The sequence below is a fragment of the Astatotilapia calliptera genome, chromosome 15 (genome assembly GCF_964374335.1).
Source record: "Astatotilapia calliptera chromosome 15, fAstCal68.1, whole genome shotgun sequence".
Classification (NCBI taxonomy): domain Eukaryota; kingdom Metazoa; phylum Chordata; class Actinopteri; order Cichliformes; family Cichlidae; genus Astatotilapia; species Astatotilapia calliptera.
The window spans coordinates 41,955,633-42,027,721 of NC_137436.1; the positions used below are offsets into that span (position 1 = coordinate 41,955,633).

A 72,089-nucleotide genomic window follows, 5' to 3' on the forward strand; every position below is an offset into this window, starting at 1 on the left:
ACAGTATCCACATCTGAACCAAAGAGTAAAACAGTGAAATGTGGATTATTAAATATTAGGTCTCTCTCCTCCAAGTCTCTGTTAGTACATGACTTAATAATTGATCAACAAATTGATTTACTCTGCCTTACAGAAACCTGGTTGCAGCAGGATGATTATGTTAGTTTAAATGAATCAACACCCCCGAGCCATTCTAACTACCAGAAATCTCGAAGCACAGGCCGAGGGGGCGGTGTGGCAGCAATTTTTCACACCAGCCTATTAATTAATGAAAGACCAAGACAGACTTTTAATTCATTTGAAAGCCTGATGCTTAACATTGTCCACCCCAGCTGTGAAACTCAGAAACCAGTCTTACTTGTTATCATCTATCGTCCACCTGGGCCTTACACAGAGTTTCTGTCTGATTTCTCAGACTTTTTATCTGATTTAGTTCTGAGCTCAGATAAAATAATTATTGTGGGTGATTTTAACATCCATGTAGATGCTAAAAATGACAGCCTCAACATGGCATTTAATCTGTTATTAGACTCAATTGGTTTCTCTCAAAATGTAAAAGAACCCACCCACCACTTTAATCACACTCTAGATCTTGTTTTAACATATGGCATCGAACCTGAACATTTAACAGTGTTTCCTGAAAACCCTCTCCTGTCTGATCATTTCCTGATAACATTTACTTTTACAATAATTGATTACACAGCGGTGAAGAGTAGACTTTATCAAAGTAGATGTCTTTCTGAAAGCACTGTAACTAAGTTTAAGAATATAATCCACCCACTGTTATCATCTCCAATGCCCTGTACCAACACAGAGCAAAGCAGCTATCTGAACGCTACCCCAACAGAGGTCGATTATCTTGTTAATAATTTCACCTCCTCACTACGTACGACTCTGGATACTGTAGCTCCTGTGAAAACTAAGGCCTCAAATCAGAAGTACCTGACTCCGTGGTATAATTCTGAAACACGTACCCTAAAGCAGATGACTCGTAATCTGGAGAGGAAATGGCGTGTTACAAATTTAGAGGATCATCATTTAGCCTGGAGAAATAGTTTGCTGCTTTATAAGAAAGCCCTCCGCAAAGCCAGAACATCTTACTATTCATCACTGATTGAAGAAAATAAGAACAACCCCAGGTTTCTCTTCAGCACTGTAGCCAGGCTGACAAAAAGTCAGAGCTCTTTTGAGCCAACCATCCCTTTAACGTTAACTAGTAATGACTTCATGAACTTCTTCACAAATAAAATTTTTATCATTAGAGAAAAAATTACCAATAATCATCCCACAGATGTAATATTATCTACAGCTACTCTTAGTACCATTGATATTAAGTTAGACTCTTTTTCTCCAATTGATCTTTCTGAGTTAACTTCAATAATTACTTCCTCCAAACCATCAACGTGTCTTTTAGACCCCATTCCTACAAAACTGCTCAAAGAAGTCCTGCCATTAATTAATTCTTCGATCTTAAATATGATCAACCTATCTCTAATAATCGGCTATGTACCACAGGCCTTCAAGCTGGCTGTAGTTAAACCTTTACTCAAAAAGCCATCTCTAGACCCAGCAGTCTTAGCTAATTATAGGCCAATCTCCAACCTTCCTTTCATATCAAAAATCCTTGAAAGAGTAGTTGTCAAACAGCTAACAGATCATCTGCAGAGGAATGGTTTATTTGAAGAGTTTCAGTCAGGTTTCAGAGCTCAGCACAGCACAGAAACAGCTTTAGTGAAGGTTACAAATGATCTTCTTATGGCCTCTGACAGTGGACTCATCTCTGTGCTTGTCCTGCTAGACCTCAGTGCAGCGTTCGATACTGTTGATCATAATATCCTATTAGAGCGATTAGAACATGCTGTAGGTATTACAGGTACTGCACTGCAGTGGTTTGTATCATATCTATCTAATAGACTCCAGTTTGTGCATGTAAATGGAGAGTCCTCTTCACACACTGAGGTTAATTATGGAGTTCCACAGGGTTCAGTGCTAGGACCAATTCTATTTACATTATACATGCTTCCCTTAGGCAGTATCATTAGAAGACATAGCATACATTTTCACTGCTATGCAGATGACACCCAGCTCTATCTGTCCATGAAGCCAGATAACACACACCAATTAGTTAAATTGCAGGAATGTCTTAAAGACATAAAGACCTGGATGGCCGCTAACTTTCTGCTTCTTAATTCAGATAAAACTGAGGTTATTGTACTCGGCCCTGAAAATCTTAGAAATATGGTATCTAATCAGATTCTTACTCTGGATGGCATTACCTTGGCCTCCAGTAACGCGGTGAGGAACCTTGGAGTCATTTTTGACCAGGACATGTCCTTCAACGCACATATTAAACAAATATGTAAGACTGCTTTCTTCCATTTGCGCAACATCTCTAAAATTAGAAATATCCTGTCTCAGAGTGACGCGGAAAAACTAGTTCATGCATTTATTACTTCCAGGCTGGACTACTGTAATTCATTATTATCAGGATGTCCAAAAAACTCACTGAAAAGCCTTCAGCTAATCCAAAATGCTGCAGCAAGAGTCCTGACAGGGACTAGAAAGAGAGAGCATATTTCTCCTGTTTTGGCTTCCCTTCATTGGCTTCCTGTTAAATCCAGAATTGAATTCAAAATCCTGCTCCTCACATACAAGGTCTTAAATAATCAGGCCCCATCTTATCTTAATGACCTTGTAGTACCATATCACCCTATTAGAGCGCTCCGCTCTCGCTCTGCAGGCCTACTTGTTGTTCCTAGAGTATTTAAAAGTAGAATGGGAGGGAGAGCCTTCAGTTTTCAGGCCCCTCTTCTGTGGAACCAGCTTCCAGTTTGGATTCGGGAGACAGACACTATCTCTACTTTTAAGATTAGGCTTAAAACTTTCCTTTTTTCTAAAGCATATAGTTAGGGCTGGACCAGGTGACCCTGAATCCTCCCTTTGTTATGCTGCAATAGATGTAGGCTGCCGGGGGATTCCCATGATGCATTGAGTTTTTCCTTTCCAGTCACCTTTCTCACTCACTATGTATTAATAGACCTCTCTGCATTGAATCATATCTGTTATTAACCTCTGTCTCTCTTCCACAGCATGTCTTTATCCTGTCTTCCTTCTCTCACCCCAACCGGTCGCAGCAGATGGCCGCCCCTCCCTGAGCCTGGTTCTGCCGGAGGTTTCTTCCTGTTAAAAGGGAGTTTTTCCTTCCCACTGTCGCCAAAGTGCTTGCTCATAGGGGGTCATATGATTGTTGGGTTTTTCTCTGTATCTATGAAGCACCTTGAGGCGACTTTTGTTGTGATTTGGCGCTATATAAATAAAATTGAATTGAATTGAATTGAACTTCCAAGCCCAAGAAGGTCAGCCTCAGCGTGGGCGAGCTGATTGTGAAAGCCGTGGTCGCTTCCAAGGAGCGCAATGGCCTGTCTGTGGCCGCTCTCAAGAAGGCTCTGGCTGCCGGAGGCTACGATGTGGACAAGAACAAGGCCCGTGTCAAGACCGCCATCAAGAGCCTGGTGGCGAAGGGCACTCTGGTGCAGACCAAGGGCACCAGGACCTCCGGATCCTTCAAGATGAACAAGGCTACTGAGAGCAAAGCCAAGAAGCCCGCCGCGGCCAAAGCCAAGAAACCGGCAGCAGCTGCTAAGAAGTCGCCCAAGAAGGCAGCAGCAGCACTTCAGCTACTAGACAGGACAAAGCTGAAGGAGAACTGCCGGGACTGTTGAAGTGGGAGAGGACAAAACAGTGAGAGGACAACAGAGTGAGAAGACTAGGTGAGAACACATAGGAATTATTTAATGTGGGAAATCAAAATTTGGGTTAGCAAACCTGGGGAAAAGAAAACTGACTGCTTAAGTTGGAAAATTGAGACGGAGTCTGAAACATTGCGAAAATAGAAACATATACAAAATCACACACACACAAGCAGAACATGCATTAACCCTACTAACAATTCCAAACACAAAATGACTCATGAAGACTCATAGCACATTAGTTAAGAAATGATTAAATAATAGCAGAGAAATGTGTAGGAAAGGCAGCTTTAAGAACATGCTCTGCTGGAGATGCAGCTCCACAGACATGCATTAGACCTGCCTAATAACACAAACCCATGCAATGAAAATTAGCTTGTTATCTTTCATCAGTGTTAAAATAGTGTCAATTTAGCAGACACTTGTTATTAAATACTGAATTTATCCAATGCAAAAAATTGACTCTCCAGGTTGCAGGACAACAGTTTAACTTTTGTGGGAAAAAAGATCCTGGTTTGACCAACCAGTGATCAGACAATAAATTTAGTTGTTAAAATGGTAAATTGGGAGAAGCTTCCTGCTTGATTGAGGCAGCACATGTAATTTACTGTATGAGGGAAATTGTCTTTTGTGATACTATTTTGAACATGCTTTTCTGTCGTCCTGTCAACTTAGTGGGTTAATAGCTGATATGCAAATTAGTTGATCGGTTTTAGATTAATGAAAGGTGACTGAATTCTAGTATGAGTGAATGAGATGTGTTGGAGTTGTTGTGTGTTGAGTGGAGACTCTAAAACACTGAGTTTCCTGTTTTGATGTGCGAGTGAATCCTGTATTTAGATACACAACTCTGAATACATCAGAACAAACATCTTTTGTGAAGTGCATGACAGCATGTCACGTTTTATGATGAAGGGAAAAGGAAAATTGAATAAAATAGATCTGTGGCTTAAATGAGTGAAGAGCACAGACCGGGTGATTAAACTCATAGCTAATAAGATATTAGGGTTATGTTGTGTGTTGTGCAGCTGATGGTTGGTTTGGAGTGAATCTAGCTGATGATTTTTCTTTTGTTGTGAAGTTGAGCCTGCCGATTAGTATGATGGTATGATGAACCATGCTAATGGTATGATTTACCCTCCTGAGATGAGGAGCTTGTGTCATGACTTAACAAGGCCTTTTTATTTTGATACTTTCACAGTGCACTGAAAGTTTTGTTCGATAATCTCTGTTCTTTGAGCAGATCTGCGAGTCGGGAATTAAAAGCGTTACACGTCGTCAAGAAAATTGTTGCAAGTGAGTTTCTCCACATTTAAAATGGGTTCAGGAGAAAGCCACTTATTTGGGACAATTAGGAAATGAGAGTCCCCCCCAAAAAGGATTCAACGAGGAAATCCAGTCTAAATTATTTTTCTTTTTGAAATAATGTCGTTTTGCTGAGCGTGGAAACGAATGCGATGATAATTTCCACAATTAGCAAAAGAAGGAACCACTGAGTGAATGAGTAAGAATTTTAAAATAACTGACTGACTGACTGAACATGATTGTGTGAAGCTAACCCCCACCTGACAAAGGTGCAGATGAACCCATGTGTTTCCTTTTACAGGAGCAGAAAGATGACAGCAACACTCGAGGTTGCATGATGATTTAACCTTTTAAATGCCATTTTCTGTGTCTGTGCATTTATCAGGTGTGTTATTCATAGGCTTGAGTTGCTCACAGAGATAACTGTGACAAAGTATGCATACGCCTGCGCAAGCGCTAATATTTGCATTTTCTTTTCTTACAGCATGCCAGTTCTTCATGTGAATTGATGATGCGATTTATACCAGGACAACTGGTTGATGTTTTTTCCTACTACAGGATTTCTGGGTTTATGTGTGAGGAAAACTGTGTTTACAGGTTATGAGTGGTGATGCTGTTGCATTGTGTTGATGGGAAAATGTGAAGGTTACTTTGATAATGTGAATAACATGTGTGAAATTTCCTGTGTTGAGAACTGGTGTTACTTCTTTCCACAGCTAGGGTTGACTTTATGGTGTTTTTATGGCACCTCTGGAACCTGTTGACCTGTGTCTGACCTCTGTCTGACTACAGTCAATGTGTATTGCTAATGTTAGTTTCTTTGAGAATGCTGTGGAAGATTCAGCTGAAACGGACAAGTGACATGAGTAAAACAAATAAGAGATACAGTGTTTCTGGGATAGTTTGATATGGGCTCATTAGCTGGCCACTTTTGAGCCCATAGTAATATATAAGTGGAGTGACTTTGCTTAAGAGCAGTCACCGATTACATTAATGTTGCCTGAGTACATGGGATGATCCATGTCTGAGGCGACTTATGAAAATAATTGTAGTTTACTGATTTGAGAAAACCTGCACATGACACTTGTCTTGCTGATGTTGAATGCTTCTTGTCCTTATGATACAATTGTTTACAGGTATGGAGTTTGATTTTACTTCCAGATTTTGTTTTCCAGGCCATGATGGTGTGTATGCAGGCTCCTGGGAGAGCCAGGTGTTAAGCAAACTTAATATGCAAAGCACACTAACATTTTCATTGCAGGATTATAGGTCCAGGGTGGTGCTGCTCCAGGGGAGGAGATGCCCTGATGTTGCCTGGGATATGATCTAGCTAATCTTTTTCTTTAAGACAGGAATCCAGGTTTGGTGAGTTGACGCATGGGTGTGTCCATGCGTCAAGAGGAGGGGTCCAAGGATTAACATTAAACAATGTTTTTTATTATTGTTGCAGTGATTTGTGTGATTAGCCATTTTATTTACAAATATTAAACCTATGCAAGTGGTGCACCCATGTTCAGATGAGGCTTTGATGGCCTATAAGTGAAGTTCACTGAACTAAAGAATGTGGTTTGATGATTGTTGACATACTCTCCAAATAGTTTGTCTTCCTAGCAAGGAAATACAGGTGCAGCAGTAATCTCCTGAGAAATCTTCAGAGGCCCAGTGAGAAGCGCATAGCTGACAGGACCAGGCAGTGGTTGAGGTCAAAGATCAAGCTGGTTGGGGCCCATCATGAAATCAGACCTTGGAGCCACAGCAAAGACCATGAAACTGCCTGCAAAATAGAGGAGAGGATCGTCCACAAGATGGGAGAGAGGCTTCAGGAGGATCAGAGATCATCTTCAGCACAGCAGACATCACACAGAGAGCTGTGCTACTAAGCTTCCAGGAAATCAAGAGGAGACTTCCCACAGCAAGATTTTAAATACAATGAAAGATTCAATATTGACGCTGAGGAAGACGACTAAGGTGTACGACGTGCTCTGCCTTAAACCTTCAGCAGCGTTGGAACATAAACACTCAGGGGATGAGGAGCGTGCCAAGCTCCATCGACAGCGTAGAAGGAGTTCGAGGATGACATCATGATTCTGTGAAAAGCACAGGAACCAGAAGCTATGGTGGTGATAACAGCAGTTTCCTATGAACATCACCTAACGCTGTGCCACTGTACTGTGCATACGATGACACTCTGAAGGCTGCTGGGATCATAATAGCAGTAAGACAACCCTGCACCCTTTCCACAGAGGTGTTTTCTGCAGAGTATGGACAATGAAGGAGTCATAAATATCCCCCTCACAGGACGAAGGCCTGAAGTGAGGTAATGGGAGGCCATAAAACTAGAGTGCTGAGAGGTCTGCAGCTTTGGAAATAGCTGAGAACCATGTTGACAAACAACAAAACCAACTGGTATGTTTGAATGTTTATTCTACATACATTTGGACTCTGGTCCTATGGACAACGATGGAAACAACTGGAAGAGACATTCATGACGCCCTGCAGAACTCAAACCACTCTGCAGAGAGACATGTGATGTGCACACCTGGAGGAAGCATTACCAAGCTGAGATGTTTTTGAAAATGTTACTTTTTTATTTTCACTATTAAATTAACAATTTCTTTGTTTGCTCGTAAGATGCAGTTTGCCATGAGATGAGCTCAATGAATGGGATAACTGCTAATACATTTGTTGAACTGTGTACCTTTTCAGTAATTTAGGGTGATTTGACATATGCTGAGTATAAAAATGTTTGCATTGAAACTGTCAGACATGAGGTATTCATACCTGGGAACTTTTCAGGCATAAAGGTCAAAAGGGGGGGAAATGTTAGATTTGTATTGTTGATTGTCATTTATGCTTAGAAATATTTACTTATATATGCTTAGAGTTTTGTAATTAGTTGTAGATTGGTAGAGGTTTTGATCCTTGATAGTCTGCAAACTTTGTGTGTATTAGACAGCACTTTGGGAGCATGAGAGGTCATACCGTGTCTTATTATTTTATGGTAGGATTAACGTAGTTGCGTCTGTTCTAGTCTAAGTGCTCTTTGTTTAGATGAACTGCAGGACTTCCTCACCGTGTTATCTAGGATGAACCATCTAGGGTGAGGGGGAGGCTACCCTCTTCCTGACCAAGGATGTTTGACCCTTTGATCAGCAGTCCACACACACACACACACACACACACACACACACACACACACACACACACACACACAGGCAAGGTACTCTTTGTGTATGTAGACGTCATATGTTAATGAACTTATGCATATTCATGTAACCTCAATAAAAGGACAGTGATATGGGAGAACGGACGAGAGCTACTGGGGTCAAGCGAAGGAACGGTGCCTGTCCGGTTCTCTCCCGTGCACGAGTACCATGAAGAAGTTTGCCTACTTGTGTCTTGCTTGCAGTGTAATTATATTGTCTTAACGTTCCAGCGAATAGGTTTATGCTACAAACCTATCATTTTGTTTTAAATGATTTGTTTTGTTTGTTGTTATTTTGTTAAATTAGTCAGTAAGAGCTGTAGGGCCATTTTGTTTCTATAAATAAAGAGACTGGTATAGGACCAGCATGCATTGGGGTGGGCCTATGGTTTTTTACCAGAGCAGGAGAAGCAGTAGGAAGGATCTTGTTATTGCTTGCCAAATGGATAAATAAACCAAAACCAAAACTCTCAACTAAAAGGTTTGGACAATGGACTTCTTTTGCCTCCGTACGAAATATTACCTCAGTGCAGCAGTGGCTTGTGGACTTTAAGTTGTGGGACGTTTGATCATTCAAAAGTAAAGGAATTGCCACTACATGGACCTTTTGGTGTGCATTTGTGAGAGGTCACCAGATTTACAGGGGAATAGGAATAAAAAAATTACTTGTTTTTCAGTACAGTTGTGTGGGTTGGAAATTGATCATGATCTGCTGCTTACTGGCTTCAAAAAAAATATCTGGCCCAGATAAATTCCTCGGTTTGAAAATCTAACTTCGTAGTTGAATAGCCATGCTCTACGGCAAACATCGGCACTGAGTTGCCAGGTTCTCAGCCACTCATCCCTCCTCTGCTAAACTCCACGGCAAACCTCGGCACCAGGTTGCCAGGTTCTCAGCCACCCATCCATCCTTTGCAAATTTCTGCAGGAAACCTCTGCACCGAGTTGCCAGGTTCCCAACCTCTTCCCTCCTCGGCTAGACTCCATAGCAAACGTCGGCACCCGGTTGCCAGGTTCCTTTATTGCTCATTCGCGAAAGCAGCAGCAGCTTTTCTACCATCGGGTTGGCAGTTGTCTGTATAGACAAATAAATTAAAAGCCACCGGGTTGCCAGGTTTTCCTTCATCCCCCATTTGCATGCAGCATCTAGCTTCCCTACTACCGAACTGCCAGTTTCTCCGCTTCTATCATTGCAAGCAGCAGCAAACCCTTCTAGCACAGAGGTGTCAGGTTCTTGCTATATCTGCCATGTGCAAACCGCAGTGACAAGCTTCTTACCCCTGAGTTGCCAGTTCCTGTCCATCCATCATGGCTAAAGCAGCAGAGAATCCTTCCCGCTGGTTCCTTCTATGTCCATCATTCTTAATCGCAGCAGCAATCTTCTTTAACCACGTTGCCAGTTTCTCTGCGTCCATTATTGCAAAGCAGTAGTAAACCCCTCTGGCACCGAGATGCCAGGTTCTCTCTTTATCCCTCATTCGCAAACGCAGCAGCATGCTTTCTAATATAGAGTTGCCAGTTTCTCTGCTCGGCACTGAGATGCCAGATTCGCTGCCATCTTTCCTGCCTTTCCAAAGCATCGGCGAACCTCATGGCAAAGAGATGCCAGGTTCTCTCTTTATCCCTCATTCGCAAATGCAGCAGCATGCTTCCAGCACCGAGATGCCAGTTTCACTGCCATCTTTCCTGCCTTTCCAAAGCAAAGCTGAACCTTCGTGGCACAGAGATGCCAGGTTCTGTCCTCCATCAATCCTTTTAAGACATCCAAACTGAGTCGCGCGCGTAATTTTTCAAGGCGTCCCTTCACTTCTCATGTGTTTTCACTAGCATCATCAGGCATCCACCCTCAACACAATCATTCGAGACCGCTCTCTAAGTTGACTCACGGTTCTGACTGCGTCTGAACGGCTTATCATCTCCCACGCTCTCTGCTCTTGGACAATTTTGGGGGTTATTATTAAAGAGATTATTTTCCTCTAATCAATCTTTCAATTCATCAACTCTACCCAAGCTGCTGCTGTCACTTCTGTTAATTCAGAAATCAGCTCAGTCGTTATTGCTACCTTATCTGAAGTAATTAACCAGCTAAGCACCTCCTATCCATCTTCTACTCAAAGACAAGCTCACAAGCTTTTTGAGCCGCCAAGCCCTACCTCAAATCTCAAATCCAGCATTCTTCTCTGTCAGAGCTTCAGCTCAAAGTCGAGCCACGTCGCTACGCGATCGAGGGTTCCCCTCATTGATCCATTAAGATATCCGTTGTTTGCAACTTCCTTTGATCTCTTCTCCTGCCTTTCCTTTCTAATTGTCCGAGCTCATCCACTCCACACCACGGAACGACGTTTGCTCTCCCTGTGCTCGTCTTTGTCCTCCGCGCTATGAATTCTGGGATAGGCTGGGCCATGAAGAAAACACCAACTCATCCTTCAAATCTGGGGAAAAGGAGGACGCACTTGTTGACATTTACCTTAATTGGATAGCCTATGTCGAATATATTTGAAACCAACGATAACACTTCTCACTATTGCCAATATTAACAAAACTAAGGGTAGGTGCTAGTGATGGCCCGCTAGAAGCTGACGCTCTGGTGCGTGTGTCAAAAAAAGTCAACACACTGCTTCAAAAGCACTTGGTTCATTTGGCCGGAGTCACGTGATCAGTGATGTCCGAAGCTTCGTTTAGAACATACCTGATTCTGTGGTTTATAAGGGTTTGTGGAGTGTTTTGATGGTGAGAGAGCAAACCACTGATCATTCTATTGAGAGATACGGAGCCAGCGAGGAACAGGGGAGGTTCTGTCGTGTGGGAGTATTTTGAGTTGATTTTGGTCCATTTTGGTTGGGTTTGCCAGCTTTGTGTTCTTGTTGTTTGTTTTTGTTTTGTGCATCTTTATTTTATCTGAAAATGTGAAAAAATTCTCTTCATAATATAAATATCATGAAAGAACTTCAGAAAGACTTCCATTTGACTCTTTACATTTAATGTAATAAAAATGTATATTTTATTTTTAAAATAATCTTAAAATATTATTCTACAGAATGTGCAGCAATTTAATGTGTTTATTCTTTTTAACTGATAATTTGTGGGACCCAGGCACTCCAGCCTCCTCTGTCCCATGTGAGAGGATTTTCTTTAAGGCTGGAGAAGTTATCTCCATGAAAACCAGCAGGTTCGGCTATCGCACAGAGGAACAAATTCTCTTCTTAAACAAAAATTAAAAAGGGGTTACTATAGATGCATCGTGTTTTTAATTTGCAAGTTCATAAGCATTTTCCAGTTCACAATTAATTCTACCCCCAGGTCAAAGAAGATGTATAAGAAAATTGGCCTAATATCATATTATTAATAAACATACCAGCTGTCCAGTGATTAATTGCACAACTACATGGAGGCAGGACTTCACAGCAGAAGCATACTCCATAATGTGTTGTACATTATTATATGTATATTATATGTATTTTTCAATTATTACTGTTTACCAACATCAAGAAGTCACAAACAAAGAGAGACCACACCGTGGCGCATGTTTAAACAAGGAGAGTTTGTTGTTCATTTGTTAAATATATAATTTTGATCAAGAATTTTTTCACCCCCAAAAAATACATGTTCAAAGCAAGACAACGGTGGCCCAATATCAGACAGAAACGTGAACTCCACTCTGTAGAGTGGGCAGTCATAATGAAGCAGTTCGTTGTAGATTCAAGCTGCTCTTCATATTTTGGCCACCAGATGTCACCAGACAGGACTGTGTTGAAAAGCAATGAACCGTTTTTCAATACAAGCTTCCATGCTTCAGAAAGCTTCATTTGGCCATCACTAGTAGGTCCAGTTATTTAAAAAAGAGAACTCACAGTCTTGAAAAATAAAACTGAAAAATAGAAATAAAGAAAAAAATAAAATATCCATCCAGATCTTTTCAACAGACAACAGAAAATCTATTTTAATTGGAGGGCCTAATTCAAAAAATTTTGCAAAATGAAATAAGAATAAAAAAAGACCCCTCAATATAGACAATACCTACAAAACTAAACAGGATTGGCATAGTAATATATATATATATATATATATATATATATATATATATATATATATATATATATATATATTTTAAAAAAAAGTTTATCGCAGTCTCATGGAAACTCAAATTAACAGAGAAACATTAAACGCACCTCATCGCCTGCTGTAGCCAAACGGGAGAAAGAATGTTCTTCGCAGCTGCACTTCATCTCAGAGGTGGGTTAATAAATTGGATATAACTTAACCACAATACTTTGACATGGGTTCTTTATAAACTTGAGTCCAACTTGAAGGCGGTGGGAAGATGCGTCGCATGGATGATTTGTCACGGCTAACCGGGGTGAGCCGTGTGGAGGAAATAAATGAGGACCCCAGAGCAGGCACTCACTGACACGTGAAGGAGGTTTATTGCAAAATAAAAAAATGGTGCATGATAGCAACATAGATCCTGATTGTAATTTTTTTAACAATAAGACAAATGAATGCTATTATTATACAAATGAGCAATTTAAAAAGAAAATCAAGGTAGAAAAGGGTATAACAACGGTTCACTTTAATAGTCAAAGCTTATATGCAAACTTTCAATCCATCAAAGACTACATAAAACAGTTTGAACAGCCATTCAAGGTGAAAGCCATATCAGAGATCTGGATAACTCCTGGAAAAGAAGAAGACTTTGAAATAAATGGATATGAATTCCTTCATGTAGACAGGATCAACAAGAAAGGAGGTGGGGTGGCACTTTACATTGATAAAAACCTAAAGTACAACAGAATTGGAAGAACGACGACTGTTATCGATGGAATGATGGAATGTTTAACAGTGGAAATAAGTACGGAAAAAAGGAAAAACCTAATTGTCAGTTGTATTTACAGAACTAAGATATTTAAGGATAATATGGAGGACTTATTTACAAATGTAAATCAGAAAAGAATGTTTATTTGTGGGGACTTTAATATTGACTTATTGAATCCAAATCATAATAAGAGCACAGAATAATTTATTGACTCCATGTACAGCATCGGTTTATTTCCAATATAACATCTCGCAACTCTATTAGATAATACATTTACAAATATAATAGAAGAAAATATAAAAAGTGGGCTATTAATCAACGACATAAGTGACCATTTACCAGTCTTTGCATCTTATAATTGCCATTATAAAGTCAACAGCGATGGACACGAGATTATTTACAAAAGAATAAGAACAGAGAAGACGTTAAACTGTCTTAGAAAGTAACTTTCAAAGCAAGATTGGAATATTATATATGAACAAACAGAAGTTAATAAAGCTTACGAAGTATTTTTAAGAACATTTAACACGTTACTTGATAAAAACTGCCCAGTAATTGAAATCAACAGGAAACACAACTATGCAGGAAGACCATGGATGACTAAAGGACTACAAAATGCCAGCAAAAAAAACGAATACCCTATATCAAGAATTCATAAAAAAAGAGAACCATAGAAACTGAAAGGAAGTAAAAAACTTAAATAAATTAACTAACATAATGAGATCCTGTAAAAGAGAGTATTACATTAAAAGGTTGGAACACAATAAAGATAACACAAGAGATATCTGGAATGTATTAAACAGTATAATCAAAGATGAATCAGGGAATAATGATGACCCTGGGTACTTTATAGAAGGGACAAGAAGCATTAATAACATGGAAGAGATGGTAAATGGCTTTAATGAATTCTTCGTAAACATGGGGCCAAAACTGGCAGAAGAAATAAAGGTTGATGGAATAGAAAGGGACACTGGTGAAAATATTGAAAGGAGAAGCTCAATGTTTTTAAGAGCAGTGGAAGAGAAAGAGATTTATGACATAGTTAGAGGACTTAAGAACAAAACCAGTACAGACTGGAATGATGTTGCTATGGTAACAGTAAAGAGAGTTATTGATGGTATTGTAAAACCATTAAAATATATATTCAACTTGTCGTTTCAAACAGCGGTTTTTCCACAAAAAATGAAAGTTGCTAAAGTTATTCCCATTTACAAAACCGGTGAAAGGCATCATTTTACAAACTATAGACCAGTGTCAATACTCTCCCAGTTCTCTAAGATACTGGAAAAACTCTTCATAAAAAGATTTGACAGTTTTGTGGAAAAACATGAATTACTGACAGTCAGTATGGGTTCAGAAGCAACAGATCAACAGCTTTGGCACTGATAGATTTAATGGAAGAGATAACGGAATGTGTGGATAATAAGAGGTTTTCTTAGATCTAAAGAAGGCGTTTGATACTGTTAATCATGAAATTCTAATAAAGAAAATGGAAAAGTACGGGTTTAGGAGAGTGGTTTTGGACTGGGTAAAAATCTATGTAGGGAATAGGCAACAATATGTACAAATAAAGGAATATAAATCTAATTTGATGGATATAGCTTGTGGAGTACATCATGGTTCAGTACTGGGTCCAAAAATGTTTATTATGTACATAAATGATACCTGCAGAGTATCGCAGATTTTAAAGGTTGTAATATTTGCAGATGACACAAATATACTGTGTTCAGGTGTGGAATTGCCACAGGTTTTGGAGATGATCACACAGGAATTAATGATATTAAAGAAGTGGTTTGATATAAATAAATTATCATTGAATCTAGATAAAATCAGATTTACGTTATTTGTAAACCAAAAGAAAAACATCAGTGTAGAAATATGTGTTGACAATGTATATTTAGAAAGACTAATTGAAATAAAATTTCTTGGTGTGATCATTGACCACAAGCTCTGCTGGAAGCCACACAGCACTATGTTCGGGGGAAACTGGCACAGGGCCGTCGTGGGGAAAGCAAAGCATATAAGATAAGAAGATAAGATAAGATAAGACTTTATTGATCCCACAACGGGGAAATTTTTGCATCACCTCAGCTCAGGTACAGATATCAGAAGGAAATACAAAAATACAAATAAGTACAATCAGTCATGATCCTGAGTCCATGACTCGGTGATTTTGTGTTTGGTGTATTTATTGTTATTATTTTCATTATTACTTGTGGGCTGTTTTGGGATGGTTTGTGTTTTGGGATTTTAGATTCTGGGTTTCTGGGTTTGTGCTCCCCCTGTTGGTCCCTGGTGTTCGTGTTCCCCTGTCTCGTCAGGTTAATCAGGTCCAGCTGTGTCTCCCACCTGTGTGTGATTTCCCAGTGTTCCTCTGTGTATTTATAGTGTGTGTGTTTCCCTCAGTTCCTCATCGCCTGTGTTCATCCTCTGTGTCACCCTGCGTACTCTGCATTTCTCCATGAATCCCCTCCATGTTCACCCTCACATCTGAATAAGTGCTGCATTTGAGTCCTCCTTTCTACACTTCACACGGCTGCTGCCCCAGTCGTGACACAATCAGTGAAAAAAAGTAAAAAATACACTATATTCAATGGTAGCATATACAGTATGTGATTATGGATATGGTTGGAAATATGGAAGACATAAACTATATAGCTTGATTTAGCTATTGTACCACTACTATTCCTATTTATAGACATGTACACACACACACACACGTACACACTAAATATACATATGTATACATATACAGACATATATACCTGCACATGTCCGTACACATGGAGGGTCCATTATACATGAAGTGGTGACCGTGGATGTTCACAGTGTCCAGTGACTTATGACATCGTGATTGAGGAGTTAGAGTCTAACTGCTGTTGGGATGAATGCTCTGCGAAAGCGCTCCTTCCTGCAGCGAGGGTGTTTCAGTCTCTGACTAAAGGAGCTGCTCAGCCCACTCACAGACTCGTGCAGTGGGTAATGTGGTTTGTGCATGATGGATGTCAGCTTTACTAACATCCTCCCCTCACCAACCACCTCCACAGATATGTTGGATCAGAAAGCCCTGCACATATTATACTGTGCTTTACTACTGCCATATATGAGCTACTGTGTAGAGGTCTGGGGAAACACATACAAAAGTAACACACAAACAATAACTATAATACAGAAAAGGGCCATTAGATTAATAAATAATGTAGGGTACAGGGACCATACAAATGCACTCTTTGTCAAAATGCAAGCTATTAAATTCCAAGACTTGGTGAAGCTTAAAACAGCGCAAATAATGTATAAAGTAAGAAATAAAATGCTTCCAAAAGAAATCTGTAAATTGTTCATAGAAAGAGATGGTGGGTATAACTTAAGAGGGAAGTGGAATTTAAAAATACGAAGTGCTAGAACAACTTTAAGAACTATGTCTATCTCAATTGCAGGAGTTAAATTATGAAACAGTCTAAAAGAAGAAATAAAAGACAGTAAAAACATAAACCAGTTTAAAATAAAATATAAAAAACTAATTTTAGATAATTATAAGAATGAAGAAAACAGTGTTAACCCAGGACGGTGATGTTGCTTGTAATGGTGTTGTGGTTCTTTTCGGTTTTTGTGTTAGTTTTTTTCCATAACTTGTGAATCTGCAAATTTACACATTCTGTCTTTTTCATATGAACGAAACTATACTGTGGTGGGGCTTGATTATTTCTTGTTTTTGGTTTATGTATGTTTGTTTTGTTTTGCTTTATTTTGCTAAAAGAGACTAAAAGAAAATTAAATGAATGAGAGGTAAAACTTGAGGGGGTAGGGACAAATAAGTAAATACTTCAGCCTACTCCTTTTCAAACAAATAATGGAATGATATTTTGCAATGACTGTGAAGGCACATGTTTGAAATGTTTGAAATAAAAATGAACTGAACTGAAACATAAGGATGGCAAAACGGAGCTACAGATAATCTAAACTGGGATAAACTGAACAGCAAACCTGAACATGAAGGAAGGATAGCAGGGTGAACACACGGTTGATACACAGATGGACCAGCAATCAGCACACAAGTAGACACGACTTAGATACACACAGAAGAACAAAGGGAGATTACACACAGGTGGGGAACACACAGCTGGACCTGATGATCCTGAAGAGACGGGGGGAAGTAAACAGAATACACTGACATAAGACATGGACTTTCAAAGTAAAAAAGGAAACAAGAAACAGTTCATAAAGACGCAGACTCGACACTGAACTAAACCTACACTAAACACGAGGGCACAAGACACAAAAGGACAATTGTTTAAGGGGGCATTTCCCCTCTAGCCACCGGAATATAGCCAGCCCTGGTGCACAGTAAAGAAATCATTTGACTGGATAGGATATTCAGGATAAAGAGATTTTTTTATATGTATGAATGCACAGTCTAAATGTAGGTGTCGATAAAGTTAGAGGGGAAACGTTGGATTAAAAATGCCTAAACCTCAAAAATAAATAAATGCACAGTGCATCTGGTTTCTTTACAGATTCAACAGACAGCTGTCCACCTTTTCTCATTTTTACAGCTTCTAGTATAAAATATCGTGGTTTTGGTGCTCATTTGCTAATAAGACCTCTATTGGGCATATACATGCATAAACCCAGACTGCAGTTCTTACTAGTAAATATTTCCATCCATCCATCTTCATCCACTTTATCCGGGCCTGGGTCGCGGGGGCAGCAGCCTGAGCAGAGAGGCCCAAACCTCCCTCTCCCCAGCCACCTCCTCCAGCTTATCCGGGGGAACACCAAGGCGTTCCCAGGCCAGCCGAGAGATATAATCTCTCCAGCGTGTCCTGGGTCTGCCCCGGGGCCTCCTCCTGGTAGTAAATATTTATAGCTATTTAATATTAAGAGTACTCCAAGACTATTAGACAATATACCGTATGTGTTTTGTTTATCCTGCTTTTGGTTGGAATTTATAAGTACAATTCTAATTTTCAAGACAGAAATATTTCTTGCAAATGATGTATCATTGTCTTTAACTGTCACAGCTCCTCCTTTTCACCCATGGTTCAGTATGTTGAGCAAAATACACATTACAATACATTCATCTTGATCAACCCAGCTAGTGCTTTTTTTTTGGGGGGGGGGGCATTTTTCAGTAATGTTAATTAAATCATTTAAAATGTATTACAGACCTATGTCTGTATTACAGTGGGGGGTTTGCAACATAGTATTACATCAGGCAGCACGGTGGTTAGCATTGTTGCCTCACAGCAAGAAGGTCCCGAGTTCAATTCCACCATCGGGTGGGGGCCTTTGTGTGTGGGTTTTTGCATGTTTGCATGTCTGGGTACTCCAGCTTTCTCCCACAGTCCACAGACATTAGTGGGGTCAGGTTAATTGGAAACTCTAAACTGCCCATAGGTGTGAGTGTGACTGGTTGTCTGCGTCTATGTGTTAGCCCTGCGACAGACTGGCGACCTGTCCAGGGTGTAACCTGCTTCTCGCACTAAGGCAGCGGGGATAGGCTCCAGATTGAACACACTGGAAATCATCAATGTCAAAAAAGCACACACTAAAAAGAGACCACATCTCCAACTAAAGACCTACTTGCCGTTGTCTCTCTTGAGGTTCACCATGCCAAAATTATCGACCAACTAACGGATTCAGGCTGATTAACCCTGTCATGCATGAATTATGACCACGACAATCAGAATTTTTTTCTTTAGTCTTTTTACTCCTCTTTACGCATGAAAAAATGAATAAAATACTTAAGAAAAAAAAATCCTGATTGAGGTGGTCATAATTCATGCATGACAGGGTTCAATAACAACAATTACAATGAAGCATGTCATATATCTATAGTGACATTAAACGACCAGTGGGTGGCAGGTATGGAGTGAGGCATCAGTGTCCAATGTAGTGGTTTATGTTCAAGTGCAATCCCATCAACACTGACGCAAATACAAGGAAACAGCCTTTGAACAGCTGTGTCCACTGTAGTGACCACTATGCATGAAAGGGTTAAACTGACGTTCTGTCTTTGAAAGAGGCATAGAGAGAAACCAGCTTTGGTCCTTTTCAATACTGAAACCGCTTGGGTCTTGCATGACTCCAGACTCCTTGCTAGCTACATGTAGCCTAATCTCTGCTCCTCCTGTTTTATTTATATTATTATATTTAATAACTATGAAAAAACAGTATCTCTCTTTTCTGTAAACTTTTGGCCAACCATCTTATTTTGCAGAAATGAAAGTTAGACACAAGCCATGAGTTCACATATCTCCAGGAGCATGCGTCACTTTGCAAAACTTAGTGATATACACAGAAAATGTTATATGCTTTTATGCATGCTTTTATTCTACATAAAAACAAACAAACAAAAGGGATTGAGGACAGAAAACAAATCACTTGACACTTGGATTGAAACTGTGCGGGGATGTGAAGTGTGATGTTGTGTGTATGTTTTTACCTACCAATTTCAAGCAGGCTCCCTTAAAGAGTAAATATGTAATGACTGCCATTGCACTTACACGCTTTCCCCTCTCATCACTTGAGCCAGACTTCTCAGTGGCTTCTCTTCCCCAAAGACAGCTCATCAGTATTCTGCTGCTTCACCACCTGACAGGACGCCCGATTGCTGTAAACAACATCGTACATTTTGCATGCAACAGCTGCATCATAGCGCAGCCGTAATGTCACAGAGTGCTGAATTCCTTCTTTCATCTTAAAACACACACACACACACCAATAGGCTGCAATCAGTTGAAGAGACTTTACTGGGATCAGACCAAACTGCCCCCCCAACACACACTCACACCTTATTGCTTTAGTAATTCATAGTACAGTATGACTAGGTATCATACCACAACAAACAACCATTAGCTAGTATTCTGTTCTTTTGAATGTTCCTCCTCTGATGGTGACTGTGTTGTTTGGCCTCATTTTTTTTTCCCACCAGGTCACATGTGCAAAAACAACAATAAAGCTTTAACAATTGAAAGAAAAACAAAACACACTGTACATTGGTAGCGTATGTGCACCTACCCAGTCATACAGTCTTCTCACTTATGTATGTGCTCCGTATACACATTTTAATGCATAGCTGGTGCACTTGGATTCATTCAGCAGATATTTCAATCTTCAGATACGATGATACCGTATACCAGTTCTGAAAGATTGACTGAGCTTATATACTGGGACCATCTGCAGAATAACAATTATTCAGCAAACCAGGAAGACAAATTCTCTCTTGATTTGCATATTTTCTCAGACAAATTCAAGACAAATAATAATGTAAAAAATCTCTAGGCAGATTTACATTAATCCCCATAAGTTCTCATATGCTGTAATACATCACATCAGTGATTCTAAGGTGACAGTCAATCACTCAGCACCAGGATGCAGGATTCTTAAATCTACACTCACCTCCTCCACAAATGACATAAATACAACATTTGCCAAACTAAGGAATTATGATGATACTCACACTGAGTTAGATTTTACCAAGAGAAGCAGCAGGAAACCACCATGTGTGATTCATTATTCATTGTTGCAAAGAAATCCTTGAATCCGCTGTTCAATCCTCTATTGGGCAATATGTTTGTGGTTTGTTTGCTCTCTCGCTCTCGCCCTCTCTCTCACTCTCTCTCTCTCTCGCCACGGCGATGCTCACTGCGGGCTCCCGCTGCTGGCCCACACACCTGCTCATCACCACACCGGCCGCTGATCCCAGCTGATTACTGCACTACTTAGATGGCGAGTCTGCACTAGTCTTTGCTGGATCGTTGAGCTATCAGTGTCAGTTAGACTTGTGTTTCTGCTTGTCATGGTCTGGTTGGGCACCTGCAGGTCTCAGACAGCGGCTCCTCCTCCTTTAGGCGGAGTCCGGTTGCCCCTCCCTGGCTGACCACCTGTGAGCAATCGTGCCAGCGGTATATCAGACCTGCGCTCTCAACCACTCATCGCCTGAGTATCTGCTATTCCCATGTTAGTTCAGTGGAGCATCCTAAACCTTGTCTTAACGCCGTGTGATGACTGACCTGTCTTTTCTTGTCCTCAGCGATAGCACCCGGAGTGGAGATCTTGTTCCCCTCGCTCCCGTCCTCCTGGACCTGGGCCGCCAGCTGCTTACACAACGTGGCCTGCCGGCCCACCGCTCACCTGCCTGCCTCCCCACGCCTCGACCGCTTCCGGGTTTTCCGCTCCACCTGTCCCCTCCATCTGAAACCAAGTAAGGCAATTCAATTCAACTGCGGAGGATTATTGGTTGTCTGCTGGATCCCTCTGATCGTGATCTCCTCTTGTTCCAGTGCCCCCGGCCCCTACCTAGTCCTGTTTCTACCTCCCCGCTGTCCCCGCTGTTCAGCCGTCTCCTAGAGGTGTCTAGGTCGCCCTCATTATCACCGACGAATCCTACGCGCCACTAGTGTGGTGGCGTCGCTTTGTGTTTCACCTTTGTTTACCTGTGGGCGGAAATAAATCATTTGTTTTCTGTCACCTCGCTTCCGGGTTGGTTTCTGCGCCTGTGTCCATCCCTGTTCCCTCGTGCCGTTGAGCCGTGACACTGCTAACCTGTACTTTGAGAATTTCTTATAATTATCCTGCTAACCTGACGTTTTGTGTGTAGATCGTTTTTGGAACCCGATGCGGAGAGGAGTGATTGAGGGGGAACGTTTTTGTACAGAAAGTGTGGAACAACCTTCTCCCAACCCTGTTTCCCACGGACCCTGGCGACCCGGACCCGTTTCCCCTGCACGTTGTATATAGCCACTTGGTGTATGTGTTCACTGTAAATAAACGCACTGTCCTTCGCTTAAAGGAAAACCCTGGCCTGCGCCTGAGTCTCTCTCGGAAACCTTATCAGTTATAATGCTCAGTGAGTTTTTAAATGCACTCACATTACTTGCTTCCCATGGCTGCTGGAAGGTGAGGTCTTTTCAACTGAGGGATTCGTCTCCTCAGGGCAACAGAAATGAAACAACATGTTGGGAGGATAGTCTTGCTATTAACTGCCGTGTGTGTAAGAAAAAATGGATTCCAGCAGCGTCCAGAGCAGAATTGGAGTACAGTGATCTTTGCACAGTTAAACTTCCTGAAGGGCCTTTTTTAGTCATTATGATTAAAATTCCGCTCACACACATAAAATCCTTTCACAATCCTGTGGATCTACTTTCAAAACATTCCTACTTCTCTGCTTCTATCTCCTAAAGACAAAAGACTTGCATAACACCTGCAAAGACATTTTAATTGACACAAATGTAGTGAATCAGGGCATGTTTCTGGAAAATGACTAATACTGAAGCAGCTATAATAAAGCAAAGCTACATCTATTACTGGAACTCCATCATCAAGAAGAAGCAGAAATGCAAAGGTGCTCCTGTTGTATCTTCTTTTTACATAGACATGGATATTATAACACAAGCATGTTTTCAGTATTAGAAAATTGAAGCATAGACCTGCATTAAATAAGGCTACGTTCACTCTGCAGGTCTTGATGCTCAATTCCGATTTTTTGATCAAATCCGATTTTTTTGTCTGCTCGTTCACACTACAAATAAAATGCGACAGCAAACGCGCTCTAGTGTGAACGCTCAAAGCGGCCGCATGCGCAAAAGATGTCACACACAACGCGCTCTGTTTAGACCCAGACCAACAGTATTGTTTGACTGATGGCCTTAATATAAAGACTTCGGACTTTACGTTTCCCAATTTTTGCTTTAAGTTATTTTGTTATTTACATAATAATGTAAATAACCTAATAAGGATCCTTATTGCTGTTTGAGAGGAGCGGTGCTTCAAAGGATAGCTGCAGATTTCTGTCAGAATCTGCAGATTATACAGAACAAATAAAATGTTCACGTTTCTCCAACGTTGTCTTCCCAACAGTTTAGCTGACATCTATACTGGATGGCCAGGAAGCGTTCGCGATGTCTTCTCCGGCGCTGATAATTGGCATTTGTCTTGTGTCAGTGACGTAAAAGACGGATTTAATGCGACATGACCATCAAACAGCAGTCGCTTTCTAAAACATTGGATATGCATCAAATTCAGGACCACATACGAAAGTGACCCAGATCGGATGTGATAATATCGGATTTGTGCCGTTCACACTGTCACACCATGATCGGATATGGGTCGCATAGGGTCAAAAAAATCTGATTTGATGCGCTTTCCCCTGCAGTGTGAACGTAGCCTAAGTGATATTACATTATCCTGCGTGGCCTTCAGTCTGGCCTTTGTAATTAAAACATTGTGGGCCTGTTGACTCATCATCACATCAGAAGAATCATTTGTTTTTTAGGCCAACCAGCCTCTGTTCCCTGCCAGAAAACAAGAAAGGAAAACCTTGTCAGCCTGTGCTATCCTATCTGCACACCACGTGGCAGAAAGAAAGTGGAGGAATAAAAGATGATCAGCACAAGAAATATATGAAAAAACAGCAAGTGAAAAAGAATGGAAACAAGACTAACAGCACAATAAAAGCTGACTCTCAGTTCATCCCTCTGTGTCCTGTGCGTCCTGTATTTGTGTCCAATCCTGCCTGCCACACAGCAAACACGACATGTCTCCTCTGTGCTGAAGTCTACTGCACCTCTCGCTGTTCTACAGAACAGCCACACCACAAAAAATAAATTGCTGCAAATGGAAAATACAATCTTCTTTTGACTATAATGGTACTGAAACATAAGAAATAGTAACAGCCACAAAAACAAAAGTCTAAAGATGACCTGTGTTCCCTGAAAGCAGCACTGTGGGTTTTCCTGTCTGCAAAGGGGAAAAAGCTTAGAAAAGTTACATGATATTAACCAGGCCAACAGAGAAGAACAGACTGACACTATTGTGTAGAGAATTTGTTAATCTCATATGTTTTGCATTATTGACAAACACAGTTACTATAACAAATTGTGATGTAAGAATAACTTGTCTGATTTTGTTTGTTTTGTTCAGACACAATTTTTTATATTATTATTTTTAATGAATAGCTTCGAGCTCCAGGGCTACAGCCTGTTTTACTATATTTTCACTAATATGTTTCATGTTTTCTGAAAATGCTGATGTCGTTATGGCCTACTGTGTTTAGGAAAGACAGAAAACAGCACAATAATCCCCAGCTGTCAGGCAAACGTACACACTGATTATGTGGGTGCCTGTTCCTGCTCGGACTCCCTTTTACCCATGTATCTGGTTTTTGCCACATGTCTCTAAAGGCTACGTCAATTTACCTTCAAAATGTAGCTGAAAGAATCTCAGGTCTGCTGTCGCTGAGCTGCATAAAAAATTAATGTGCTAGCATTACTATTCATGATTGGAAATGTCTTGCATTGACCAAATATTTGATTTTTGTGCTTTTGGGGTCGCTAATGGACTGCTGTGTAGTTTTATACTACAACTACAAAGATTGATTTTAAATATCATGCATCATCCCAGTAAAAATAAATGAACTGCCTCCACCTGACACCATCATCCTATCATTTCTTGCCTAATTATCTAAGTCTGCCTAAATTAGCTTTTGTTACAGATGTTGTTAATTACCTGAAGCATTTTCTCCAGTAGGATGCACAAGTTGACCTCTCTCTTTTAAAACGATTTTTCAGTCTTTTAGGACTGCTTTCACTGGCTTCCATCTGCAATCCAACTGTCACTTTAGAGGCTCAGTTTCTATCCCCAAAGTCATGCCTTTGGGTATGGCCTTCCAATATGGATTCATCCCACGTTGCACATCTTTCAGGTAAAGCCCGTGAGAAAAAGGGGCTTCCAAGCTGCCCCCAGATCCTCACCACATACCTGAGACGCATGTTTATCCCTATCTATATGGTTGCCTTTTCCCAGGCTTGCTGAATGTGTTAGCTATCCAATCGTTTTTGTTTTTTGACTCCTTTTTTTGTCATTTTGTTCTATTTTTTGGATACATTTTTGCATTGCCCTCCGAGTTTTTTCTGTCTAAGAATTGCCCTGAGAGTGTGTGTCTTATTACTCTGCCAGAATAAACACAGCCTTGCATCTGCACCAGATAGGCTTACTTCCCCGTAAGGGTAAGGTAAGTCAGTTTGAGTACTGCGAGTAAAATGCATTTGATTTCCCCCCGAACATTCAGATTAGTGCAGCATGAATTCATTCATGAGGGGGAAATTACAGTGAGAACATGTAGAGGCTCTGTTAGATGGATAACATAGTGAGTTCAGTGCATTGATGTGACATTGTCCTGAAGGATTTAGTTATTCTCCATGGTTAAAGAAATTGCACTAATTAATTCATATTTATTTAACTTTGGGCTGACTCAGCATGTAACAGAGGCCACACATAATAGAGGACACACTCTTGACCTACTGATCTCCAAAGGCCTGAGCATTTCAAAGGTTACTGTGTCTGATGTGGGCCTGTCTGATCATTACTGTGTTTTCTTTGAAAGTAAAATCTCAGCCCACACAAATATATCAACAACAGTGATAACAAAACGAGTCAGACCTGTTACAGATCGTCAACTTTTCTTTAATGTCAGGTGTGTTTCCAGAACCACTAAAAACTGCTGTAATAAAACCTATACTGAAAAAGGACAATCTTGACAAGACACAAATGAACAACTACAGGCCGATCTCAAATCTCCCGTTTTTAAGTAAGATCATTGAAAAAGCAGTTTCTCAACAGCTCAGTTACTTCTTAAAACAGAATAATTGCTACGATGCCTTCCAGTCAGGTTTTAGACAGAACCACAGCACTGAAACCGCTCTGACCAAAGTGTTTAATGACATATTCAATGACTGGTTGTGCCACAATTTTCTCCAGCTAAACAAAAACAAGACTGAGGTAATAGTCTTTGGCGCCAAAGAAAAACGATTACAGGTCACCAGAGAACTTCAATCTATACATCTAAAAACCACAAACCAGGCGAGAAATTTGGGTGTAGTGATGGATGCAGACCTAAACTTAGAAAAACACATTAAGACAATAACAAAGTCAGCTTACTATCACCTCAAGAATATATCAAGGATAAAAGATCTGATGTCTCAACAGGACCTGGAAAAACTAGTCCATGCATTCATCTTTAGTAGGCTTGATTACTGTAACAGCATCTTTACAGGTCTACCTAAAAAATCAGTCAGACAACTACAGCTCATTCAGAACTCTGCTGCTCGAGTCCACAGCCTCCCAGACACTGTTCAGAGAGGTGTACTGTTTTCCCTCCTTGTAAATCTGACATTTGATGATGGACCACAGGTTCTCAATGGGGTTCAGATCAGGTGAACAAGGAGGCCATGTCATTAGTTTTTCTTCTTTTATACCCTTTCTTGCCAGCCACGCTGTGGAGTACTTGGACGCGTGTGATGGAGCATTGTCCTGCATGGAAATCATGTTTTTCTTGAAGGATGCAGACTTCTTCCTGTACCACTGCTTGAAGAAGGTGTCTTCCAGAAACTGGCAGTAGGACTGGGAGTTGAGCTTGACTCCATCCTCAACCCGAAAAGGCCCCACAAGCTCATCTTTGATGATACCAGCCCAAACCAGTACTCCACCTCCACCTTGCTGGCGTCTGAGTTGGACTGGAGCTCTCTGCCCTTTACCAATCCAGCCACGGGCCCATCCACCTGTCCCATCAAGACTCACTCTCATTTCATCAGTCCATAAAACCTTAGAAAAACCAGTCTTGAGATATTTCTTGGCCCAGTCTTGACGTTTCAGCTTGTGTGTCTTGTTCAGTGGTGGTCGTCTTTCAGCCTTTCTTACCTTGGCCATGTCTCTGAGTATTGCACACCTTGTGCTTTTGGGCACTCCAGTGATGTTGCAGCTCTGAAATATGGCCAAACTGGTGGCAAGCGGCATCTTGGCAGCTGCACGCTTGACTTTTCTCAGTTCATGGGCAGTTATTTTGCGCCTTGGTTTTTCCACACGCTTCTTGCCACCCTGTTGACTATTTTGAATGAAACGCTTGATTGTTCGATGATCACGCTTCAGAAGCTTTGCAGTTTTGAGACTGCCTCATCCCTCTGCAAGATATCTCACTGTTTTTGACTTTTCTGAGCCTGTCAAGTCCTTCTTTTGACCCATTTTGCCAAAGGAAAGGACGTTGCCTAATAATTATGCACACCTGATATAGGGTGTTGATGTCATTAGATTAGATTAGATTAGATTAGATTAGATAGAACTTTATTAATCCCTCGGGTGGGTTCCTCTGGGAAATTCGATTTCCAAAAAAGCACAGCACCGACAGAAGTTACAGAGTTACAGAATATTATATATATATATATATATATATATATATACACACACACACACACACATATATATAAATACAGAGACAATATAAATAAAATATACGAAGGGGATAAATAGAATAAATAGGAATAAAAATAAAAATACAAGTGAATTGCACATTTCAAGTATTGAGTCTATTGCACCGTTGACTATTTACAAAAGTATTGCACAAAAGGTATTGCACAGTGAGGTGAAGAGGCACTACAGCTTAGTTGTTCCCCCCTCCTTTGTCCTCCTGTTTCCCCTCCCTCTCCCCTCCAGGGAGGAGTTAAACAGTCTGATGGCGTGTGGGACAAAGGAGTTTTTAGATTAGATTAGACCACACCCCTTCTCATTACAGAGATGCACATCACCTAATATGCTTAATTGGTAGTAGGCTTTCGAGCCTATACAGCTTGGAGTAAGACAACATGCATGAAGCGGATGATGTGGACAAAATACTCATTTGCCTAATAATTCTGCACTCCCTGTATATTGTCAAAAACTAAAGTGTACATAGCAGTTGTTGTATCTTGTTTACTGTATCACTGACAGATAATTTCAAAGTCAAGTGAACGCTACATTATAGTGAGATATTGTGTAATGTGAAATACTGTAAGCAAATGAATAAACAACCTCATTCTTGCTAAACCTTTGACTCTGTTTTGTTTGAATCCAACTGTTTTTTGCAGATGTAAATAAAACATGTTGTTACTTTTATTATTATTAGTCCTTTATTTATCCAGGTAAAAAATCTCATTGAGATTAAAAATCTCATTTCCAAGAGAGACCTGGCATCATAGCAACAAAAGTCACATACCACATAGGTATATAACATTTAAAACAAATACAATATCCCATACAAACATGTGTAAAATATACAATAACAGATCAAATTAAGAGTACATTAAAAACAATCAATTTTAGTATTATTATTATCATCATCATTGCACTAAATACATTTTAAATAAAGGATACTTTGATATACATTCTACTGTAAGGTTGGAAATGTATTTTCTTCACCCTAAAATATATTTTGAAATGTATTTTGGTTTGAAACAAATATATTTTCAATTTCAAAAATATATTTTTTGAGCATCACAAATACAACATATATTTACCACATATTTGAAATATATTTTGGCCAGGAAAAATGTAATGTATGGGTATAGTCACTGACATAAAGCGATTCCTAGAAAGTAGATTCTGTTCATCTGGATGTGGTATTTTCTGTGAGCGAAATGTTTCATCACTCATCCAAGTGACTTCTTCAGTCTCAGCTGAAGTTTCAGGTAGTGATGTTAATTCAGAGTGAGCTGTTTAAATAACAACACAGCATTTTATATCAGCAGATATGGTGGGTGAAATTCAAAATATACTGACAGCTCTCCAAGTAAGACTTCAGTATTAAATAAAACGGCCCGGTTATGAAGTGGAACTTTAATCTCAGCCAAATCGATTTGCTCAGGAACAAATAAAACACTGAAATAAACATAACATTTAGATGTTATCTCCATCCACAAAAGTCACAGATGATGAATGCTCGATAAAATGGGGGTAGCGAGAACATTTTGAGCTACTTGACTTCGATGCGTCCTTTGAATTGGAACAGTACTTGGTCTGTGACTGATGATGTATCACAAGTCCGCATATTGAGAAACGCCTATGGACTGCATCGAGATAATAGGGAGGAACACATCGTAAACCGTGTGGTGTTTTTGAGTTTCTTTGGGTTTCTGTTGTTGTTGGGTAATGTTTGATCTCTTAAGTGTGAGCAGTGCACTGATGTGAGCGAGCACTTCCTCAGTCAGTATCACTGCGGTCCTCTGCTTGGCAGTGGAGGTTTTGGCTCAGTGTTTTCAGGACAGAGGCTCTCTGATGGACTACATGTAAAAAAAAATACACACCTGTATTTATTCATTTAAAAAATTTGCACTTTCTCTCCATTATCATTATTATTACAGTTCAAGAAGTTTATTTTATTATTTTATTGTTTTAAAATATTTTACTCTTTTTTTAACCATCCAGGTTGCCATTAAATTACAACTGACAAGTGGACAACACTGGTGAGTGATACTTAAAATAAATAAATAAACTAAATGTGTACAAAAATGCACAGGGTGTTTTGAGTGACACATGTGAAACAAAGCTACGATTGTTTAGCTCCGTCTTCTGCTGGTGGCTCAGGGGAGCTGCAGCTGTGGTGTGCAGTGGTTGAGAAATTTGTAACAGTTAGGGTTCTCTTGGTTTATTACTGTGAAGGTTTTGGTTTCTGTATTGCATTTCTATTTTCCACGGTTCTTCTTGGTTTGTGATTTTGTAGTTCTTATGTTTGGGTTTCCATGTTCCCTCTGTTGCAGTGTCTGAACTTACTGTCTGTAAGTTCAGCCTGTGTTTCCTGTTTTACTTTGAAAGTTCGTATCTCATGTTAATGTGTCTGGTTTTGGTTCCTCTGTCCCGTCAGCCCTGATTTTCCCCAGCTGTGTTTCCCTTCTGTCTCTCATTCACTGATTGCTCCCTCTGTGTATTTAAGCCCTGTGTTTTCCTTTGTCTGGGTCATGATATACCATCTACTATGCTGTGTGTTCTGTCTTCCTGCCAGCCTGCCAGTTCAGTTTTTTTGGTACCTTCAGTTTAGTTATTTTATGTTTCAGCAATAAAGCTGTTTTGACTGCACTATTTTGCTCACGTGAGTCTGCACTTTGGGTCCTCCTACCCACCACTCCTGCATGCACACAGCTTAATCTTCTTCTTTGTTACGTCAGTCAGATGAGATCAATCACGTTCCCATGCAGATTGCACCGCTGCAGCTGCTGTCAGAGGACGGGGGGCACCCTGGGGTCATCCACATGCTGGACTGGTTCGAGGTGGAGGGGCGGGGCTTCCTGCTGGTGATGGAGAGGCCTCTACACTGTCAGGATTTGCTTGACTTGATCACGGAGAGAGGAGCTCTGTCAGAAAGCCTCTCACTCAGGTTTGCGCTCCCGCCCACCACCTTTGAAGGAGGTTGAAAGGAGGTTAATGCATTCTGCTGCAGTCGTTTAGATGTCTGTTAACATTCTGGTTCTTTGTTCTTCCCAATAGGATTTTCCATCAGGTGGTTGAGGCGCTTCTATTCATTCACTCCCGCTGCATCGTGCACATGGACATCAAAGACGAGAACATAGTGGTAAACACCATGACGATGGACATCAAAATCGTAGACTTTAGGTATGGGGCGTTGCTTAAAGACGTCATGTACAGCGAGTTTCAAGGTAACCAGTCATTCTAAGGCTACATCCACATGTACACGGGTATTTTTGAAAAGTGCACAGCGTGACATCAAAAATGATGCACACCTTTGACGTTGCGTGACTAAATCTCAATTTTCCTCATCCAGACGTAAATGGAAAAACTGAGTTTTCTAAAATCTCCACCTTGGGAGCAGTTTGCACAGAAAAAGCTGCATTTTCAAAAATACCCGTGTACATGTGGACTTAGCATAAACCTATAGCATCTTTTCCCCCTTCCCCTACAAAATTCCTCCCTGTGCCGAGTTTCGCATTGTAACCCTCCTCTCCTCACTTCCTGCGTCCTCAGGAACCCGTGTCTACAGCCCTAACCCTCACACTCTGCCTGTCAAACACGTGGCCACTGTAGCAGCTGCAAACTGCTCTTATCTAGCACTCGTAGTAACACAAGCTAAACGTATGCCCTCTGTTGTTCTGTTGCAGCACTGTATACCGCCTTAGCTCATAGCCTTCCACTCTGTATTGCTCCTTTGCCGCCCATCTCTTTAACCCTAACCCCTAACCCATTTAAAAACCAAACACACAGACAAAGCAGAGCGAAGAAGAGGCGCACAAGGCGATTCTCTTATAGCGGTAACTGATCATGTGTTGCTCTCCACTTGTAGGATGCGTCTTGAAGGCATGTGTGGACTAGGACATGAGAGGAACAGGAACCACAGAGCGGTGGTGGAATCATCGCGATAGGACACTTCTATTCACCAATTTTGAACTATTGTTACGGTCAGAATTTGACCGATTGGGCCTAAGTCCAGAACTGTTGATGGTATCGACATGGGGTCTTCACCAAGGTGTCCAGAGGACCCCAAAAACCCCCATAGACACCACCTTCATCCCTCTACGACACTTACTTTTCGAGTTATTCCAATTTGTTACGGTCGGCTACTGGCTATTACCCCCTAATCCTAACCCTTAACCGTAACCCCCTAACCCTACCCTACCCTAACCCTGTTGTCACGAAGCGCCAGAATTTTTATTCTATGAAGCTAAAGCGTTGTGTTTTGTCCCAAAGAAAGAGGACTGCATCACCTTTAAATGCGATTTAAAGCCTAAACGTTTTCGTTTATGACTAGCTTACCGTGTTATGACTGAGAACAGGGGGGAAGTAGCGCGAGAGTAATGTCGACCAAAACAAACGCAAGTAAGCCCAAAGACAGCGCTGAAGTTATAAAAAACATCCACAAGCACGCGTTTGAGTATATATCCAAGGCACTGAAGATCGACGAGGACGACACAGGTGAGACGAAGGAGGTTGTGCAGTGGTACAAGAAAGGGATTTCTGAGCTTGAAAGGGGTATTGCAATAGAGCTCACTGGGCATAGAGAGCAGTATGACCGAGCAAAGAGACTTCAGGATAAAATGGTCACCAACCTCACCATGGCAAAAGACAGGCTTACCCTTTTAGAGACGACACTAGTCTCTAAAAGGAGAAATGACCCCCAAGGGACATCACGTCATGCTCTTCCACAGCCAAAGTCAGCTCCTAAAAGTCAACCCGCAGGTGTTTCCACCACCATCAGACCCTCCACTTATGTAAGACCTTCATTAAGACTAACTGATGCAAAGGTTTGTGGGTTTTTTTGGTTATTTAATAGTGCAGGCACATGCCATTTGAAGCTACCTTTCTAATGTGTAATGCTTTCTGGGACAATCTTATTCCTGCTAAGACAACCGCTCGGGTGGGAAAAACTCAGAATGGAAGACCGGCAGCTGTGAAACAGCCCCCGAAGAGGGATATGAAAAACTTCAAGAATGTGGACAGTAAACTGGCCAACTTAATTAGTGTGAATGCTTGAAAAACATTCACACTAATTAATCAGAAGAATAACCTTCGCTATCATTTATATACGTTTATGATGTTTTGCTGTTACCAGCAGTGCTAACGCTAGCTTCAATGCCAATGCTAGCAACAATGCTAATGCTAGCTATAGTGCTAACACTAGCCTTAGCAGTTGTTAACTGACAAAAAGAATATTCCTGTGATATATCTTGGCGGTCAGTGAGTGAGAGCTTTATTATTGCCATTGTGGCTCAGTTTTAACAGTAATAAGAGTGCAAGCGCTAGCAGCATTGCTAATGCTAGCTGCAAAGCTAACGCTAGCTGCATCGCTAACACTAACTGAAGTGCTAATGCTAGCCGGAATGCTAGCGCTAGCAGCAATGCTAAGGCTAGTAACAGTCTAACAGTAGCCTTACATAAGTGGAAATACTTCAGGTAATTAGTTTGAATTATAAAATTGCTGCTGTGTCTGTTTTATTCTATTTTTATTTTTTATTCTTTTATTTGGTGTGCTGTATTATTCTATAACCTGCTGACTATGAGTTCAGTGTATCATGTCGTGTGGGCTTTGTATTTCTGTTAGTCTGATAACACTGTACAGACAACTAACATATAATTTCTCGTCTTACACTTTCAGGAACTTGACTGACACCTGTGCTTTGCCTGGTAGGTGTGCACATACTGTAAGAGAAGTAGACCAAAATAAAAAAATAATCTGACTAATATAAGCTTTGATGGGTTCAAACTTTGTGCTAAACATTTTAAACACAATTTTATAATAAATACACATAAGTGCAGCTTAATAATTGGGCTAAAATATTTTTTTCGTACATTTTTGTAGTCACACTACATGTGATTAGTTAATCATATTTGTATTTAAAAATATTATTGCTGAATTTAATTAAATATTTATTCTTTTAAAAAGTGCCCAATTATGCAACTTTTTGCACATGGCAGCCAACAACAGTTTAGCTTGAATATTTGTTTTAGTAGTCACAATTAGTTCAAACAATTACCATGTGATTTCATTTTAATACAATTATTATTTTTTCTTCTTTTTTGTTCACAGTGTGCAGAAGAAGAACAAGGACCAGATTTCCAGTCTTCTCTCTCATATCCCAACCCCTCTATCCTCTGTCCTTCTCCACCTGTTCTCTCTGCCTTCTTTCCATCTGTATTTCACCCTGTGGTTTGTGCGAAATTGTGCCAAACTAAGAATCTTATTGCGGTTTGATTTAAAGCCGTGTCTCTCCTGCTCTGTCTGTTCTCTCTTCTAAATTTTCTCTCTACCTGTTTTTCATTCTGGGCTTGCTGCTAAGTTGTGCCAAGCCTATAAAGAGAGTGCATAATATTCTCTCAACTGAAGAACAAACTGTCAAACGAAAGACAACTGTTTCAGACAAATAAAAACAAAGACAACATCTCCTGGTGTGTGCCACTCTTATCTTGTGAACATATTTTCTAAAGACTAAGAAACACTTGCAAGTGTGTGAAAATGCCAAGGAAGCAGAAAAAGTCACAAGCTGCAAAACAACGCTGGAAGAAGTTTGATGAGCTTCCATGAGTTCCATGAGCTTCAGTGTGAGGCCGTCACAGTGATGTGGCAGGACTAGAGCAGGGCGATATGGCCAAAAATATTTATCACGATATATATTTGAAAATTTGCGATAACGATATAACTGACGATATAATTGATGCGAGACAAAATAGAACTCCACAACATTACTAGCGCAAAAAGACAACCTTCCATTTATTTTCACTTAAACAAGAAGCTGGTTTTTATGTACATTAAAGCTTTATAAAAATGTAACGGTGCAAATGCAAATTCCTTGCTGAAAGTTTAACCAAAAGGCATTTCCAGTAGAAATGGGCTGACATATCCTGAGCATAACCATGTATAATATCCACTGAAGTTAAAAAAGAGGTGCTTTGCAACATTAAACTGCAGTGTGCAGTACGTATTTTTTGGACCATAAGGTGCACGGGATTATAAGGCACATTAAGCGAAACAAAGCAGTCAGATAAATTAAACTTTATTAAACTCATTCTTCTTGCTTCATCCACTTCTGTACCATTGATTCATTAATGTTGAATTCTCTGGCAGCTGCTCTATTCCCATGTTGTTGCAGTATATTAATGACTAACCTCGTATTGTGGATGGATTATCTCAGTTGTTCTCCTGACTGAAGTTTGGTCCGTTTACAGCATCCTGCCATGCGATTGCATTTGTCTCTAACCATGAGGAACCTTCACGTTAACTTTTATAAGTGGAAAAGTGTTAGTGTTCGTCCTCCAGCTTCACTGTTTATGTTATGCTAACATAGCTGTGTCGCTAGCGATCACGTAGCACATCATTATATACCAGCTAGCCCAACTTCAGTAACCCTACAAACGTCACTGCTGTTTAGTTTCCTGTCTTCATTTATGTTGGAAGTGATAGCAGAGCTGTACGTTTGATTTTTTTCAGAAATCTTTCAGTCAGAACATGCAATATCATGCTTAGGTAGCTAGCGAAACTAGCGAGCTAACTTCCGCTAGCTTCCTGCTAACTCCGTTAAATGTAATAAATTTTGTTTTCATGGATGCCTGGAAGTTAAACTTCATAGTTACACCTGGTAAAGCAGCAATGCTTATCGTTTTATTAAAGATGAAAGAATTTAGACAGTTTTTAACTCTCAGTGATGCTGCAGTGTTCGTTTGACCAGAAGCACACGGAGTTTAGGACCCAGATTACTCCCAGATTTAAGAGCATCTTAGTCCGACAAATACGACAATAACGACGGCCGCATGCATGTTCTGCAAAAAAATGTGCTTTGTCGTGTATCTGACGGACAAACACCAAACGAGGTTCCACATCACTGAAGTTGCACCATTTTTACAAACCAATTCTGGTTCATCTGTTTCACTCAACAATCGGCCATGTGCGTATGAAAACAAAGGCACTGCGCATGCGCGTTTTACTCATATTCTATCGCGACATTTCATTTTCCTATCGTTGCCTAACATTATACCGGTATTACCGTGAACGGTATAATATGGCCATCTCATGCAGAAAGAGTGAACCTTGAAAACCAGCCCTCTGTTACACATGTCTGTGCATCTCACAGCCAGGCACATCCTAAATATGGAGACTCCAGAAACAAGCAGTGCACATGTAACTCACTCACATTTCTTGCATTCCTTCATGAGAATGAAAACATGACTACAGCTGACCTTAATCTGGTCTTGGATAAAGGTAATGTGATGTACAAAGAGGCCAAGAAAAGATTTCCTAAAAATATTCATTTGGCAACCGACGAGCTGCCAGACAAAGTTGATGCTCGCAGGTCTATGTATCATGTCAACATGACACAGCTTTCCCGGTATGGGACATCTGAAGAACCTCCAGAGGAGGCAGTAGATACCTTTCTCAGCTTAGAAGCAGGACTGAGCTGCCTGTTGTCAGATGTGCAGTATGCCTTATTGATTATGAGTGGATTGTGTATCGCAGCGTTCAGATCCACATCAGGCAAATATGGTTTCTTTGATCCACACTCCAGAACACCCAGTGGTCTTCCTCTACTACTACAGTCACGTAATCGTGATTCAGCAGTGATGCTGAAATTCACACTCCTGAGTGACATGATTAAGAGGCTACAAGATTCTTATGAAATGATGGAGATATCACCCTCTTGTAACTATGAACTGAAGCCTGTGCAGTTCTACAGTATGAGCACAGTCAACCTAAATGATACTATCACAGACACAGTCTGCAGACAAACAACTGCCACTGCTGTGGCACCTACTGACTCTGATACAACTGTTGATGAAGCAAACCCCTCTACTCCAAGGAGAAACACAACCACTGGTCTGACTGAAAACATATTTTGTCAAATGTCCATTTGTACGCCACTGGTGAAACAAAAAGAAGTCCACATGACTCAGTTCACATCATATGAAGATCAGAATGAACCTCCTAATATACCAACTGAAGAATTATGCAGTGAATTAAGTTTCCTTCCATCAAGGGATGCTTTTTCATGTCAATCAAATGCTGCCATAAAAAATGTTGCTGCCTGTGATCTTTCTGATATAGTTTTACAAAAACTGAAAAAAGTTAATCAACAACAAAGGCACAAAATGAAAAGAAGATTAATGGCATCAGAGAAACCCAGAAATCAGAGAAAAGAAAACCAAAAAAGGAAAGAACAACTAAAGTATGCTTCAAATAAAGAGTACAAAAAAAAGAAAAAATCTTGCACAAGCGAGGCATATAAACCAATCCTGAAGTTAGACAAAAACAACAACAATATATTAAAAGACGCTACTGTGACAATGCTGAATTTAGACAAAAACAAAAAAATATATATAACTAAAAGGTATCAAGAAAACCCTGAATTCAGAGAGAGACAGAGATCTCGAGTGACTCAGCGTTATGCACGTGACGACCCATTCAGAGTAAGACACAAACAACTAATGAAACAACTAATGCGAGACAGGTATCAAAGTAATCTTGCATTCAGGATTATGCACAACATGAGATGTGCAATGAAAATAAAAAGGAAATACAGATGGGTGAACAGACAAACCCAAGAGAGTGACAACAGTGTGATCAACGAGGCCATATCTGTGTTAAAATCACAAATCAAAGCTGAACCATCATAGCCATGTACTGTATGTTTTAAGGCTTCATTTCCAAACCAAGTGCGACCCCGCACAAGGTCAAAGTATGTCAAAAACCCACGTGTGGTTGCAACATGTTTGACAGGAAGGTTTGTTCATCTTTGTGATGAAAACTGCAGAAATGAGCAGTGCAATGTGCCTGATGAGAGAAAGAGAGAGTGGATTTGTCACACCTGCCACGATCATCTTAAAAATGGATTCATGCCAGCACTTGCTGTTGCCAATAAACTGGATCTTGCTGATATTCCACCTGAACTGTCTGATCTCAACATACTGGAGAGACATCTCATAGCCAAGTGCATACCATTTGCCAAGATCATTCCTCTTCCCAAAGGCAGACAGAGAGCAATTAGAGGAAATGTGGTCTGTGTCCCATCAGAGGTGCAGGAAACTGTTGAAGCACTACCTCGATTGAGAATTAATTCTCAGGTGATGAGAGTAAAACTGAAGAGATGCTTGTCTTACAAAGGTCATCAGCTGTTTCAGACTGTAAGCTGGTCTAAACTTGTGCAAGCACTGCATAAACTCAAGCAGATTCATCCACAGTATAAGGATGTGAGCATCAGAGATGATGCTGAGCTATGTGACCCAACACTTCCTGATGAAGATGATGATGATGATGAAAACATGAATGAGGACGATTATGATGAGGCTGATTTAATGGAAATTGACAGCTGTGAGAAAAATGCACTGAGTGAAGCACAAAATAAAAATGAACAGGACATTGACATGTTACCCTGTGATGGTGAACAATCACGTGAACAGATGAGAGATGATTCAGAGCAAGAAGATGGACTGACTAATGGTGGTTTTGCACTCGAGTCCTGTTTGCAGCCCCCTGATGTGGCTGAGGAGATATTATGTTTCAGTGAAGGAATCTACTCTGTTGCTCCTGCAGAGAGAAACAATCCAATAAGTTTTTTCAAAACACCTAAACTGGAGGCCATGGCCTTCCCTGTGCAGTTTCCTACAGGTCAAAACACACTTGATGAAAGAAGGTTGATCAAAGTATCCCCCAGTGGGTATTTCAAATCAAGACTTTTCTGCATTGATGATCGTTTTGCCAAAGACACAAACTATTTGTTCTTTGCACAGTTTGTGACTGAAATACACTTGGCTACATCCAGCATGACAATACAGTTAAGGAAGGCAAAGCCTCTGACCAGAGATGGGAGAAAAATAACCTCAGGCATGTTACAAGATAAACATGAGGTGGAGAAACTGGTGCGAAATAAAGACGCAGTGAGATTCATGCAACCTCTGAGAGGAACCCCAGCCTATTGGGAGAAAACCACAAGAGATCTTTTTGCCATGATCAGACAGTTGGGAACTCCCACGTTCTTTTGCACATTTTCGGCCGCTGAAATGCGCAGGCCTGAAGTGATTGAGGCAATAACAAGGCAGCAAGGTGAACAAGTGAATTTTGAAGGACTCGACTGGTCGGCAAAGTGTGACATCCTGAGAAGCAATCCTGCGCATGTTTGACAAGAGAGTTGAAGCATTATTCAGAGATTTACTCTTATCTCCTGCAGAGCCACTTGGCAAAGTCATTGACTACTTTTACAGAGTTGAGTTTCAGCACAGAGGAAGCCCACACATACACTGCCTCCTGTGGGTAGAAGGTGCTCCTGTGTTTGAGGAGGATGATGAGCAAACTGTTGTTGATTTTATAAACAAATACATCACAGCTCAGCTGCCTGATCCACATAAACAACCTGAACTGTACAAAAAAGTAACAGAAGTGCAAAAACACAGTAAGAACCACACAAAGACGTGCTCTAGGAGTTTAAGCTCCGGGTGCCGTTTTGGTTTTCCCAAACCACCCTGCAATGAGACAATGATCACAAGACCCAGTGAGGATGATGCACTGGAAGTAGAAATAGCAAAGAACAAGCTCAGACTACTGAACCAGCTGCTGAATGAACCTGAAACTGCTTCCATGAGTTTAGAGCAGCTCTTGGGAAGATGCAAGTTGACACATGCAGAATATGAGCGATACCTGAATAAAATGAACACAAGGAGTACGATCATACTAAAGCATGATCCAAAAGACTCTTGGATAAATGGCTATAATCCACATCTGCTTGAAGCCTGGAACAGTAATATCGACATAAGCTTTGTTTTAGATGCTTTTGGTGCTGCAAATTATTTAATGAAATATATATCAAAAAAAGAGGGCGGGCTATCTGAGTACCTGAAAACTGTCATTGAGAACTCCCATAAGGACAGTGTAAATGAGTGCGATGAAATGAGAGCCGTCATGCAGGCATATTCAAAGAAGCGAGAAATCAGTGCACAGGAGTGTGTTGCTCGTGCATGTGGTCTTCACATGAAGCAATGCTCACGTGCTGTAATATTCATTCCAACTGATGATAATCCTGTGAAAATGAGTCGTCCCCTGTCAGTTCTGGAAAACGCAACACCTGAGTCTTCCAATGTTTGGATGACATCTTTGAATGACAAATACAAAGCCAGACCTGAAACACCAGAGTATGAGGAGATGTGCATGGCAGACTTTGCTGCTACTTGCAGGATTGTCTATGGCCAACAGAAAAAAGGTAAAGATGTTTTGCCTCTTCTCAATGAGATGGGAGTTGTGCAAAGGCGCAAAAACGATAAGCCTGCTATCATCAGATTTCACCAGTGCTCACAAGAAAAACATCCAGAGCAATATTACGGAAGACTGCTTAAACTGTACCTTCCTCATCGTTCAGACCACGAACTGAAAACACCATCTTTGCCAACCTATCAGGCTTTCTATGGTGCTGGCTGTGTACAGCTACCAGATACTGACCGTCTTGAGTACGTGCAACACATTGTCAAAAGAAACAGAGAGAAATATGAGAAAAACGGTGAGGAGATCGAGAGCGCTGTTGAGGAATATGAGCAGAACAGAGGTGTGACTGACGAATGGTGTAATCTGGCACCTGAATCAGATCTCGTAAGGTTGCCACTTGTTGAACAAGAAAGAGAGCGAGACAATGAAAATGAACAGGAAGATGTGACCGACTACAGCAGTCAGGCTGATGCTTCAACAGAAGTCAGAGCCATCAGGGAACCCCCTGCTATTGATCCCACATTGTTACGTCAGATGTTTCAGAATCTGAACAAGAAGCAAGCCTGCATATTTTATGCAGTTAGAGACTGGTGCATTAAAAGAGTCTGTGCTCTAAATCCAGAGCAGTTTTTCTTTTATATTAATGGTGGTGCTGGAACAGGAAAATCACATCTTATCAAATGCATCTACTCAGAAACATCTAAGATACTGAGCAAAGTGCCCAGATATGCAGACGACGTTGACATATCAAGACCCACTGTCCTGTTAACTGCTTTCACTGGGACTGCAGCTTTTAACATTTCTGGAACAACACTGCATTCTCTTCTCAAGCTGCCTAGAAGCTTAAAACCTCCAATTCAGGGACTTGGCAATCAGCTGGATGAAGTCAGATCAGAACTTTTGAATGCTGAAATAATCGTCATTGACGAAGTGTCTATGGTGTCAAGACATCTCTTTGCATATGTAGATGCAAGACTCAAACAGATCAAAGGGACTCGGAGACCCTTTGGAGGCATGTCAGTTATTGCTGTCGGAGACTTCTATCAGCTACCCCCAGTGCGACAGTCTAAACCTCTCTGTGTGCACGACCCGTCCGAGATCGACCTGTGGCGGGAGCATTTTCAAATGATCACTCTGACCGAGATTATGCGTCAGAAAGATGATGTTGTCTTTGCTGAGATGCTGAACAGAATTCGTGTGAAAGGAAAGTTGGATGAGCTTTGTGAAGCAGATAGAAATTTGTTGTCACAGGCCATAACTGAACCAGCCCTTTGTCCGACTGATGCGTTGCACATTTTTGCAACTAATAAAGAAGTGGATGCACACAACTCTTCAACACTGGCTCTGCTCCATACTCGTATCATTGACATCCATGCAGATGATTTTAGAAAAGATCCTAGAACTGGCAGAATGGCACTTCAAGACAGACCATTCAAAGGAGGTAAAAACAAGTTACCAGACACACTGAAAGTTGCAGAAGGAGCTCGTGTCATGCTCACCAGAAACATTGACATACAAAATGGTTTGGTTAATGGAGCTTTTGGAATACTACTTAGAGTAGTTCACTCTGAAAACGACCAACACATCATCAAGCTTGTACTTAAAATGGATAATGAGACATCTGGAAAGAATAACCGCACACCAGCAGACGACATGGTGTACATTGAGAGAGCAGAGGAGAATCTGAAGCAGAAAGGAGTGGTACGAAGACAGTTCCCAGTGAAGCTGGCCTTTGCATGTATAATACATAAGGTACAGGGTATGACAACTACATCAGCTGTTGTCTCTCTTAAGAGCATTTTTGAGCCCGGCATGGCCTACGTAGCTGTCAGTAGAGTGACGTCTCTCAGTGGACTGTATCTTCTTGATATGGAGGAGAAAAAAATATTCACCAACCCAGAAATCACTGCAGCGCTTGAGAACATGAGACAAGCCAACCTTGATGACATGATGCCTCTTCTACACGTGAGACAAACACTGAGCAGGTCAGACGTTTTCACCATTGTTCATCATAATACAGAGGGACTGCCAGCTCACATTAATGACATCAAGAGTCACCATGAATTGTGTCTAGCAGATGTTTTGTGCCTAACAGAAACACACCTGCGGGGCTCTTTTGTCGCAGAGTCTCCACTTGAAAAATTACAATTTGTTCAAATGCAACAGACACCTGTCCTACACAAACTTTCCCCAGATGGCAAACAGAAGTGGTGGTGGAGTTGCTGTTTATGTGAAAAGTGACATTCAAGTGCATGAAAAACAGTACATCCATAATGTAACTGACCTTGAATTTCTGGCTTTAAAGGTTGAAGCACCAGTCAGTGCTCTGATTGCAGTTGTGTACAGACCTCCAGACTACACTCTGAGGCCATTCCTGAAAAACCTGGTAAGCCTATTAGACTCATTAGAGATCATGGACTGTCATCCCATCATAGTTTGTGGTGATTTTAATGAGAATGTTTTATCCAGTGCAAACAAACCAATCCTGGAACTGTTTGAGTCTAGGGGATACGCACAGGTCATCACTGCCCCTACCACTGAGAAGAACACACTGCTTGACCTAATTTTCATTTCTCAGCCAGAGCGATGTCTCCATTCTGGAGTAATGAAGACCTACCATAGTTACAATGACCCTGTATACTGTGTATTGTCCTGTGATAAGATAAGATAAGATAAGATAAGATAAGATAACCTTTATTAGTCCCACATGTGGGAAATTTGTTTTGTCACAGCAGGAAGTGGACAGTGCAAAAGTTATGAGGCAAAAATTAGAATACAATAAGAATAAATACAGTACACAACTGTACAGAATAGAATAAAATAAAATACTATATACAGTAGAATAAAATAAAATAAATATACAATAAGATAAAAATAGAATACAAATACAAATACTATATACAACTGAGTAAAAATACAACGATGACAGAAAGGATTATTGCACTTAGCATTATTGCATATGTATGGATGTGTGTGCTTGATCAGTTAAAGTCTTTATTATGGAGTCTGACAGCAGTGGGGAGGAAAGACCTGCGAAATCTCTCCGTCCCACACCGTGGGTGCCGCAGTCTCCCACTGAAGGAGCTGCTCAGTGCTGTCCCAGTCTGCTGCATGGGGTGGGAGATGTTGTCCAACAGGGATGACAGCTTAGCCGCCGTTCTCCTGTCACTCACCACCTCCACTGGGTCCAGAGGGCATCCTAGAACAGAGCTGGCCCTTCGGATCAGCCTGTTCAGTCTCTTCCTGTCCCCAGCAGAGATGCTGCCGCCCCAGCAGACCACACCATAAAAGATAGCAGAAGCCACAACAGAGTCATAGAAGGTCTTCAGGAGTGGGCCCTCCACTCCAAATGACCTGAGTCTCCGCAGCAGGTACAGCCTGCTCTGCCCTTTCCTGTAGAGGGCGTCTGAGTTATGAGTCCAGTCCAGTCTGCTGTTCAGATGAACACCAAGGTACCTGTAGCTGTCCACAGCCTCAATGTCCATACCTTGGATGTTCAGTGGTTGCAGTGGAGAATGCTTGTGCCTGCGGAAGTCTACCACCAGTTCCTTGGTTTTACTGGCGTTGATCTGGAGGTAGTTCAGCTGGCACCAGTCCACAAAGTCTTGGGTCAGACCTCATGATTCATGATGATTCATGATCTAGATCTTTGAATAGAAAGTAGAACAATATTTAAAAGTTGACTTAAGAAAAAAACGCCCTGCATTGCAGTATAATGTTTGAATTGTTTACATTTACAATACAATTACATGAATTAAGTAATGATATCAGTAAAAGATGACAATTTTATTTATTACAGAAAATCCAAAATTCACTAATAGTAACCTATAAATGTCAGAAAAATCAAATATAGCAGTTTAAAATGAACAGTGTAGGCATATCCTCTCTGCAGCCAGGCTTCAACATCCTGCCAGGCTGCCCCAGTCTCACTGTGGCTGGGAGGGAGGGAGGGTGGACCAGAGGATTGCCCACACAACAAATAAATGTTCAACAGCTTCTTCATTGTTTCTGAGAGAACAACAATGACTAAAGGTTGCTTTTTAAAAAAACAAACAAACAAACAAACAAACCTAATTACAGCAATAATGACAGTTAAGCCACTTTATGTGTGCCTCTATTTTGAAATACTATTTACAAAAATTTTATTATTTTGGTTTGTTATAAACTTTAATCTTTTTCAAAAGTATACGATTATATTTTTGGACAAATTTTTCTATGAAACATATATTTTTATGAGCTTTTATCATGTTTTGGCCAGTGCAATCATCAGGGTGGGTCTGGGTTGATAACAGCACATTTCTGGCCAGAAATGTTTCAGCAGTGTTACATATGTAGTACATATATAACACTTGCTTTCTGTTACCAGCCGATACCCTACTTTTGTATAGACATTGGATGGTGTGAGGTTGGGGAGTTTGGGGGGGGGTGTTAGGTTTCCTTTTTTTTTTTTTTTTTTTTGTTAAGAGAGACACAGTCTTCCTGTGTCTTCTCCAAGCTTCACATGTAAAATCCAACAGTGTGAAGCACATAGCAGCCAGAAACTGTAATGCCACAGATCAGAGAGGCTTCATCATCACCATCTTCATCGCCGTACGATCAGAGCGTGAGACTTCACATCTGGAGCACAGGAGAGATTAGTCTTCCTTCTAGCTTGTCCCACAAGCAGTCGGTGAGATTTACTCACAACAAAAAGGGTTAATGACATAATTTCCATGAAAACATGTATTCATTCTTTGTAAAGTGTTTAAATTGTGTTTTCACTTGACCTTAGGAGTGTTAGAGTGTATTGTAATGTCTGTACTCAGGTGTTTCCCTCTGTGATCCATCCCCTTCAGAGCTGAGACACTCAGGACTGAACAGACTGCACAGTTTCTGTGACTGAGCCTCCAAAACACCTTCTTTGAAACCACACATGATAGAAGGGCTTTATATTTGCAGCAGCACTACTACAGGTATTCAGTTTATTACAGGATGTGTTTGTTTCTTAGGACCAGCTCTGAGTGCACACTACCTAACATATACACCTTTCTGTTCATTACAAACCAACTACTCTGGATCATATGGCCAGTTGGCAGGAATGTTGCTGCAGGAAAACATCCCTGGAGATCACCATCATTGTCAGACTGATTGTGCCTCTGTGCAGTGTCAAGATCCTCCCTAAATGAGTGTGTAAGTTGACATTTTCATTATTTTATTCCCTTTGACAAGACAAGTATCACTGATATTTACATTTACAACTATATATGTTCCCGTTTTCTGCTCTTCTTTTAAAGTCCTCAGCTATCCTGCTTCTGTACTGCTTGCCACACATCAAACACTGGCCGGATGACAGGGAGGATCCACTCTGAAGTCACTGGACATGATGAGGATCATATGGGACTTCATAGTTTCACAGAAACGTTGTGCTCTGTGATTACAGGTTTTAAATGGACATAATGACTGCCTCTCTCTGATCAACAGGCTAAAGGATTGTTTTCATTGTTAGTGCTCTGTACAATGTATGCTTATTTAATATTTCATCACAGAGCAAACCTTTATTTATTTAACATATTTTTATTTTGTTTTAATGTTGAATTAACTGTGGGGATTTTTTTTAAGTGGGCACTCGAGATGTCATATGACCAGAAATGTGGTAACTGGAATTCAAAATCTGCTGAGAACGAAACACACACAAAACCCCCAAGAAAATTCAAATTCATTCCATGTAATCCAATCTAAAACATTTTAAACTGCTGAACAGCAACACAAACAGTGTTAAAAAACAGTGTTAACAGAATGATTATGATGATTTTGTACCAAGGTTTCAGGTCACATGGCACACCTTGTCACGGTTCTGGGTCCGTTGGACCCAGTATTTTGAGTTTATTATGTTTTGGTTTTATTTTGCATCATGGATTGTTTTCTTGTTCTCTTGTGGTTGTGGGGATTATTATTATTATTATTAGAGTTTCATGTTTCTATTATCCATGTTTTAGGAATTGTGGTTTCATGTATAGTTCAGTTCCATGTGTCATTTTCTGTCTCTGTGTTGAGTCCATGTCTCTGAGTTGTGATTCATGTTTCCTGTTTTATTGTGAAAGTCTTTGTCTTATGTTAGTGTGTGCAGCTTTGTTCCCCATGTCTCATTAGCCCTGATCTCTCCCAGCTGTGTCTCCCTCCTGTTGCCGATTCCCCCGTTACTACCCTGTGTATATAAGCCCTGTGTTTTCCCATGCTCGGTGTCGCGTCGTACCATCAGATTATGCCTGTGTGTTTCGGTTCTCCATATTCCATGTTCACTTCATGTTTTGTTTTCGTACCAGCAATAAAGCTGAGGTTTTTAAGTTTCAAGTTAGTGTCTGAGTCCTGCGTTTGGATCCTCCTCTCCGCCTGCCCGCACACAGAGGTGTGGACTCGAGTCACATGACTTGGACTCGAGTCATTAATTTTATGACTTTAGACTTGACTTGAAAAAATGTTCTAAGACTTGTGACTTGACTTGGACTTTTACACCAATGACCTGGGACGTGAATTGGACTTGAACCGGTTTACTTGAAAAGACTTGATATTTCACCCCAAATCTAAAATTTAACATGCATATTATATAGAGATTGAAAATGTGACGTCATTCAGGGGTAAAACCGCAAAGAATTCTGGGAACTCGTGGCAAGAGGTACTAGCGCACGCAGGCTTTCAATTGAAATCAGTCACACAGCGATAAAAAGAAACACAAAAATGTCAAGAAGCTGTTGTATTATTAACTGCAATAACCGGTCGCATGACAGCCACGGGAAGCCGACGGGTAAAGAGATCGGTTGTTATCGGATTACGTCGTTGAAGATACAGTGGGGCAAAAAAGTATTTAGTCAGCCACTGATTGTGCAAGTTCCCCCACTTAAAATGATGACAGAGGTCAGTAATTTGCACCAGAGGTACACTTCAACTGTGAGAGACAGAATGTGAAATCCATGAATTCACATGGTAGGATTTGTAAAGAATTTATTCGTAAATTAGGGTGGAAAATAAGTATTTGGTCACCTCAAACAAGGAAAATCTCTGGCTCTCACAGACCTGTAACGTCTTCTGTAAGAAGCTTTTCTGTCCCCCACTCGTTACCTGTATGAATGGCACCTGTTTGAACTCATCATCTGTATAAAAGACACCTGTCCACAGCCTCAAACAGTCAGACTCCAAACTCCGCCATGGCCAAGACCAAAGAGCTTTGGAAGGACACCAGGAAAAGTATTGTAGACCTGCACCAGACTGGGAAGAGTGAATCTACAATAGGCAAGCAGCTTGGTGTGAAAAAATCAACTGTGGGAGCAATCATCAGAAAATAGAAAACATACAAGACCACTGATAATCTCCCTCGATCTGGGGCTCCACGCAAGATCTCATCCCGTGGGGTCAAAATGATCATGAGAACGGTGAGCAAATATCCCAGAACCACACGGGGGGACCTGGTGAATGACCTGCAGAGAGCTGGGACCAAAGTAACAAAGGTCACCATCAGTAACACACTACAACGGCAGGGAATCAAATCCCGCAGTGCCAGACGTGTTCCGCTGCTGAAGCCAGTGCATGTCCAGGCCCGTCTGAAGTTTGCCAGAGAGCACATGGATGATACAGCAGAGGATTGGGAGAATGTCATGTGGTCAGATGAAACCAAAGTAGAACTTTTTGGTATAAACTCAACTCGTCGTGTTTGGAGGAAGAAGAATACTGAGTTGCATCCCAAGAACACCATACCTACTGTGAAGCATGGGGGTGGAAACATCATGCTATGGGGCTGTTTTTCTGCCAAGGGGACAGGACGACTGATCCGTGTTAAGGACAGAATGAATGGGGCCATGTATCGTGAGATTTTGAGCCAAAACCTCCTTCCATCAGTGAGAACTTTGAAGATGAAACGAGGCTGGGTCTTCCAACATGACAATGATCCAAAACACACCGCCCGGGCAACAAAGGAGTGGCTCCGTAAGAAGCATTTGGAAGTCCTGGAGTGGCCTAGCCAGTCTCCAGACCTCAACCCCATAGAAAATCTGTGGCGGGAGTTGAAAGTCCGTGTTGCTCGGCGACAGCCCCAAAACATCACTGCTCTCGAGAAGATCTGCATGGAGGAATGGGCCACAATACCAGCTACTGTGTGTGCAAACCTGGTAAAGACCTATAGTAAACGTTTGACCTCTGTTATTGCCAACAAAGGTTATGTTACAAAGTATTGAGTTGTATTTTTGTTATTGACCAAATACTTATTTTCCACCCTGATTTACCAATAAATTCTTTACAAATCCTACCATGTGGATTCATGGATTTTTTTTTCACATTCTGTCTCTCACAGTTGCAGTGTACCTCTGGTGCAAATTACTGACCTCTGTCATCATTTTAGGTGGGGGAACTTGCACAATCGGTGGCTGACTAAATACTTTTTTGCCCCACTGTAAATTGTTCGAGCCATGTTTCCGAAGTAACAAAGAGGCGACGGGTGGCCTGGATTGCAGCCATTCAAAGACCAAATATAACGTCCCAGAACACTCCAGCTCACAGGTTAGTCTGCTCCAAGCATTCCCACAAAGGTCAGTCTTCTGTTGTAGTTAATGCGTCATTTTTCTTAACATAATTGGTGATATAGGTTACAAGCAAGTCTGGCGCTGAACAGAAATTCTCGCGCTATGCTCCTTTGTTTATTGTGCATAAATAGTGAATTGTCCTGACACAATATTGCGTTTCGCTTCTGTTATTATGGTACATTATACTTACATATACATATACTTTTATTCACAGGATAAAACAGTTGTTTTGTATCACTAACTGCCCAGTGCGATTACAGCATACAGTATTATTGTCACTGCTACATTTCTGTAATGCTACCAGAAATTATTTCCACTACTAATTAATTACCCTTGAGCTCAAAGGTCCTATTAATAAACGGTTAACGAATGTGTATTTATGAAGACAATTTGTGAGACTGGTAAACTTATGATAGGTACGATGGTCTTTACTTTCTACACGGTGCATTTCAAGGTCCTGTACCCATCCGGCGGTAAACTGTACCTGGGCTTGTTGCAGTGACCGGAAGTTACTAAACTTCATGAGTGTATGCACTCACTCCAAGAACCGTATGATTATAAATATGCATATAAATATGCTACAATGAGATAGCTGACTTCATCTAACTAGCAAATGTTGTCCAGGCTACATAGGTGATGCAGTTTTTTTAAATATGTATGATATTTTTGTCATGCGATTTTAAAGCCGGTCCTACAACCGCATCCAAGAATAACATGCAGCTTATCTCAGAACTGTCGGTGAAAATTATTCTAGGAGCTAGGTTTAATTGAGCTGCATTTTAAAGAGGTGCAATTTCACAATTTGTGTATATTTTCTAAGTTCACTATTTTGTCATGTGTTGAGAAAAACACAGATTTAAAAATTACATGGTCTAATATTTACATTTAGCATAACAGCAACATTCTTTTTTCGTTTTTTCTTTTTTTTTAAGACTCGAAAGGACTTGAAATTCAAAATTTCAGACTTGTGACTTTACTCGGACTTTTACACCAGTGACTTGAGACTTGACTCTGACTTGCCTGACATTACTTGAGACTTGACTTGAGGATAAAGACTTGAGACTTACTTGAGACTTGCAAAACAATGACTTGGTCCCACCTCTGCTGACACACCTAGTGTGTAGTGTGGGGTATCAGCTGGTAAGTATAGTTTTTTTATATTTGTGTCCTTAGAGTTCAGATAGATAAAGCCTTGTGTATAATAATTAGTCATAACCACAACTCAAAGTCAGGGACTAACTAAATTTGGGACTTTGTGTCTGAGCCCAGGTTAAAACAATGTGTAAAAAAGCATTTAGTGGCATGGCTGAACAATGCTGTAAACTATTGATACTTATTTATCCATGTTCACAAAAAGGACTGTGTTTATTTGATTATTTGCATGTGTTAAACTGTGTCACCACCTTAGGCTTTCATTTGAATTTACTCACAAATCTCTATACAGTACACAAGTTTGTATTTTCTCCAGAATGTTTGTTCATCTTTTAAGTTCATTTCAATTAGAAGAATATGAACTTTTAGTATTCATTCAGATGTTTTCTGACTCTAAATTTTCTTTTGTCATTACTCATCTTTTTATTATTTACATTTTAAACATGTTTAGCTTTTTTCCAACTTCTTCTGTGTGAACATCAACTTTCAAAAGTTCTGCACTTTTGTTTTCAGGTTAAAAATTCTGTATTTTCCAGCTCATTCAGAATTTTTAACTTAACATTCAGCAATTAATTCATTTCAGTGCATACATTCAGATTCAAGCATTCACACTGCAGTTTCTTCAGAAAATGCCCTTTCTAGTTATGAATGAAATTGTAGAAAGGTATCAGAAGCATCACAATCAACAAGACATTTTTCCCTGGGTGAAATTTAAAAAAAAAAAAAGTTTTGCACATTTAAAATATTTCTTCTGTTCACTGCAGTGGAGCGACTGTGTCATTTGATGACATCGCAGGGCAGGATCTGGCAAAGCAAGCACTTCAAGAAATTGTCATCCTTCCTGCCTTAAGACCTGATCTCTTTACTGGTCTGAGAGCTCCTGCACGTGGCTTGCTTTTATTTGGCCCACCAGGAAATGGGAAGACCATGCTCGCCAAAGCAGTTGCTGCAGAGTCTAATGCAACATTCTTCAACATTAGTGCTGCTAGTTTGACCTCCAAATATGTGGGAGAAGGCGAGAAGCTCGTACGAGCACTCTTTGCGGTTGCAAGAGAGTTACAGCCCTCAGTAATCTTCATCGATGAAGTGGACAGCTTGCTCTATGAAAGGAGGGAGGGGGAGCATGACGCCTCTCGCCATTTAAAAACCGAGTTCCTCATTGAGTTTGACGGGTTGCAGTCAGGAAGGGATGACAGGGTACTTGTAATTGGAGCAACTAACAGGCCCCAGGAGCTCGATGAAGCAATATTAAGGCGCTTTGCAAAAAGAGTATATGTGACCTTACCCGATGAGAAGACAAGATTTACGCTGCTGAAAAATCTTTTGGGAAAGCACGGGAGTCCACTGAGCCAAAACGAACTGTCCTGTCTTGCAAAAGTGACTGCAGGATATTCAGGGAGCAATTTGACAGCATTAGCCAGAGATGCTGCACTTGGCCCAATAAGAGAGTTGGGACCAGACCAAGTCCGTATTATAGCTGCTGCTGAGGTGCGCAACATTAAGATGAAAGAATTTGAGGATTCTCTGAAGCAAATCAAACCAACTGTTAGTCCAGCAACTCTTAATATGTACACCAAATAGAACAAAGATTTTGGTGGTCCTTCTTCAATAAATGCATTCATTAAAAAAAAAAGGAAAGGAAAGTGGTATTTATCTTCTGAGTCTCATCAAGTAATTAAACATCGAGCAATTAAGTATATTTTTCTAAATTGTTATTCTAAGTAATAAATTAAACAAATTAAATAAAGAAATTGTCATCCTTCCTGCCTATATAAAAAAGGGGCAGGGACACCACCACCCGGCCACATCGATGGCCCGTGCATCTCAGGCTACCAGCTTGCTGGTGGCCTGCTCTTACACAAAACCTAACCCTAACCCCAGCTCCCCCTAACCCTAATGCCATGTCGGGTGTCTAACGACCCAGCAGGGCCTGCTGAGTACAGTGGTGGTGGAATTAGCCCGATCAGACACTCCTATCTGCAACTTTGAACTTTTTATTCGGTCAAATTTTAACCGATTTCAACCAAGTCCAGAACCGTTGGTGCTATCGACATGGGGTCTTCACCAGGGTGTCCGGAGGACCCCAAAAAACCCCGTAGACACCACTTTCATCCCTCTACGACACTTACTTTTCAAGTTATTCCATTTTATTTGGTCGACTACTGGCTATTACCCCCTAACCCCCTAACCCTAACCCTGGCCAATTGGGAGAAAGAAGTATTAGCCAAATGTGGGACGAAACCAAAATGTTATCTCAGATACTTAGATGACATTTGGGGTATCTGGACGGAATCACGTGAGGAATTTGATAATTTTGTGGAAATTCTCAACACACACGATCCATCAATTACTTTGAAGAAGGAATTTGAGGAAAACTAGATTGATTTCCTAGATACCACGGTGTTTAAAGGACCGGATTTCTTAAAGACACTTAAGTTAGATATTAAAGTGCATTTTAAAACAACTGATACGCACGCACTACTCCACAAGAAAAGTTTCCATCCGACACACTGTTTTAGAGGAATTGTGAAAGCACAGCTTTTACAGTTCGATCGGATTTGCGCGAGACGAGTGGAGTTTTTTGAAGCAGTAAGGGCTCTTTTTAGGGCCTTGAGGAACAGAGGTTACCCTAGGTCCTTTCTTAGGGAATGCAAGACCTTTAAGGAATCTAAAACATTGGATGATCGGAATTTGATTCCACTGATTACAACCTATTCGAGTATTTCCAAGGTTTTAAATGGGAAGTTTAAAACGAATTTTGACACGGTTCCAGATATACAGCAATTTGTTCCTTCGTCTAAGGTTATCACAGCCTATAGACGGAATAAAAACTTGCGGGATTTTTTGGTTAAAGCTAGATTACCATCTTTAACTTTGCGGAAACCACAGGTGTTGGAATCCCAATTTGTTAGACTTAAGTTCATCAAGAGTGTTGAGAAAAAAGTGTTTCAAGTTGAGCAAGGTTTCAGCACCAACTCGAAGAATTGTGTATATGTCATTTTTTGTTCAAAATGTGGTGTTCAATATGTTGGAGAAACCAAGAATACATTGTCCACACGTATGATGCAACATCGATACAATGTGAAGAACAAGAAGGCAACAGAAACTCCTTTGGTTAAACATTTTTCAATTCATGGTGAAGAAGCGATGAGAATGGCTGGCTTGCAAAGAAATGTGAAGTGGACGGATTGGGAACGTAAAAAGAAGGAAAAGTATTGGATTTTTTTTGTTAGGTACCAAAGAACCATCTGGCTTAAATATGCAAAATTGATTCAGTTTCTATTTTGACCCAACTCCGGATCCCAAATTGTTTGTCCAACCCTATTTGGAATTTACCCTAGTCTGGTCCAATTTTGTATCATCCTAACCCTTTATCCCCAACCCGGGTCCTTTTCCTAACCCTAACCCCTCCCCCTTTTCACCTTTACCTCCTATCTCCTCCCACTACCTTTCCCTAACCCCAACCCTTTCCCTTACCCTAACCCCACCCATGATCCTTTTCCCTAACCCTAACCTTTCCCCTAATAACCCAAATTGGCTTGATGTCTAACTCTAATTCTAAGTTTGACTTCTTTAAAAAGGTATATTTTTTCCTTAATTAATTTTATAAAGTACAAATGTTAAAATATATTAATCTCATGTAAAAGGGTTACACTAATAACAGTAAATTCATTATGATAACGTCAAGGAATAAATATTAATTTATATACTCAAATATTAAATAAGCATTAACACTAATAAATAAATAAATGTAAATAATATAATGAAATAATTTTTTTTCAATTCATATAATTCATCATAGTACAAATAGATGAACACATACAGAGTCAAACCCTAATTTTATAAGAAGACAGGGACACTGAAACAACATTAATAAAAAAAAAAGAACTGTATAAAACGCATTACAGACCGGAGAATATAAAAGGAGCGCAGGTAGGAGAGAGAGCTCATTCTGCTTTTGATGACCGAACAGTGCACATCTCCAGCAGCCAGCCATTGTTTTGAGCGCTTGGATTTTTGTTGATTTTGTTTTCTTTCGTGCCTCACAGGCCTGAGGGAGACCTCTTAAGGTCGAAACGTTGCCTGAGGCACGTTTTAATTTTTTTGAACCGGAAAACACGTTTTTTTTTTGTATTTAGGGATTTATTTAAGCCTTTGTGTTCTCTTTTAGTTGTTTGAGCCCCTTTTGGATGTTTTCTTTTTTGGTTAAAAACAAACCTTGTTTAGTTATTTTTTTTTTTTTAATTTTTAGTAGAAATGTAAAAGAAACAGCCGAACAGACAGTTTTTATTTTAAGGGATTTTTAAGCCTTTTGGGCTCTCTTTTAGTTGTTTTGAGCCCCTTTTGGGTTTCACTTTTAGTTGAAAAAACAATTCATTTTTTTACATTTCATCTACATTAAAAGACATTTACAAATTAAAAAATAATTAAAAACCACCCGTCATGGCTGACGAGTGGCAAGAAGTCCGCTACGGAAGGCAGCACCAGCGAAGGACCGTGCACTTGTGGCTTTCCAGCATTGCTGGGGCCCCAGTCCTTTCTCAAATTCTAACCCTAACCAGGGGGGTCCCTAGGAAAAACAATGAAAAACAGAAAAGACAAGAAAGTCAACAAACAGAAAGAAAGATAAGAAACATAAACAACAAAGGACGGGATGTCAAACCAAGCAGGGGGTGCCATGAAAACAAAGAGAAATATAAAGAAAGAAAAACAAATAAGACAAAGAGACAAACAAGAGAAACAGAGAAAGCAACGAAGTAAAACAAGTAAGAAACGAAGAAAAAATAAGAGAAACAGAGAAAGCAATGAAGACAAACAAGTATTTGAAAAACACAAATAGAAAACCTAAAAGAAGGAGGAGTCAACTAAAAGTATAAAAGCCAAGAGAGGCAGAACAGAACACAAACAGACAGAAACACACTGGGCCAACCTGAAGAACGCGAAACTACGCCGAAACGTCGCGAAGGCCTAATGAAGTGCACTAGACCCTAGAAATGGGTAATTTTTTGAACCAGAGCAGGGACACCACCACCCGGCCCCATCGATGGCCCGTGCACGCCAGGCTACCAGCTTGCTGGTGGCCTGTTTCTTATTCACACCTAACCCTCAATTTCGGCTCTAAACCTAACCACTCTAATACCTAATTGGACTGAGTACTCCCCTATCTCTGGAATGGGCCCTAAACCTAACCTCAGTAGACCCTGTGCAGGGTGGGATTTGGACCCTAAACCTAACCTTTCCCTGCTCCTCTTTACCTCTCCTCACCCCCATCTTATTAACCCCATCCACGGGATCCCACTTTAAATGAAAGCATATGTGTACTGTTTGTGTATTTATACACAACCATTCATGTATAGTCAAATAATAAAAAATAAAAAAAATGTTCATTTACCTCTTACTACCACACACCAAATCCGGTTGTTGGTACTTGCTGGCTTGTGTAGCCACTAGGTAACAAAAGTTCAACACTGCCCCTAGCATCCTGGAGCACTTCTGTTGTCTTTTGTACGTGTTTTGAGTTTTTATGTGCTTCTGAGTTTTCACGCGTTTTGGAGTTTGTACGTAATTTTACGTGTTTTGGAGTTTTTACGTGTTTTGGAGTTTGTACATGCTTCAGGGTTCGTACGTGTTTTGACGTTTGTATGTGCTTTGTCTGTAGGGGCCACCGTAAATATACTTTTATTTATTCACTCCACATAAAATGTAATAAATAAATCATATAATACAAAAATCAACTATTCAGATTTCAACTTTTAAATTTTCAGCTTTTTTCTTTTACAAATTTAAAGTGAAACAACACAAAACACTGCAAACCACAACACAATTAAATATAAATTACTTATTAATTATTATTTATATAAAAGAACATGCATATTCTCTGTCATATGGACCTGCATGAATAAACTTTCTGAATCCTTTATCATCTGCAACCGAAAATAGTTGTGGATGATTACTATACCTTTCTAATGTGACGTTGTTGTCCCTGCTCTCTTTCTCTCCCTCTGGCTCTGTTCCTGTGCTACTGAGTGTAACTACCGTCCCTCCCCCCTCTTCCCAGCGCAAAGCACAAGGCTGGTGTGCTGAGTGAAGCGGGGAAAAAAGTGCGAGAGAGAGGGTGAGAGAAAGGAAAAAAAAAAACCCACGGCTCGCGATAAGGAGCCGGCTCGCGTCGTTCACGTCAAAGAGCCGGCTCTAAGAGCCACTATTCAGCAGGCCTTGGTACGTATTCGTGACTAAATGTCCGAAGAATTCCCCATCATGACCGGGGTCCGGCAGGGTGATGTGGTGTCACCTCTGTTGTTCAACATCGTTATCGATGTGATGCGCAAGGCATTTGAGGGCCGCCGCGGAGTCCAAGCCTCGACCGATCAATTTATCACCGATCTAATGTGCAGCAAAATGCACCAAAGAAGACATGGATGAAACAAATCGAGGATGATTTGAGGACCCGTCGACTTGACCTCGAGAAGGCAAGAACCATCGCCTTAGATCAAAAAGCGTTGGTCAAGCAAGAGAACCTGCAGCACCTATAGCAGCGTAATGGTTGTGCGGCAACCACCGCCGCCGGGCGCCCGCTAAGGACAAAGAAGAAAAAGAATTCAGGAGACTAATTTCTTGCATTGTTTGGGCAATTTCTGGTTCAGGGTGTTCAAATAATTCTGGCTGAAAAGATTATTTTAACACATGTTGAGCTGCAATTACTGCTTCTGTTCATTGTCCCCTCCAAATTAACTTTGGAAGTAGAGTTATTATATCCATCAAAAGGAGTGACAAGACCGTGTTCTTTGCTGCTACACATTTAGCTATACAAAGGTGTCACATTATCGGTATTAGCTGTAATTAGATGTTGATCTTGACGCTAAGTCATCAGTTTTGCTATTTTCAGGTGTAGCGAAATGTTAGGCTGTGGCTCAAGTGGTGGAGCTGTCCTGTAATCTGTGGCCTTTGCACATGCCAGAGACTGCTTGGCTTACACACTGAGTTCCTAATAGCAGACAAATATCTTGGATAGCAGCTCTCCTCACATCACTGGTGAGGGTGTGACTGTGTGAATAAGAGACACTGCGAGGTGTTTTATAGAACCTTTGAGGTTAAAATGGGATATGAAAGTGCAGACCATTTATTATGATCTTTTCCTGCTCCTTTCCATCTATCTTTTTACAGATTCTTCTTTATCTCCAGAGAGGTTTTGCGGGGTTTTTGTGTTTGTTTTGTTTTTTTTGTGAAAGAAATTGGGGCTGGACAATATCCAGATTTTCCCAAAATTTCCCCATAAACAGGAAACTTAAAGCTTACATGTAATGGCCTCATTTTTTAAAATCAAATATTGGATTTATATATGATAGGAACCTAAGGGGATTTTTTTTCATATTGTGAAATGTCCTGCAAAACAAAGTGAGGTCTAATAATTTTATTTTTTTAAATACAGGCAGGCTAGTACAGGTGGTTGCCTTGCTGTACTTCCCTATGCTGAGTCATTAAAAATGATTTTGTTGTTCTTCCCGTTCCCATATGCTGTAATTTTAGTATTGAGTTAATATAGCAGTAGATTCAGTTAGCTTTGCATAAAAATAGTTGGTAGAAATGTCTTCCAAACAGCTACTTTTGACTTTCTTAGTTTAAGTACATTTCAAAGTCTGTACTTCATTTACTTTAGTAAACATGCCACAAGCAAGCTTAAACTATTTGCATTATTTCTAAACTACAGTAAATCAAGGAACAGTTACAGTTTGACATTCAATTTAAAAAATAATATAATATGTGCAAAGAGATTTAATCTGTTTTGATTTTTTCTTTGTTAACATAGATGAACAGAAATTTTAAGAAGCACAAAAAGGTAAAAACTGAGACTTTTGGACTTCAGCCAGGTTTGCATGCTTTTTCATAAATGGTTAATACATAGCATTATTGAACCTGTAATTCAGTTATTTGTTGATTTGTTTTAATTTGCAAATATGTGTATGTAACCATTTTTAGTCATAGTTTCTTGATGTATTTTCAGTTTCAAAAAATATTTAAGCGTACAATGAAGCAATTTTAAGTTTGAATAATGAAAACTTTTAATTGACAGATTTTTCAAATTATCAATTCAATTAAAATGAACACGATATAGATAATAACAATTTTCCTCTCTGTGTTTAATAATATGTGATTCAGATTGTGGAACATTTAAGTTACATTTGCTAGACTTCAGTTTTTAATGTGAATGCAAAGTATGAAGAACAACTTAAGGGTGGCGAATTGGCACATGATCACATGACCACAAACCATTCCTTGCTTTAATTGGTGATCAGCTAGCATGTATGGGCTAACAGAAGAAAACCACCAAAGAAACAATACACACAAAACTGATGTAGCCCAGGGTGATAACTACACTTTAATTAATAGTTAAATCACTTTTGTAGTTTGCACATACACACAAAATGGGCAGAGCAGAACCACGATGTAGAAACCATAAATATGGGGAAACTAAAACTGAAAAATAGTCATCAACAATGCAGCCATAGCTCGCCCAGGGAACATAACCAGCAGATTCCTAGCTTCGACTTTAGCATAATGCATTCAAAGTTTTTAGGCCATTTAGTGGATGCATGGAAACAATAAGTACTTAAATCTCTCTAAAATGCATCTGAGAAATAGCTGTGCAACTGAATGAGCTATAAGGAGCAATTTTATAAATAATAAATAATCAAAACAGCATCACACCATATACAGTTTATCAATATTGAACAAACCTCTTTTCCTTTTTCTCTCTAGAGGCACAGATCAGTAGTAGGAGGCATGGATGCTGGACTTTCTGCTTCAGGTGAAACATATCAGCTTGGCTGCTGTTAAAGAGGCCAGCAGGAGGTGAGCTCATAATAAGGTTTTGGTGTAGGTGTAGCCAAATCCTCATTGGGTAAAAATCATTTAGCCTCATTAAAGAGGGCCATTGTTATATTTTAATATATTTAGAGAGTCAGATATTTTATATTTAGCTGAGATGTATTGCATCTGACCATGAATGACAAAATAAATGTTGCATATATAAAAAAGAAATGACTGCAGCAGTAGGGTGTTTACAACGTCTCACTCCTCTCTGTGACACAGTCCTCAGGGAGCGATGAGGAAAGTGATGAGGCAGAGACATTAAACACATTAAACCACTTTCATCTGACAGTAATCGAAATCCTGATTTTCACTGAATTATGCATGCTCTTCCAGTTATTACCTTAGAGGAGGGAGGAGATAAATAAAACTCAGGAAGTAAGCCATCTGTTTGCAACCGGAATCATCACACACTGTGTTGGATTGTTGCTGCTGTTCTTACTATTATATCCCAGAGCAGACACTGGAAAACAGGGAGGGAAGAGAGATCTGTACTCTGTACCTGGAAAAAACAAAACAAAAACTATTTTATGGTTTTGGAAGATCAACACTCGAGAATCTGTGTAATGAACTGAACACATGATTGCATTAGACTAAACCAAGCACACTTGTTTGCAGTCAATTGGTCTTATGGTAAATGGACTAGTTCTTATATAGCGCTTTTCCACTCTTCTGAGCACTCAAAGCGCTTTACACAACTTGTGCATTCACCCATTCACACCCATTCGCACAAGCACAACTGACATTCACACACATTCATACTCCGATGAATGCATCAACTGTGTGGCAAGCAGATTGTGGGCCCAAATTCAGGACTCAGGACAAAGGAATTAAATGCTTTAATGGTGATGAGTAAATAAGGTAACTAAACAAAGAGTCACAAACATGGATGAAGACCTGGAGATGCAGAGAAGCATCGATTAAGCAAGATATCAGAATTTAATTCAGTTCAATTCAATTTTATTTATACAGCGCCAAATCACAACACCAGTCGCCTCAAGGCGCTTTATATTGTACAGTAGATCGTACAATAATAGATACAGAGAAAAACCCAACAATCATATGACCCCCCTATGAGCAAGCACTTTGGCGACAGCGGGAAGGAAAAACATCCTTTTAACAGGAAGAAACCTCTGGCAGAACCAGGCTCAGGGAGGGGCGGGGCCATCTGCTGTGATTGGTTGGGGTGAGAGAACGAAGACAGGATAAAAGACATGCTGTGGAAGAGAGACAGAGGTTAATAACAGATATGATTCAATGCAGAGAGGTCTGTTAACACATAGTGAGTGAGAAAGGTGACTGGAAAGGAAAAACTCAATGCGTCATAGGAATCCCCCGGCAGCCTACGATTATTGCAGCATAACTAAGGGAGGATTCAGGGTCACCTGGTCCAGCCCTAACTATATGCTTTAGCAAAAAGGAAAGTTTTAAGCCTAATCTTGAAAGTAGAGATAGTGTCTGTCTCCTGAATCCAAACTGGAAGCTGGTTCCACAGAAGAGGGGCCTGAAAACTGAAGGCTCTGCCTCCCATTCTACTTTTAAATACTCTAGGAACAACAAGTAGGCCTGCAGAGCGAGAGCGAAGTGCTCTAATAGGGTGATATGGTACTACAAGGTCATTAAGATAAGATGGGGCCTGATTATTTAAGACCTTGTATGTGAGGAGCAGGATTTTGAATTCTGGATTTAACAGGAAGCCAAAACAGGAGAAATCTGCTCTTTCTTTCTAGTCCCTGTCAGGACTCTTGCTGCAGCATTTTGGATTTTAACTGAAGGCTTTTCAGGGAGTTTTAGGACATCCTGATAATAATGAATTACAGTCGTCCAGCCTGGAAGTAATAAATGCATGAAGTAGTTTTTCAGCATCACTCTAAAATCAGAAATATCCTGTCTCAGAGATGTTGCAAAAATGGAAGAACGCAGTCTTACATATTTGTTTAATATGTGCGTTGAAGGACATGTCCTGGTCAAATATGACTCCAAGGTTCCTCACAGCGTTACTGGAGGCCAAGGTAATGCCATCCAGAGTAAGAATCTGGTTAGATACCATATTTCTAAGATTTTCAGGGCCGAGTACAATAACCTCAGTTTGATCTGAATTAAGAAGCAGAAAGTTAGCGGCCATCCAGGTCTTTATGTCTGACAGGGGATTTCTAAGAATATCCCCCCAGGGCTCTTCAGCTGAGACACCTGAGTTAGAAAACACAAACACTGCAGTCGTCTTTACTCGCGAGGGCAGTCACAGAGTGCTCGTCCTCGCAGGAAGCACTCATGGACTCGCGCTCTGTCACTGTCTGCGTTCTTTATTTATACAAGCTGGTCACATGTGTGTACAAAGATAACAAAGTTATTCCAAGAACTTAGAGCTGAGGTTGCCCTTTTCTAAGTCTGTATGTTCTTAGAAAAGAGGAAGCTGTTAGATGCTAAATAAGTTTATCACACAAGAGTTCATGTAAAAAGTCACGTAGACATGTGGATTGCTTAGTGATCAATGAAAACACATTTCATGTAGCTGATCACACTATGTACAATTTTCTTCTGGCAATGTCTTTAAGACATTCCTGCAGTTTAACTCATTGGTGAGTGTTATCTGGCTTCATGGACAGATAGAGCTGGGTGTCATCTGCATAGCAGTGTAAATGTATGCTATGTCTTCTAATGATACTGCCTAAGGGAAGCATGTATAATGTAAATAGAATTGGTCCTAGCACTGAACCCTGTGGAACTCCATAATTAACCTCAGTGTGTGAAGAGGACTCTCCATTTACATGCACAAACTGGAGTCTATTAGATAGATATGATACAAACCACTGCAGTGCAGTACCTGTAATACCTACAGCATGTTCTAATCGCTCTAATAGGATATTATGGTCGACAGCATCGAACGCTGCACTGAGGTCTAGCAGGACAAGCACAGAGATGAGTCCACTGTCAGAGGCCATAAGAAGATCATTTGTAACCTTCACTAAAGCTGTTTCTGTGCTGTGATGAGCTCTGAAACCTGACTGAAACTCTTCAAATAAACCTCTGCAGATGATCTGTTAGCTGTTTGACAACTACTCTTTCAAGGATGTTTGATATGAAAGGAAGGTTGGAGATTGGCCTATAATTAGCTAAGACTGCTGGGTCTAGAGATGCTTTTTGAGTAAAGGTTTAACTACAGCCAGCTGTGGTACATAGCTGATTATTAGAGATAGGTTGATCATATTTAAGATCGAAGCATTAATTAATGGCAGGACTTCTTTGAGCAGTTTTGTGGGAATGGGGTCTAAAAAGTGATTACTTTTCCACCATGTAGAATTGGATTTTATTTCCCCTAACCTAGGCCTCCCATGCTGCTCAAGGTCCATTCCCCAGGAGTTGAGGAACCAGGACACACTTATTTGGAGTGGGCTGCTGGAACAAGAAGGCACAAGTGGACAAGGGATGAGAACAGGGTGCGGTTTTAATGCTACTACACAAATTACATGAAGCATGAAGAGGAAGTTGGACCTATGGAATCTTTGACACCCAACATCTAGACTGATGACAAAACAACTAGTAGCTCAGTGTTCCAACATCCAGAAGAAGCAACTCTTTTCACAACTAGATATTGACGAGGTATAACTCAAATGTTATGGCACGGGGGAGCAGGAAATCAGGTCAGGGGGAAGATATCATCATCCCATCCCAGGTACCAAGCCACATTGAAGGCATTAAGTGCAAGAGCAGGATTGTGGATAAGCTAGAAACCTGGACCCTCTGTGGCTGATAACCAAGAATATGTGAAGTACCCTGTCGCGGTTCGAATTTTTGAGGAAGAGACATACGACTGAAAGTCCATAGTGGGTCAACACAAATTATTTTATTAAAACACATATATGTGGTGAAGATAGGCTCTGCAAAACATCAGGCTCCATCTCCCGCCTGACAATAGGTGGTTATAATATTTATACTTATGATGACCAGTAACTCGCGTCACTAAAACAGAACAGTTCCTCTTTCAGTTCCTCCACCGCCTCCCAGATGCATCCTGTTATTACACTTTTCTAGACTTAGACAACACTTGCAATCAGTTTCCCCAGACAGGCTATGTGTCTGTGTCGTTAATCTAAGTGCATGACCTCCCTCTACGTCATCTGTTACCAGGCAAACTCCAGTGCAGCCTGCTGAATGCACACAGGCAACATGTAGTAAATTATACTGTAAACATGTAGGCAACCTTTCAATAGCTGAACTTTGCTCCATTGATCGGCCAGACATCGTGCTGCCCGTAGCTTCAAACCATTAATTAACTTAACCGAGCTTCAACCCTTTAATTATGCAATATGTGTATAACATGATTACAGTTGCACCTGCAATGAAAGATTATTATGTGCTTAGGCTAACACCTGAAATACAGACTTTAATATAACCTCACCAGTTTCAATAAATGTGTCAATGAAATGACAACAACAATAAATCATAAATGATGCAACAGTAATAATAAGGATTATGGATGTAAAATAATATTTCATCTCGACACTCCTCCTCTTTGGCCTCGAAGAGGCCAACACTCCTCTTAATGTCTCACTCGTCGAGCCACTCAGCCACCTCCTCTTTGAGTGAAATGATGCTCTACGATCCTTCTCTTCTTTCTTCAACTTCCCAGGTAGACTACTGGTTAGTCGTTGCACGGGTCAGAGGGTTATTCTGCCTCTGTTTTGCCACCCGTGTTATTTGGAGATGAGCTTGTCTCCACCAAGCTCTCATCTGCTACTGCACATTGAGACCAATGGAACTAGGTCCTGCCTGTCCCCTTCAACTGGACCGCTGTTGTGGTACGAGCCGTCACTTCTGGAGCTTGGCACGCTCCCTTCATCCCTCAGGTTCTCATGTTCCAACGCTGCTGAAGATTTAAGGCAGAGCACGTCGTACACCTTAGTTGTCTTCCTCAATGTCAACAATGAATCTCTCATTTTATTTAAAACGTTGCTGTAGGAAGACTCCTCTCAGTCTCCTGGAAGCTCAGTAGCACAGCTGCCTGTACTATTCCGCTGAAGATTTAAGATGATAACTGATCCTCCTCAAGCCTCTATCCTGGCCTCCACTTCCATCCTGTAGGCGCCCTTCCTCACTCACTTCTCGTCATGGCACGTCACGACACCTACGAATTAAGATGACCCTCCTCTTGCACCTGGCTTCCGCCATGTGTCAACTCCCTACTGAGACCTGTACAAGAACGTTACACATTCTCTCTAAAACAATCTCCCGCCAACCTGTAAGCTTGTGTAAAAACATTAGTCAGCAGTTACATGTTACGCTCATTTAACTCCCAGCTCCACCTGGAACCTGTATCCTGGAAAACAAATCTGTTAAATCAAACATCTTATTTACAACCAACTATAGATCATGAGAGTGATAAAGTATTCAGCACAACAGACAAGTATCATGTTCAGGATTTCCCAAATCATTAAATCACTATTATTGCCGCAATTTATTTTATCCCCAATTTAATCAGTGACTTCCTTAAGCAATGTCACTCCACTTGTTTTATCACTATGAGCCCTCTATTAAACTGTTCCATACAAACTGCATCTCTTATTTGTTATCTCGTGTCACTTGTGTGTTTTCTACTGAATCCTCCACATGCACTCTTAACAAAAGCAAAACAAACATTAGCAACACATTTGACCATCTCGGGTTAGGCGTCAGCCCTCCACATCCCAGAGGTGCTGTAAAAAGATTTCCTGTAAAAAGAATCACACTGTTTTCAAGACAGGATGTGTCTCCCACAGTTTAATAGCATCACCAACTCATAACCTATAAACCCCGTTTCTTCACACATAAGCCCAGAAATCCTGTAGTAGGAAAACATTATTAGAAAACATTAACTACTTGTCCAGTTATAAATCACATATTCAAAGCACATTAAGAACTGTAATGCTGTAGAGAAGAAAATGCAAATGTTTAATGCTGCGCAGGTGTGTACACCCTTTCTCACAGTTATAAGATAAGATAAGATAAGATAAGATAAGATAACCTTTATTAGTCCCACACTTGGGAAATTTGTTTTGTCACAGCAGGAAGTGGACAGTGCAAAAGTTATGAGGCAAAAATTAGAATACAATAAGAATAAATACAGTACACAACTGTACAGAATAGAATAAAATAAAATACTATATACAGTAGAATAAAATAAAATAAATATACAATAAGATAAAAATAGAATACAAATACTATATACAACTGAGTAAAAATACAACGATGACAGAAAGGATTATTGCACTTAGCATTATTGCATATGTATGGATGTGTGTGCTTGATCAGTTAAAGTCTTTATTATGGAGTCTGACAGCAGTGGGGAGGAAAGACCTGCGAAATCTCTCCGTCCCACACCGTGGGTGCCGCAGTCTCCCACTGAAGGAGCTGCTCAGTGCTGTCACAGTCTGCTGCATGGGGTGGGAGATGTTGTCCAACAGGGATGACAGCTTAGCCGCCGTTCTCCTGTCACTCACCACCTCCACTGGGTCCAGAGGGCATCCTAGAACAGAGCTGGCCCTTCGGATCACCCTGTTCAGTCTCTTCCTGTCCCCAGCAGAGATGCTGCCGCCCCAGCAGACCACACCATAAAAGATAGCAGAAGCCACAACAGAGTCATAGAAGGTCTTCAGGAGTGGGCCCTCCACTCCAAACGACCTGAGTCTCCGCAGCAGGTACAGCCTGCTCTGCCCTTTCCTGTAGAGGGCGTCTGAGTTATGAGTCCAGTCCAGTCTATTGTTCAGATGAACACCAAGGTACCTGTAGCTGTCCACAGCCTCAATGTCCATACCTTGGATGTTCAGTGGTTGCAGTGGAGAATGCTTGTGCCTGCGGAAGTCTACCACCAGTTCCTTGGTTTTACTGGCGTTGATCTGGAGGTAGTTCAGCTGGCACCAGTCCACAAAGTCTTGGGTCAGATCTCTGTACTCCTTGTCGTCCCCATCAGTGATGAGGCCGACTATTGCAGAGTCATCAGAGAACTTCTGCAGGAAGCACTGGGTGGAATTGTGGGAGAAGTCTGCAGTGTAGATGGTGAAGAGGAACGGAGCCAGAACCGTTCCCTGTGGGGCCCCCGTACTGCAGACGACCCTGTCCGACACACAGCCCTGAGTCCTCACATACTGTGGTCGGTCGGTGAGGTAGTCCAGGATCCAGGTAGTGAGGTGATGGTCCACTCCAGAGTTCACCAGCTTGTCCTTTAGAACCGAGGGAAGAATGGTGTTGAAGGCACTGGAGAAATCAAAGAACATGATTCTCACAGTGCTTCCAGCGGTCTCCAGGTGAGCGAGGGAACGATGTAGGAGGTGAATGACGGCATCATCCGCTCCAATGCCAGGCTGGTAGGCAAACTGAAGTGGGTCCAGTGATGAGCTTATTAGGCGCCGAAGCTGAGCCAGGACCAACCGCTCCAGGGTCTTCATCAGGTGGGATGTCAGAGCCACCAGCCTGTAGCTGTTGAGGTCCTTGGGTCGTGAAGTCTTTGGCACTGGTACAACACAGGAGGTTTTCCAGAGCTGTGGGACTCTTCCCAACCTCAGGCTCAGGTTGAAGAGGTGCTCCATCACCCCACACAGTTGGTCCGCGCAGGACCTGACGACCCTCGAGCTGATGCCATCTGGACCCGCTGCCTTCTTGCCATTAATCCTCCTCAGTTCCCTCCTAACCTGGGTGGTTGAGAGAGACAGGCTGGAGCCTTGTGTTGAGTGTGTATTGGATGCTGCAGTTGGGGGTGGGGGGGAGTGAGCAGGGTGAATAGAGGAGGTGTGAAGTGTCTGAGGTGGAACAGCAGCAGTGGGGGTGGGTGAGTCTGCAGCCGATGTTGCAGACTGCCTCATGGCTGAATCAAATCTGTTGAAGAAATGATTCAGTTCATTTGCCCATCTCACATCCCTCCCAGGCAGAGAGTTCTGCTGTTTGTGGCCCTGTGAGCAACACAAACCCATGAATAACACACCCCTGGTAGATTCACAAACACAGAACGTGGCATTTAAAAGTTAAATCGTCACGCAACCTCAGATGTCGCTGTCATCTTTCTGCTCCTGTAAAAAGAAACACACATAAATTCATCCACCCTTTAGTCCTGTCTAGGTGGAGGTTAACCTTGAGTCGTGGTCAAGTCTTGTCAGCTTTTACCAGCTTTTACCAGTCAGTCAGTTTGTTTCTATTTCCAGTCTTTCATTCATTCATTCATTCATTCTTTCTTTGCTGATAGTGGAAACCATCGCCGCATTTAGATTTCCGCCCTCAGCAAAATGACGTCATTTCAAAAAGAAAAACAAGAACTTTAGATCGGATTACCTCGCTGAATCCTTTTTAGGCAGGAACTCTCATTTTCTAATTGTCCCCATAAGTGGCTTTCCCCAGAGCCCATTTTAATGTGGAGAAACTCACTTGCAACAATTTTCTCGCGGACGTGTAATGCTTGTAATTTCCGATGTGCAGATCTGCTTAAAGAAAAGAAATTCACAAACAAAAATCAGTGCACTGTTCAAAAAATAAAATCAAAAATAAAGCTTTAAAACAAAATTAAATTTAAAAAAAAACAGAAGCCGGGTCTTAGGACTTGTCACCGAATATTATTTCTCTTATAAGTGAAAAAATACCAACTCTAAAACTTGGTGGCATGGTAAAACTTTCCCCATACTTCAGAAACACAAAACAAAACAAAGCAATAATCTGGTAGTTTCACTCATTTAAACTCTGGCTGCAGGATTCTGTTCACCCCGGCTATCATGTTCCCCAAAATAATACTAATTCAGTCGTCTATGTATCAGTTCTCAACCCACTGCCCTCCAAGGTGCTCAGGAACTTTTACTCGTGCACCATAGAGAGCATCCTGGCGGGAAACATCTTAACCTGGTTCGGGAACAGCACAATGCAGGACAGACGAGCTCTACAGAGGGTTGTGCGGTCAGCTGAGCGCACCATCCGCTCCGAGCTCCCTGACCTGCACTCAATCTACAGCAGGCGGTGCTGGACCAAGGCCAGGAAGATCGTGAAGGACCTCAGCCATCCCAACAACAGACTGTTCTCTCTGTTGAGGTCAGGAAAGCGATTCCGCTCCCTGAAGACCAACACAGAGAGACTGAGGAGGAGCTTCTTCCCGCAGGCGATACGGTCTCTCAATCACACCACCACACAGTACTGACCCACACATACAGTTCTTACACACACACTGGACTTTCTGGACTTTGGTTTTGCACAACACTGGTCACTATATTCTTCATTTCCGGTTAATACTTGTACAGCTGCTGTTATTGTGTATATATTTATTTATATTTAGATTTCTTCATACATTCTTATATAGTTCTATATTGTGTATTGTGTATTTTGTTGTACAGTTATTTTATTTTCAACTTTAATTTATATATTTATCTTTATCTTATTCTTCCCAGTTAAATTTACCCTTCATTCTAATTTGTGTTGTACAGTTATTTCATTTTTAACCTTAATTTATATTTTATTCCTTCCTAGTTAAATTTACCCTTTTTAATTTTTCATATTTATTTCCTATCTTATTCATAGCCTTTTCCTTTTTTGTTCTCTTTAGGTCACGAGCAGTTGTCCAAGCATTTCACTACATATCGTACTGTGTATGACTGTGTACGTGACAAATAAAATTTGAATTTGAATTTGAATTTGAATTTGAATAAACCAGACAGGATGATGGTAACAGTATTACCTACTTAAAATTGTGTTTGATCCTAATGAATTTCATTACTTCATTACATGTGTGTATGTGTATGTGTGTGTGTGTGTTTGTGTGTTAGTAAGTGTCACGGCTGCACAGCAGTCGTGTGGTGAATTGAGAAAAGGATCCAAGATGCAGGCACTGACTGGGATGCGAGTGAATGTTTATTTGCAGCGGTGATAAGGTGACAAAAACAGGAGGAGCAGAGCGGGGAGTAAACAAACCTAAACTGGGGAAAACTAAAGAACTCAACTTAAACCAAACACGCACGGGAGGAGGAACAAAATACACAATGAAAGATGGCGGAGAGACGCCAACTGAACACCGGGTTACACAGAATGATGCAGACGGACATGGAGTTAAACAGACGACGCGACAGAGAGCACAGGAAAACACAGGGCTTAAATACACGGGGAGTAATCAGGGAATGGGCCACAGGAGGGAGACACAGCTGGGAGCAATTAGGCTAACGAGACAGGGGAGAGGTAAAACTGAACACACTGATGTGACATGAACTTTCAGACTAAAACAGGAAACTAACAGACAGAGAACCAGACAGGACACTGAACTTGACAGGCAGACTCATGAGCAGACACAATAACACCATGGACAGACAGAGGGAACACAGAGAAGTGGGAGCAGGCAGGCAAGGAACAGAAACCTAACAAATGGCAAAATCACAACAGAATACACACTCGAAATGAACAAAAGCATAAGGAAACACAAAACACTGAGTCCTCAGACTCAGGACCATGACAGTAACGTTAATACATTTCCTATTTCTATGTATCCTTTTATGTCCTTGTCTTGTCTTGTGTGCATTTACTTTCCCTGGAACAGTCTCTCACTGTCGTTCTCTAAAACCTAAAAGAGAATTATGGATTTGATCAACTGGTCTCTGAGTGCTATTGACACCCTTTTCTCAACGAGAAGTCGGGGCTCGGGAGAGCCTGAGTGCCCTGGAGGGACTTTCCCTGCCGGTTACACGATGGACGGGTGGCAGAACTGGAGGACCGTGTGCCTGGCGGGACTGTCGATCGAGGACGCTGAAGATATCTACCTATTCGGAACCATGATAACAGGGTTCATGCTGATTGGCGTTGGCTTAGCCCTGGTTTATCAGAGAAATAAGAGAGCGGAACCGGCTGTTCAAACCCCCACAAGGCTGCCCGCTGGATTCGAAGCGACGGGACGAGGCGCGACCTCTCACAACGAACGTAATATGGTCAACACCTTGGAGACGCTTACAGCTGCTGTGAAGGCTCAAAACAACACCATTGAGCGTATGAGGGGAAACATCAGAGAAAGGCCTGCTCAAAATGACACCCTTGAGCGACAGTTGGAAAACATCGCGGAACGGATCACTGCAGTTGTGAGGTCTCAGAATCAAAAGACTGACAACACCATGGAACAGAAGTTTGATACCATCATGGGGAGGCTCGCGGCTCTCCAACGGGAGATCGAGGGACCAGTGTCAGAGGGCTAAATTCGAGCTGCTCACAAAGGAGAAATCAACAATATTCAACATTTGGACACCACGGCGCCAGCTGCTAGGCCCAAGGCTGGAGCCCACCAAAACAACTCCCTGATAACGACTGTGTGATGACTATTCTTCCCGTCCCATGAAGGCCACCTGGGTTGGCTGGCAGACTGTTTACTTAGCCTGATAGAGCGAAGGACACTGTCTCTGCTGAACTATGGACACGCACACACATACACTTACACTGATAGGCACTCACTCATCCCCCCTCCCTTTCCAACGCCTTCGATGCTTGTTTCCGGCGAGGGAACACGGCGGGTCTGTGTGCCGCGCTGGAATGATAGCGCTGTGCAGGGTGGCTGCTGTGTTTCTTCGGATTACTCCTCACCCCCCACCCACCCCTGTGGCTTGTCATGTCTTCACAATGTTGTGCTGTGGACATTTATGTGCTTTTTTGTGCAAAGGAGTTTTTTTGTTTCCTGTTCTCATGCTGTCCTACCATGGAAGCACAGCATGAGTAGGGGTCTCTTTTTTCCTCTTGTACTTTCCCCACTGTAGTGTACATTTCAATGTTTTTTCCTGATTCTACCAATCTCCGACCTGTATCCCCATGTAATGTTTGTGCTATATGTGTAAGGTCGGGGGGGGGGGGGGTCCCATTTCACTGCAGGGCAACCTGCATGTGACGAATAAAGCTTTGATTGATTGATGTACCTCCCCCCTTTTTCCTAAAACAAAACCCCAAATTTTTGTTCCAGAAACATCTAAATGAAAAACTCTGTCATAGTCAGGCACAGCTAAACCCCAAATGCTTGCAGGTTACCATAGGCAACCACGCTGAGTATTGTTAACCCCATCTACAAATGCCCTCTTTTAATGTGTTACACTTTATTTATAATTTTATGTTATCTCTGGTCCATATTATTTTCATGTGTCGTGTTGTTAAAGTCAAATCAATCAAATCACTTTTATTGTCACATCACATGTGCAGGTACATTGGTACAGTACATGTGAGTGAAATTCTTGTGTGCGAGCTTCACAAGCAACAGAGTTGTGCAAAATACAAGAATGTAAACAAGCAAAATACAAGAATGGCTACATCTGAAACTAATAAATATATGTACAATATATAATAGTATATGCATTTCTGGATGTGTATACTAAATATTTTTCTGTGTGTGTACACATATTTTACAAGTTAAATAGAGTAAACAATAAATAAAATATATAAAAATATACAGAGTTGAGACATGTGCAAAACAGTGGCGTTACTGTACAGTATGGAGTGCATAATGTTAAAGTTCCAGTAGTGAAGCTGAGGTGTCTATGACGTGTTCAGCAGTCTGATGGCCTGATGGAAAAAGCTGTCTCTCAGTCTGCTGGTACGGGACCGGATGCTGCAGAACCTCCTTCCTGATGGAAGCAGTCTGAACAGTTTATGGCTGGGGTGACTGGAGTCCTTGATGATCCTCCCCGCTTTCCTCAGGCAGCGCTTCCTGTAGATGTCTTGGAGGGAGGGAAGCTCACCTCCAATTATCCGTTCAGAGCACCGCACTACTCACTGGAGAGCTTTGCAGTTGTAGGCGGTGCTGTTGCCATACCAGGTGGTGATGCATCCAGTGAGGATGCTCTCAATGACACAGTGATAGAAGGTCCTGAGGATGCGGGGGCTCATGCCGAATCTTTTCAGTCTCCAGAGAAAGAAGAGGCGCTGCTGCGCCTTCTTCACTGTTTTGTTTGTGTGTACTGACCACGTAAGATCCTCAGCCAGATGTACACCAAGGAACCGGAAGCTGCTCACTCTCTCCACAGCAGCGCCGTTGATGGTGATGGGGGGTGTGTGCTTCTCTGCACCTCCGGAAGTCCACTATCAACTCCTTTGTCTTTGCGACGTTGAGGGTGAGATGGTTGTCTTGACACCAGTGGGTCAGGGCGCTGACCTCCTCCCTGTAAGCCGTCTCATCACCATTGGTGATAAGACCCACCACTGTAGTGTCGTCCGCAAACAGTGGTGGGTCTTATCACCAATGGTGATGTCTACTAGAAAGTGGTGAAAATGGTGAAAGTCTACTAGAAGATATGAGTGCAGCATTATGGACAATCACCATCATCAACTAGTCAGCTGATCGACACCACAGCATCAGTGATCACTAAGATGCTTGGCTACAAGATGAACAGCCAAAAGGAGCAGTACCCTCCATGACATTAGGCCAACATCAAGGCAGCACAGAGGGATGTTAGCCAACTATTGGAGCTGCAGAAAGGTGTGAAGAAGGGATGCAAGCTGTCCATCCCAAACCTCCACTGGAGATGGAGGAATACTGGAAGAGCATACAGGAGAAGGACACAACATCAATACTTAGTGGCTAGTGGATCTAATAGCAACCTCCTTCAACAGGATCTAGTAACTATCACCTTTGCAGACATCCAAGAAACAGCTAACGAAGGTAAGATAGCAAAGGACCCTCAAGCTCCCAGTCCTCTGGTAGAGAACCCAAACCTTATCCCAAATGATGAAGACTGCTTCCAGTGTGAGTGGGAAAATAAATATATAATAAATATGCACACACAATGCTTTCTAGTGTAGTGGTTGGATACTAATGTGCAATGATACATGCTGCTATTGATATGTACATACCCCATACGATGCTAAATACTAAAAGTGAAAGGAGAAATGTTGGCAACTGCTAATCTTCTAATTCATTGGGTGCACCTCCATCATCCTTCTAGCCTACTTTGCTAATGTATGACAGACAACTTTTTCACACGCCACCTTCCCTACTTTA

The 72,089-nt window shown here is 41.1% G+C and overlaps 1 protein-coding gene, 1 long non-coding RNA gene and 1 pseudogene across 4 annotated transcripts; all 3 read left to right on the forward strand.

Moving 5' to 3' along the window:
- The first annotated feature begins 20,874 nt into the window (after positions 1-20,874).
- LOC113006974 (uncharacterized) lies at positions 20,875-21,544 on the forward strand. 2 transcript variants are annotated; one of them, XR_013901602.1, is made up of 3 exons: positions 20,875-21,034; positions 21,108-21,278; positions 21,358-21,544. It is a non-coding gene; the product is annotated as an uncharacterized LOC113006974 (long non-coding RNA). The 2 variants fall into 2 exon arrangements; XR_013901601.1 differs by having other exon boundaries at positions 20,875-21,278.
- Positions 21,545-29,893: 8,349 nt separating this feature from the next.
- LOC113006975 (serine/threonine-protein kinase pim-2-like) lies at positions 29,894-30,615 on the forward strand. The gene is made up of 2 exons (XM_080289372.1): positions 29,894-30,251; positions 30,362-30,615. Exons 1-2 carry the CDS (start codon positions 30,067-30,069, stop codon positions 30,546-30,548), a joined length of 372 nt encoding a protein of 123 aa, XP_080145498.1. The 5' UTR covers positions 29,894-30,066; the 3' UTR covers positions 30,549-30,615.
- A 1,053-nt stretch (positions 30,616-31,668) lies between these two features.
- LOC113006977 (spastin-like) lies at positions 31,669-53,319 on the forward strand (annotated as a pseudogene). The gene is made up of 5 exons (XR_013901946.1): positions 31,669-32,130; positions 32,232-32,346; positions 49,907-49,928; positions 50,029-50,935; positions 53,314-53,319. The product of XR_013901946.1 is annotated as a spastin-like (transcript).
- The last annotated feature ends 18,770 nt before the right edge of the window (positions 53,320-72,089 follow it).

Excerpts from the sequence above, each read along its gene's own strand:
- LOC113006975 (XM_080289372.1), top strand. The coding sequence starts at position 30,067 with ATGCAGATTGCACCGCTGCAGCTGCTGTCAGAGGACGGGGGGCACCCT. Across the intron at positions 30,252-30,361 it reads TCAGAAAGCCTCTCACTCAG|GATTTTCCATCAGGTGGTTG; the intron begins GTTTGCGCTCCC and ends TCTTCCCAATAG.